General features: G+C 45.4%; 1 protein-coding gene across 1 annotated transcript; it reads right to left on the bottom strand.

The window, feature by feature from the left end:
* Positions 1 to 12,516: 12,516 nt before the first annotated feature.
* Positions 12,517 to 64,132, bottom strand: acsf3 (acyl-CoA synthetase family member 3). Its single transcript, XM_072280050.1, has 9 exons — positions 62,799 to 64,132; positions 58,090 to 58,245; positions 46,347 to 46,510; positions 42,120 to 42,265; positions 34,869 to 34,981; positions 31,501 to 31,627; positions 19,410 to 19,544; positions 16,077 to 16,188; positions 12,517 to 15,261 (listed from the first exon to the last, which is right to left on the bottom strand). The coding sequence occupies exons 1-9, from the start codon at positions 63,516 to 63,518 to the stop codon at positions 15,132 to 15,134; spliced, it is 1,803 nt and encodes a 600-aa protein (XP_072136151.1). The 5' UTR covers positions 63,519 to 64,132; the 3' UTR covers positions 12,517 to 15,131.
* Between the last annotated feature and the right edge of the window lie 7,032 nt (positions 64,133 to 71,164).

The following is a 71,164-nucleotide window of genomic DNA, read 5'->3' as shown; positions in this document are numbered from 1 at the left end:
ATATGATAACCTTTCATTCCTGGAATCATCCTTGTGAACCTTCTCCAATGCCAGAACATCTTTTCTTTGATGAGGAGTCCAAAACGGTTCACAATACTCAAGGTGAGGCCTCACCAGTGTCTTATAAAGCCTCAGCATCACATCCCTGCTCTTACATTCTATACCTCTTAAACTGAATGCTAACATTGCATTTGCCTTCTTCACCACCGACTCAACTTGCAAGTTAACCTTTAGAGTGTTCTGCATCAGGACTGCCAATGTACAACACCTTGATGAGTTCCCTAATGAGTCCTTCTCTTTCCAAAAATCCTATTCCTCAGAATTCTCTCCAGCAGCTTTCCCACCTTTGATATTAGGTCTCTAGATGTTGGGTGGCATTCTGACTTTCATGTAGGTATATTGCCTACAAAAAGTATTCCCCCTGAGAAAGTTTTCATTTCTTATCTATATACTACTTAAACTCTCATGCTCTGTTTGTGACCTCCAATTAGCGTAAACGGTGCATTACAGCGGCACTTTTTTCCGGCTAAATCGAATTAAAATGCGCTAACTTACAGAATGCAGGCAAGGTTCAGGGTTATATATTCATATAAATTTGCTCATTCACCAAAAATCAACAGACTGGCTTTCACCCGAGACCCGATTGGCCATCACGGAAATCGGGACGCGACAGCCCGACACATGCGCACGGCCAGCCTGAGCAGCGACACCTACAGGAGCAAAAGAGCAAGGGGTCACATTCTGCTGATCACCATCAGCATGTGCAGGATTGGGACAGATCTAACTGCCACCCATCAATAACAGATAATTAAATCTTATTGTAATGACGTACTTCGAGACATCCATAAAACCCTTTGCTGCAGTCAAAGGACAGTGGTGACTATATCACGTCCATTTAGGGGAGCACCAACCACATCATCAAGAATAATCAGCATCCTTTGGCGTTAGTGCTTCGGATCTTCTATCCAGCATTAGGGTAAAGAAAATGGTCAGCCTAATTATGCCACGTGGAAAGGGAAGGGGGACATTATGGTCAAGAGATAACGCCAAACGTCGTCAGGAAGCAGCAAGGACAGGGAGAGAACAAGAATCAGATGAGGCCAAGGCTGCACGACTCCAGGATCAAAGAGTCAGGACAAAAAAAGATGAGAGAAGAAGAGACAGAGGAGGAGAGGCATGCACGTCTCCAGGGTCAGAGACAAACAACAAACAGCAGAAGAGATGAAGAGTTGGGGGATGAAAGAGCTGCACGTCTCCAGAATGACAACGAGAGGCACAAGGGTGGCAGAGCAACACTCACAACACGCTGGAGGAACTCAGGTCAGGCAGCATCCATGGAAATGATCAGTTTCCGGCCAGAACCCTTCGTCAGGACTGTAGAGGGAAGGGCAGGGGCCCTATAAAGGAGGTGGGGGGAGGGTGGGAAAGAGAAGGCTGGTAGGTTCCAGGTGAAAAACCAGTAAGAGGAAAGATAAAGGGGTGGGGGAGGGGAGGCAGGGAGGAGACAGGCAGGAAAGGTGAAGAAGGAATAGGGGAAAGCACAATGGGTAGTAGAAAGAGGCAGAATAATGAGGGAGGTGACAGGCAGCTGGGGGAGGGGGCAGAGTGAAACAGGGATGGAGGAAGGGAGGGGGAGGGAATTTCTAGAAGTTGGAGAATTCAACGTCAATGTTCATACAAGGGGCTGGAGACTACCTAGACAGTATATGAGGTGTTGCCCTCCATCCTGAGTTTAGCCTCATCATGGCAGTAGAGGAGGCCATGTATGGACATATCTGAATGGGAGTGGGAAGCAGAGCTGAAATGGGTGGCTACTGGGAGGTCCTGTCTGTTCTGGCGGACAGAGCGGAGGTGCTCGACGAAGCGGTCCCCCAATCTGCGTTGGGTTTCACCGATGTAGAGGAGGCCGCACCGGGAGCACCGGATGCAATAGGTGACCCCAACAGACTCACAAGTGAAGTGTTGTCTCACCTGGAAGGACTGTTTGGGGCCCTGAAAGGTGGCAAGAGAGGAGGTGTAGGGACAGGTGTAGCACTTGCGCTTACAGGGATAAGTGCCAGGTGGGAGATCCGTGGTGAGGGATGTGTGGATCAGGGAGTCGCAGAGGGACCGATCCCCGTGGAAAGTGGAGAGGGGTGGAGAGGGAAGGATGTGCTTAGTGGTGGGGTCCTGTTGAAGGTGGCGGAAGTTGCGGAGGATAATGTGCTGGATCCGGAGGCTGGTGGGGTGGTAGGTGAAGACAAGGGGAACTCTGTCCCTGTTGTGGTGGCGGGAGGATGGGGTGAGGGCCGGAGTGCGGGAAATGGAGGAGCTGCGGGTGAGGGCATCATTGATGACAGCAGAAGGGAAACCACGATCCTTAAAGAAAGAGGACATTTGAGATGTCCTGGATGGCAGATAAGCCAGAAACGTTGCCATCAAAAGTGTCCTTCGTTAAACGAGGAGGAGCTATCTTTGCTTTGCTACGCGTCGTTCTTCTTTAATAAACTGAGGTTTTCTACTTCAGTTTCCAAAGCAAAGCAATACCAATAGCATTCAGGAAAATTTAATGTTCATTCTGGTCACGTCAGATTGCACTACCCTTCTGTCAAAGGGTGCCCTCGTTGTTTTACAACATTGAATCACAGTGGATTTAATTTGGCTCTTTTCACACTGATCAACAGGAAAAGACACTTTTGTGTCAAAGTGAAAACAGATCTCGACAAAGTGATCTAAATTCACTACAAATATAAAACACAAAATAATTGATTGCACAAGTATTCACCCCCCCCCCCTTTAATATGCCACACCAAATCATCAGTGAAGTCACATAAATGGAGATCTGTTTTTGGAGACCTGTGTGCAGTCAAGGTGTTTCAATTGATTGTAGAAAAATTCACCTGTATCTAAAAGGTCGAACTGCTGGTGAGTCAGTATCCTGGCCAAAATCCTGCTAGCATTCTGGCGGCCCAATAGGCAGCAAGAGCAGGTCTGCTGAACAGTTTCCACCAGAAATGTCAACTGTACTTTCTCCAGAGATGCTGCTTGGCCTGCTGAGTTCCTCCAGCACTTTTTGTGTGTCCCTTGGAGTACAGTTAAGTCAATCATCAAGAAATGGAAAGAATACCGCACAGCTGTAAATCTGCCTAGATCAGGTCATCCTCAGAAACTGAATGCCCGTGCAAGAAGTATTGTCAACAGTTTTGGACCCCATATCAGAAAAGGATGTGTTGTCATTGGAGAGAGTCCAGAGGAGGTTCACGAGGATGATTCCAGCAAAGTCAAAGGTCTTAAGTTGGATGTCACCCAGTCCAGATAGACTACATCCTGGAGTCCTGAGAGAGGTTGCTGAAGAGATAGTAGATGCATTGGTCATAATCTTCAAGAATCAATTCATTCTGGCATGGTCCTGGAGGACTGGAAGATTGCAAATGTCACTTTACTCTTTAAGAAGATAGGAAGGCAAAAGGAAGGAAATTATAGGCCAGTTAGCCTGGCCTCAGTGGTTGGGAAAGTGTTGGAGTCAATTATTTAGGATGACGTTTCAGGGTACTTGGAGACTAATGACAAGATAAGTCAAAGTCAGCATAATTTCTGTAAAGGAAAACTTCCCTGATAAAATCAGAGTTCTTTGAGTAACAAGCAAGGTGGATAAAGGAGAGGCAGTGGATGTCATTTACTTGGATTTTCAGAAGGCATTTGATAAGGTGCCACACATGAGCCTGCAAAACAAATAAAATCCTATGGCATTACAGGAAAGATACTGGCATGGATAGAGGAATGGCTGACCAGCAGGAGGCAGCAAGTGGGAATAAAGGGAGCCTTTTCTGGTTGGTTGCTGGTGACTACTTATGTTCCTCAGGGGTCAATATTGGGACCGCTACTTTTACATTGTCTGTCAATGATTTAGATAGTGGAACTGATGGCTTTGTGACAAAGTTTGCAGATGATATGAAGATAGGTGGAGGGGTAGATACTGCTGAGGAAGCAATGTGATTGCAGCAGGACTCAGACAAGTTGAAAGAATGGGCAAAAAGTGGCAGCTGGAACACAGTGTTGGGAAATGTATTACAATGCATTTTGGTGAAAGGAACAAAAGTGCAGACTATTATCTAAACGGGAAGAGGGTTCAAGCATCAGGGGTGCAGAGGGACTCCCAGCAGATTAATTTACAGGTTGAGTCTGTGATAAAGAAGGTAAATGCAAGCTTGGCATTTATTTCAACGGGAATAGAATATTGAAGCAAGGAGATAATGCTGAGCCTTTATAAGACAGTAGCCAGGCCGCACTTGGTACACTGTCAACAGTTTTGGGCCCCGTATCTCAGAAAGGATGTGTTGTCATTGGAGGGAGTCCCAAGGAGGTTCATAAGGATGATTCCAGGAGTGAAAGGGTTAACATACGAGGAGCATTTGGCAGCTTTGGGCCTGTACTCACTGGAATGTAGAAGAATGAGGTGGGATCTCATTGAAACCTACTGAATGTTGAAAGGCCTAGATAGGGTGGATGTGGATAAGATGATTCCTATGGTGGGGGTATCCAGAACTAGAGGGGGAGACCTTTTATAATGGAGATAAAAAAGGATTTTTTTTAGCCAGAGTGTAGTGAATCTGTGGAATGCTCTGCCACATACCGAGGGGTGGCCAAGTCCATGGGTATATTTAAGGTGGAAGTTTGATTGTTTCCTGATAGGTCGGGGCATCAAAGTATATAATGAGAAGGCAGGTGTATGGGGTTGACTGGAATCCGGGATCAGCCATGCAGACTCGATGGGCTGAATGGCCTAATTCTGCTCCTTAGCACTTATGGTCTTCTGAAGGGGCTAACATATGAGAAGCGTTTGGCAGTTTTGGGCCTGTACTCACTGGAATTTAGAAGAATGTGGGGGATCTCATTGAAACCTAGCAAATGTTGAAAGGACTAGATAGGGTGGATGCAGAGACGATGCTTCCTTTGGGGGTATCCAGATCTAGAGGGCACAGCCTGAAAGTTGAAGTGCGACTTTTTAGAATGTAACAGAGAGTAGTTTAACTGTGGAATGCTCTGCCACAGACTGTCATGGAGACCAAGTCCATGGCTATATTTAAAACAGAAGTTGATCGTTTCCTGATTGGTCAAGGGATCAAAGGATATGACGAGAAGGCAGGTGTACGAGGTTGAGTGGGATCCGGGATCAGCTATGATGGAATGGTGGAGCAGATTCGATGGGCTGAATGGCTTAATTCTGCTGAAACGGGAGAGACTGTGCATACAACTGCTTCGCCAGTCGCGGCTTTATTGGAGAGTGGCAAAGAGAAAGCCACTATTGAAAAAAACACATGAAATCTCGGCTAGAGTTTGCCAGAAGGCATGTGGGAGACTCTGAAGTCAGCTGGAAGGTTTTTGGTCTGTTGAAACCAAAACTGAACTTTTTGGCCATCAGACTGAACGTTATGTTTGGCATAAGCCAAGCACTGCACATCAAAAACACACCATCCCTACCATGAAGCATGGTGTGGCTGCATCATGCTGTGGGGATGCTTCACTGCAGCAGACCCCGGAAGGCTTGTGAAGGTAGAGGGTAAAATGAATGGTGCAAAATACAGGGAAATCCTGGAGGAAAATGCAATCTGCAAGAGAATTGTGATTTGAGAGATTTGTTTTCCAGCAAGACAATGACCCCAAGCATAAAGCCAGAGCTACACAGGAATGGCTTAAAAGCAAAGTTAATGTCCTGTAATGGCCAAGTCAGAGTCCAGACCTCAATCCAACTGAGAATTTGTGGCTGGACTTGAAAAAGGCTGATCCTCATGCAATCTGATAGAGCTTGAGCAGTTTTGTAAAGAAGAATGGGGGAAAATTGCAGTGTCCAGATGCACAAAGCTGATAGAGACCTATCCACAGAGACTCAAGGCTGTAATTGCTGCCAAAGGTGCATCTACTAAATACTGACATGAAGGGGGTGAATATTTATACAATGAATTATGTTGTGTTATATGTTTGTAATTAATTTATGTCATTTTGTAGAGATCTCTTTTCACTTTGACACGAAAGAGTATTTTTCTTTTGAGCAGTGTCAAAAAAAGCCAAATTAAATCCACCGTGATTCAATGTTGTAAAACAGTAAAACATGAAGATTTTCAAGGGGGTGAATACTTTTAATCGCACTGTATAAATTTGTGAACATATAACAGAGGTAACTTTCTGTGGGAAGCCAAAGTTGAGGCTGGTGTTGCACAGAGTCTCCCAAGTGATGTTATCGAAGAATTGATGGAGTCACACAGCATGCAGACAGGCCCCTCATGCTGACCAAGATGCCCCCTCCAAGTTAGACCCATCAATCTAGAACAGGCCCTTCCAGCCCAATGAGCCCACACTGCCCAGATACACCCATGTGACCAATTAACCTGTAGGTCTTTGGACCGTGGGAGGAGACAGTAGTTGGGGGAAACCCATGCGGTCACGGAGAGAATGTACTAACTCCCTACAGACAGCAGAATTGAAGTGAACCCAGGTCTCTGGCCTTTGTAATAACATCACAGTAAGCGCTGCACTACCATGCCGCCCACTCTAGTGTGCATTCATCCTATCTGGGCCCCTTATGCTTCCATACAGCATAAGATCAAAGGAGCAGAATTAGGCCATTCAGCCCATCGAGTCTCCTCCATCATTCAGTCATGGCTGATTTATTATCCCTCTCAACCCCATTCTCCTGTCTTCTCCCCATAACCTGTGACACCCCGTCTAATCAAGACCGATCTGCCTCCGCTATCAACCTGCAAGTTAACCTTTCAGGAAACCTGCACAGGAGCTTCTGACAGGATCTGGTGGAGGGAAGGATTTCCCAGCCTATCACCAGTCAGTGTTAGTTACACTCTTCAACTTCTATCCCACTACAGTGCAGCAAAAGTAGTGGGTGAGGACCCTTCCTTCCTCCTAGCTCTGTCCTGTCAGGCTGGACTGCTTGTACGTGGCCCATTAGCTCCTGTACCTGGAGATGCCATAAATGCGGCGATCCACAGGACAGGGCTGGACACCTCTGACTGTGGTAACTACAGAGGGGTCTCCTCACTATTTGTTCTCACTGCAATCCCTCCCACTAGCCCAAGAGCATCCCTCAAATTGCAGTGTGGGTTCCATCTGCCTGGAGTTACAGTGGATGTGCACTTCACCACATAGCCAGAGCGACAAGCAGGGAGTTACAGCAGACTTTGTGGGTGCTCACCATCCACCTCACTGAAGTGTGCACATGAATGGCAAATGGAGGTTAATTCAAGTAAGCATGAGGTGTTGGAATTTGGAAAGTCAAACCCAGGCAGGACTTTCACAGCGAATAATGGGGCCCTGGGGAATGTTGGAGAACGCAGGTACCTTGGAGTACAAATGTATCGTTCCCTGAAAGTGGTGTCACAGATAGTAAGGTGGTAAGGATGGCTTTTGGCACAATGGTTTTCAATTGCTTAGGGCAATGACTATGGAAGTTGGGAGTCATGCTGTGATCCTACAGACACTGTGGAGGCTGCACTTGGAGTATTGTTTTCAGTTTCGGTCACCCTGCTGAAGGAAATATGTTACACAACTGGAAAGAATGCATTAAAGATTTACAAGGATGTCACCAAGACATGAAAGACTTCATTCCTCATTGTGTAGGAGACTGAGAGGGGATCTTCCAGAGACGTTTTCTCAGATATATAAAAAGAGGGGCGAGAGTGGGTATCAGACCGCTGGAAAATGACCTGGAGAAGTACTTATGGAGGACAAAGAACAGGCGGATAAACTTAGTAAGTATTTTGCATTAGTCTTCACTGTGGAAGACACTGGCAGAATGCCAGAAATGCGAGTGTGTCAGGGGTCAGAAATGAGTGTAGCTGCTATTACTAAGGAAAAGATGCTTGGGAAGATTAAAGGTCTGAAGGTGGATAAGTCACCTGGACCAGATGGACTACACCCTAGGGTTCTGAAAGAAGAGGCTGAAGAGACTGTGGAGGCATTAGTAATGATCTTTCAAGAATCACTAGATTCTGAAATAGTTCCAGAGGATTGGAAAAGTGCAAATTGAGTCGGTGGTGAGGAAGACAAATGCAAAGTTAGCCTTCATTTCGAGAGGACTGGAGTCTCAAAGCACTGATGTAACGCTAAGACTTTATAAGGCATTGGTCAGATTGCATGAAGTATTGTGAGCAGCTTTGGGCCCTTTATCTAAGAAAAGATGTGCTGGAATTGGAGAGGATCCAGAGGAGGTTCACCATAATGATCTCAGGAATGAAAGGGTTTGATGATTCTGGTCCTGTACTTGCTGGACTTTAGAAGAATGGATGGAGATCGAATTGAAACCTATCAAATATTGAAAAGCCTAGAGAGAGTGGATATGGAGAGAATATTTCCTTTAGTGGAGGAGTCTTGGACCAGAGGGCACAGCCTCAGAATAGAGGTATGTCCATTTAGAACACAGAAGAGGGGGAACTTCTTTAGCCAGAGGGTGGTAAATCTGTTGCCACAGATGGCTATGGAGGACAAGTCGTTGAATGTATTTAAGGTGGAGGTCCATAGGTTGTGGATTAGTAAGGGTGCCAAAGATTACAGGAGGAAGGCAGGAGAATGGGGTTGACGGGGAAAATACACGCAGTACTGGAGTAGAACCCAGTATGGTCTTCTGCTGTTGTCTTGTCTTGTCCATACTGCACCAACCACCGCCGCTGGGCTATAAATGTGCAGGAGCAATGTGTGGTTAAGTGCCTTGCTCAAGGACACAACATGCTGCCTCAGCTGAGGCTCGAACTCGCGACCTTCGGATCACTAGTCCAACACCTTAACCACTTGGCCACGTGCCAACACACTTCGAGGTTTGACCTTCTGTGCATTCAGAGATGCTCTTCTGCACACCACTGTAGTAATGTGTAGTTACCTGAGTTACTGTCGCCTTCCTTTCAGCTGAAGCAGTCTGGTCATCCTCCTAAACATGGTGTTTTTGCCCACAGAATTGTATATTTTTAGTTTTACGCACCATTTTCTGTAAACCCTAGACCTTGTGTGTGAAAATCCAAGCAGATCAGCAGTTTCTGAGATACTCAAACCACCTCATCTGGCTCCAACAATCAGTCACTTAAATCACATTTCTTCCCCAATCCGATATTTGGTCTAAACAACAAGTGAACCTGTTAACCACGTCAGCATGTATTTGTGTGCTGAGTTGCTGCCATCTGATTGGCTGATTACATATTTGCATTAATGAGCAGGTAGACCTTACAAAGTGGCCACTAATTGTAAATCAGCCACGACAGAATGGTAGAGCAGACTTGACGCACCAAACGGTCGAATTCTACTCCTATGTCTTATGGTCTAAAGACTCTCAAGGAGCACGACACCATCCAGGAGAAAGGAGTGCCCTCAATCACCCCTCTGAACTCTCCCTGCCTCCATCATAACGTGCTCAGTGGGTTTGTACAGATGGTTTCAGGGAAAGTGCAGGTGAGGTAGGAGTCAACTGAAAGATCAGGTGAGGTAGGAGTCAACTGAAAGATCAAGGACAGGGATGAGGGGGAGTTAGAGATCAGAGACAGGAGCTGGTGATCAGATACCAGATGAGAACACACCACAGTGGAATGCCAGCAGTCGCTGTTGTGACGAGAATACACATAGATTAAGATGTTAGCTGGCCTGTGCTGGCACCAGTGGGATCAGCAGTTGGTCTGCCACCTGTCTTCAGGAGAAAGAGAGATAAGGAAAACAATGGAGCAGCATTTGGAGGTGTTAATGAAGGGACGGGAGAGTTTAATGGAAGGAGAGCTGTTAAGATCGGCTCCCCCTTTGAACCCTGAACTGTTTGAAGTGATGGACAGGCGATACCCCAGCAGGGGGATAAAAAGGGACAGGTTCGCTAAGGCAAGACACACGACACCACGAGGTAATGAGACCCTGGAAGCGGTGCGCCTCCCATAAGTCAGTGGGAGTTTTGGAAGGCTGGTCGCGGGACCAAGCCATAGACGCACAGGGTGGAAAGGCACGATCAGCGGGAACCTATTGTGTGTCCACCTTTGCCTGGTTGCCAGATTCACCGCAGAGAAACAATTGTATCTGGAAACTGAGGGGTCACGGTCGGTGACCTCAGAAGACATCACAAAGGGCTCGCCCGAAAGCTGACTATGAAGAATATCGAAGGTCTGTGTGGAAACTGTTTGAATATTCATTCGTTTTGCTCTCTCTCTCTCCTTCCCCCACACTGTCCATCTCCCACGGCAGTGATTACTGCGAACTGAACTGAACTCTGCGTCACTTTGAAACTGGTCATTTACCCCTAGACGACGATAGAGCTTGATTGATCCTGTTATCCTAATTCTGTGTACATGTGTGTTTATCATTGCTGAACTATTGCATTTATTATCCTTTTGATTAGAGTACTGTGTTGCTTGTTTCTTTAATAAAACTTTCTTAGTTCCAGTAATCCAGACTCCAACTGAGTGATCCATTTCTGCTGGTTTGGCAACCCAGTTACGGGGTACATAACATAAGTGGGGTTCTCATCCGTGATTTTGAACGCTAAATTTGGGACGGAGTAAATTAATTGGGCTAAAATTCCCGAAAGAAAGAAAAGACAAACAGCAGAAATGGAGGCTGAGGAATTTGTAAAAGCGCCGACCTTGGAGGCATTAGAGGATGCCAGGAAAGCGGAATTGGTAGCTGTGGCCAAACGGTTGAATCTTGCTAAGGGGAAGTCGACAATGTGGAGAGAGGAGATACACAGAGCTATCGTAGAGCACTATGTATCTAAAGGTGTGTTTCCCCAAGGGGAGCTGGAGGTGGTGCTTATTGAAAAACCTGCTGGAGACGTGGTACAGGTGCAGCTTGAAAAACTGAGACTCGAGCACGAGTTCCGGGTACGGCAGTTGGAGCGAGAAGAGAAAGAGAGGGACAGACAGTTGGAGAGAGAAGAGAAAGAGAGGCAATGGGAGCGAGAAGAGAGAGAGAGGCAGAGGGAAAGGGAATTTGAGCTGGAGAAGTTAAAGATAAGGGCAGAGCAGGGGCCTGTGCCGAACCAAGGTGGAGGGTTCCGGGCGACCCAGGAGGTTAGGCTGGTTCCCCCATTTGACGATACCGACGTGGATCGGTTTTCTCCATTTCGAAAAAGTTGCTACCAGTCAGGACTGGCCGAGGGGTAAGTGGGCTGTTTTGCTTCAGAGTGTACTGAAAGGGAAAGCCCAACAAGCTTACTCAGCTTTGTCCGCGGAAGATGCCCAGAGGTATGAAGTGGTGAAAGAGGCCATCCTCAGGATTTATGAGTTGGTCCCGGAGGCATACCGGCAGAGGTTCCGGAATGCGAGGAAGCAGTGGGACCGCACGTATTTAGAGTTTGCCCGTGAGATGCAGACATATTGTGAGCGTTGGTGCGCCTCGAAGGGGGTAGATGGGGATTATGACAGACTGCTACAGCTGATCCTGATTGAGCAGTTTAAAGGTTGTGTCCCTGAGGGTATGAGACCCTACCTCGATGAGAAAGAGGCAGCCACGTTAGCCGCAACTGCTAAGTTAGCGGATGAGTATGTGTTGACGCATAAAATGAAGTTTGCCCCAAGTAAAGGCTACCAGAAGGGTAGTCAGGCCGGCAGGGAGAGTCCGCCAGAAAAGTCAGAAAGTAAGCCGGGGACTAGTGAGAAGGATAAGGTAGACCGGGAGCAGTCTGGTAGGAAGTCTCCTGGGGTCGTCTGTTATAATTATGGGAAAGTCGGACACTTTGTGTCCAGGTGCTTTGCCCCAAAAAAGGAGATGGGAAAAGGAAAAACGGCGATTTTGACTGGCTGTATCGAGCTGGTAAACGAACCGCTAGGAGAGGACAGGTCTGCCAAAGTTCAGGAAGGGCGTGAGAGGTTTATCTCGGCCGGATTGGTGTCAGTGAAGGAGGGGTTAAAACCAGTTCCAGTGCAGATCTGGAGAGATACAGGAGCATGTCAGTCATTGATATTGAAGAGTGTATTAGAGTTTAGCTCAGAGACCCAGACTGGGGAGGTCAAGGTCAAAGGTATTGGGGAAGGGACAGAGGCAGTCCCTTTGCACCAGATACACTTACAAAGCAACCTGGTCTCTGGACTAGTCACGATCGGGGTGAGGCCCGAATTACTGATGAAAGGCGTGGAAGTCTTGCTCGGTAATGACCTCGCTGGGGGAATCGTGTTCCCAGCAGTGAGATTGACAGGTCAGCCTGCCAGCATTGAGGCCCCGCCCACGGACTCACAGGTTCATCACGGGACTGCGGAAGTAAATTTAGCTGAGACGTTTCTGCCAGCCTTGTACGAGAAGGGGGTAGAAAATGAAAGGAAGGAGTGTAGTGAAACAAGAGGTAGTGAGGGAGCTGAGACAGACTTAGCATTAGCCAGGAAAGAATTTGTGCAGGTGCAGGAGCGAGACGAGGGGCTGATGGTTTTGGTGGAGGCAGCTCTCTCTGACGCAGAATTAACAAGGGAACCAGTAGGCTACTGTGTGGAGGAGGAAGTACTAAGGAAGAAAGGGAGACCAAATACCGTACCCACAGATGAGGAATGGGGAGTGGTGCAAAAGAGTCATGGGGATGAGATTTTTAACCTGGCCCACAAGGTACCCCCCGGTGGACATTTTGCGGTGCTGGAGGAAACAGTTGGTGGAATCATGAAAGAGGTTTACCGGCTGCCCAGGAGGAAGGATGTTATTGATCATGGCAGACGCGAACTGAGACGGTCACAGGCTTTTGATATGCTAACAAACCTAGTCGGTGTTAGCGCAGAAATCAATGAAGCTAGGGTCCTCCTGATAAGAGAAAAAAACCATTTTGAAAAGATGAGTATGGTACCGACCAGATGGGAGAAGGCTGTTTTGGCCAGCTCTGCTGATAAGGTCTCTCCCTTAATCCCCGAACAAAGCGACTCTTTAGGAGAAGTAATTAAATGACTCGCACACGTGTGTTTGATTGTCCCGAGGCGATGCAAAGAACTGGGACCCTGGGTGGTGTTTGTTACGCTAGGCCAGCCTAGCGAGCAGCACCCCTATAGAATGAGTAATTCAGTGAAGAAAGGGCTTACGAACACAGAGATGTGTATTGGCGATGTAATACGGCTGTCTGAAGCCAGCTTAATAGTGAACCTTGAAAAAAATGAGTTCGGCCACACGAAGGTCATTTATCTGGGAATTGTGGTGACACAGGGGCAGCTGGCAGCGATGCAAGCTAAAGTGCGGGCTATCCCTGACATCCCAACCCCGACACACAAGAGGGCCCTCAGAAGGCTCTTGGAGATGGTGGGGTACTGTAGGAAGTTTTGCAATAACTCTGCGGTTACTACCCCTCCCCCTCCTACTAAGCCCTTGCGAGAGAAAACTAAGTCGGAATGGGACGACTCTTGTTATTGTGGTCCAGGACAAAACCCAATGAGAGGTTACATTGATCGCAATTCATCAGTGTTTTTGGCCACTATGAAGTTTGCTAAGATGGAGCCTGGTCTAAGGGATTATTAATAACACATATAAAAGGAACAGAAAATGTGATGGCTGACTGTCTGTCAGGTGTTGACAACTTCAAATTCACTGTATTAGCCAAATAGCTGATAAAGATGTGTATTTGTGTGTATCAAATAATGTATTCATGTTTGTAATTTTTACCCCGGTAAAAACCCTTAAAGGTGGGAGGTGTGACAAGAATACACATAGATTAAGATGTTAGCTGTCCTGTGCTGGCACCAGTGGGATCAGCAGTTGGTCTGCCACCTGTCTTCAGGAGAAAGAGAGATAAGGAAAACAATGGAGCAGCATTTGGAGATGTTAATGAAGGGACGGGAGAGTTTAACGGAAGGAGAGCTGTCAAGATCGGCTCCCCCTTTGAACCCTGAACTGTTTGAAGTGATGGACAGGCGATACCCCAGCAGGGGGATAAAAAGGGACAGGTTCGCTAAGGCAAGACACACACGACACCATGAGGTAACGAGACCCTGGAAGTGGTGCGCTTCCCATAAGTCGGTGGGAAGTTTTGGAAGGCTGGTCGCGGGACCAAGCCATAGACGCACAGGGTGGAAAGGCACGATCAGCGGGAACCTGGTGTGTGTCCGCCCTTGCCTGGGTGCCAGGTTCACCGCAGAGAAACGATCGTATCTGGAAACGGAGGGGTCACGGTCGGTGACCTCAGAAGACATCACAAAGAGCTCGCCCGAAAGCTGACTGCGAAGAATATCGAAGGTCTGTGTGGAAGCCAAACGAATATTCATTCGTTTTGCTCTCTCTCTCTCCTTCCCCCACACTGTCCATCTCCCACGGCAGTGATTACTGCGAACTGAACTGAATTCAATTGAACTGAACTTTGCGTCACTTTGAAGCTGGTCATTTACCCCTAGACGACGATAGAGCTTGATTGATCTTGTTATCCTAATTCTGTGTACATGTGTGTTTATCATTGCTGAACTATTGCATTTATTATCCTTTTGATTAGAGTACTGTGTTGCTTGTTTCTTTAATAAAACTTTCTTAGTTCTAGTAATCCAGACTCCAACTGAGTGATCCATTTCTGCTGGTTTGGCAACCCAGTTACGGGGTACGTAACACTGTGTATGGACATGGCCTGGTAAACGCTGCGGATGAACAAGACCCGTGGTCAATGACTGAGGTTAGTGGGCCCCATGGACCAGGACTGGTGGTGCCCCTGATGCCTGACCGGCGGGTCACTGAACCATGGTGGCAGGTGCATTGGGTTTGACGAACACAGACACAATGGGCCAAATGATCTCCTTCTCTGTTGTAAACTCTCTGTGGTTCCGTGACTAAAAAGCAACAGAGGGAGTGTGGTTGGGAAAATAACGGTGAGAGATCACAGTGGGCAACTGAAATTTCGGACACCTCCTTTACCGACAAATGCCTCATCCCCATCCTTGGAAAGTAATCAGCCCTGGGACATGGAGTCCAATGCCACTCCCTGCGCCACAGAGTAGCTAACACTACCTCCTATAGCACACACTGTGGACGCAGGCACACACAGGCAGAGAAGGGCAGATGCGGGTTGACACAGGTGGACAGAATCAGACGTGGATGCACACACACGGTAAGGTACAGGCAGTCCGATCACTTGTCCACGCCCAGGAAATAACCTTGAGCCCTGAGACAGGTCAGTTCAGCGCTGGCCACACGCTGTGGGACAGGAGAGGGGGTCCATGTTGTGTCAGGTGATGCTAGTGACGCCCAGCTGGGGGGAAGAACTGCGTCAGCAGCTCCCTCTTGTTCACTTTGCCCATGTGGTTACGAGGAATCTGCTCCACCAGGATCAGCTCCGAAGGAATGCTGTACGAGGCCATGTGCTCCCTGCAACAACACAACAGTCAGCAGCCAGGCCCAACCCCACACCACACCACAGAGACCAACACCAGAGCTACACTGAATCCTGTGTAACACCAACCCCGCGTAAAACCAGTTCATCACTCACCAACCCGAATCCACGTAACACCGACCCTGAGGAACACAGACTCATCACGACGCCATCGTGATCCTATGCTACACTAACCCGGTGCAACACCGACCCCGAGTAAAACCGACCCCGTGTAACACCAAGCCCCTGTCACACCAACCCCCGTTCAACACCGACCATGTGTAACACCAACCCTGAGGAACACCAATCCAGTGTAACAGTAACCTTGAGTAACACCAACCCCGTGCAACACAGGCTCATTACGACATCATCCTGCTCCTGTGTAACACTAACCCCGTGTAACGCCGACCCCTGTAACACAGGTTCATTACGACACCATCTTGGTCCTGTGTAAAACTAACCCCGTGTAACACAGGCTCATTATGACACCATCCTAGTCCTGTGTAACACTAACCCCGTGTAACACTGACCCCATATAACACAGGCTCATCACGACACCATCCTGGTCCAGTGTAACACTAACCCCGAGTAACACAAGCCCATCATGACATGAGCTCTCCATACAATATGTCCAAACACTGCTCAGGCAATAGTCCACAGCCGACAGCCCCACCCACACATCCCCCCACCCCCTCCCACACATATTCCGGTCACTGGGGAAATTGTCCATCATGGACAGCGGCCTGGTGTCCACTGGAAGCCCACCCCCAGTCATCAGAGAACCCCGTAACCCCTGTCCTTTTGACCTTACCGGGCCCATTCTCGCAACTCCTTCAGGGAGAGGACACAACCCTGGTGTAGCTGGACAACAGACACCACCTTCTGCCCCCATGTCAGGTCTGAGGCACCAATGACTGCCACATCTGAAAGGGAGAACAGTGGAAGTGAGCTTCTCTTTACAGTGGCATCACTCCTGTCTGAGCAGAGAATGAAACCACACAGGAACAAGCCTTTGGCCTATCCTGTCCATGCCAGCCATTCGGATCTACCAGCAGCACTGCGATTACAGCCCCAGAGCTCAGCTACGTTCAAAAGGTTAAGGCAAGTATTCAGCTGCATAAAAAGGTGTACGTTACTGAAAGACCGGTCAGCATTCTAAGGAGGATCTTAGCGATTCCTGCAACGGTGAGGTTAGGTGTCAGGGCTTGGATTCACTCTAGTGCAGGGGTTCCCAACATGGGGCCCACAGACACCTTGCTGAATGGTATTGGTTGCCGGGAACCACTGCTCATTCCACATTTGGCTTGTACGTATGGTTAGGATTTTGGGGCTTTTAATGTGCAGAGCAGGTTGGCATGAAGTAGATGGGCCACAGGAGCTGCTGCTGTGCTCGGTCAGTATGATGGAATCCTCTGCACCGGGAATATAGCTCTCCCTACCCCTTCCATCCATGTACTGAACAAAACTTCTAAATATTGAAATCAAACTGGCTTCCACCGCTTCCGCTGGCAGCTCGTTCCACAATTTCATCACCCTCTGAGTGAAGGAATTTCCCCTCATTTTCCCCTTAAACAGTTCACTTTTCACCCTTAACCCATGACCTCTAGTTGTAGTCTCACCCAACCTCAGTGGAAAAAGTCTGCTAGCATTTAGCCTGTCTATACCCCTCATCATCTTGTATACCTCTAACACACCTCTCCTCATTTTCCCACGCTCCAGGGAATAAAGTCCGAACCTAGTCAAACTTTCCCCATAACTCAGGTCCTCTAGTCGCAGACACATCCTTGCGGGCGCCATGGCAACGTAGCGGTTAGCGCAACGCTATTACAGCTCGGGGCATCAGAGTTTGGAGTTCAATCCCAGTGTCCTTCCCGTACAACATGTCGATTTCCTCCGGGTGTTCTGGTTTCCTCCTACAGTCCAAAGATGTACCTGATAGGATAACTGGTCATTGCAAATTGTTCCGTGATTAGGGTTAAATTGGGGTTGTTGGGGGTTGCTAGGATGCGTGGCTCAAAGGGCCAGGAGAATCTATTCCAAAAATTTCTCTGCATCTTTTCAATCTTAATGTTAACTCTCTGATGGTAGGTGATCGGAACTGCAGACAATACTCCAACTTCAGTTTTACCAACATCTTACACAACTTCAACAACACATCCCATCTCCTGCGCTCAATACTTCGATGTGCCAAAAGCGCTCTTCACAACTCTATCTACCTGTAACACTACTTTCAATGCATTATGGACCTGTATTCCCAGATCCCACTGTTCCACTGCACTCCTCACTGCCCTATCATTCACTGTGTAAGACATTTAGTACGTCAAATATGATGGCAAAATATAGTATTAATGGTAAGACTCTTGGCAGTGTGGAGGATCAGAGGGATCTTGGGGTCCGAGTCCATAGGACACTCAAAGCTGCTGCACAGGTTGACTGTGGTTAAGAAGGCGTACGGAGTTTAAGAGCCGAGAGGTAATGTTGCAGCTATATAGGACCCTGGTCAGGCCCCACTTGGAGTACTGTGCTCAGTTCTGGTCGCCTCACTGCAGGAAGGATGTGGAAACCATGGAAAGGGTGCAGAGGAGATTTACAAGCATGTTGCCTGGATTGGGGAGCATGCCTTATGAGCATGCCTTATGAGCATAGGTTGAGTAAACAGAGGATGAGAGGTGACCTGATAGAGGTGTACAAGATAATGAGAGGCATTGATTATGTGGATAGTCAGAGGCTTTTTCCCAAGGCTGAAATGGCTGCCACAAGAGGGCAAAGGTTTAAGGTGCTTGGCAGTAGGTACAGAGGCGACGTCAGAGGTAAGTTTTTTTATGCAGAGTGGTGAGTGTGTGGAATGGGCTGCCGGCGACGTTGGTGGAGGCGGGTACGATAGGGTCTTTTAAGAGAGTCCTGACTAGGTACATGGAGCTTAGAAAAATAGAGGGCTCTGGGTAACCCTAGTAATTTCTAAGGTAAGTACATGTTCGGTACAGCATTGAGGGCCGAAGGTTTTTCTGTGTTTCTACCCTGGTTGGTCCGACCAAAGAGCACTTGGCTGCATCAAATTCTATCTGCCATTTTTCAGTCATTTTTTCCAGCTAGTCCACAGATCCCACTGCAAGCCATGAGAGCCTTCTTCACTGTCCACCACAGCCCCAGTCTCTGTCACCAGAATTAGAATTATCACCGGCACATGACGTGAAATTTGTTAACTTAGCAGTAGCAGTTCAATGCAATACATAATATAGAAGAGAAAAAAATACATAGAATTAAAAAAAAATAAACAAGTAAATCAGTTACATATATTGAACAGATTTTTTAAAAATGCAAAAACAGAAATATCGTATATTTAAAAAAAAGTGAGATCGTGTGCAAAGATTCAATATCCATTTATGAATCGGATGGCAGAGGGGAAGAAGCTGTCCCTGAATCGCTGAGTGTGTGCCTTCAGGCTTCTATACCTCCTACCTGATGGTAACAGTGAGAAAAGGGCATGCCCTGGGTGCTGGACATCCTTAATAGTGGACACTGCCTCTCTGAGATTCTGCTCATGGAAGATGTCCTGGGTACTTTATCGGCTAGTACCCAAGATGGAGCTGATGAGATTTACAACCTTCTGCAGCTTCTTTCAGTCCTGTGTAGTAATCCCCTCCATACCAGACAGTGATTCAGCCTGTCAGAATGCTCTCCACAGTACATCTGTAGAGGTTTTTGAGTGTATCAAAAATTTGTTGATTGAATGGTGGAAGGAGTGTGTGGCGTCTTTCCCATCAGGATGCCCAGCACCTGGCCTCGTGAACTAATTTATTATTGTCACATGAACCAGGTAGCGTGAAAAGCCGTCCAATCAGACAATGGCACATTCATATCAAATAAAAGAGAAAGTACAGTGCAGGTCGTCAACGAGGTAGATTGTGATGTGAACAGTCCATCTCATTGTACTAGAGGGCTATTTAATTGTGACGGCAATACCATCAGTAGGAGTTGAGGACCACTCTTGTTCAAGATGCTAACTGTTAGCTTTTCAGTTTAAGGCTAGTAGTTAGCTTTTAGGATTAGGACTTGTGATTATTATTATTCAGGGTTGTTTTAGGGAATAAATTAATGAAAGTTTCTCTTATTCACAACCAGTAAGGTTTAAGTTTGTTCCAACCTGCAATATGGGGATGGCCCAGGAGGTGGCGCTCAACGTCCAGTGCACTGATCTTGTATCCTCCACTCTTTATGATGTCCACTGAGGTTCGACCCAGAACCCAGTAAACACCATCTCTGTAACACACAGTGTCCCCTGCACAAAACAAACACAAACAGGTCATGACAAATCTCCAAAAATCAGAGCCGCCCTTAATGTCACAGGTTGGGGAAAAGAATGAATTCAGCAGCCCAGGCTGCCTGTGGAACACTGAACCTTTGATCAGTCCCTCAGAGACAGCCAGAGGGAGGCTGACTCATACTGTCCACTGAAACAGATGTCAGCAGAGAGCAGCTACAGGCACACAAATGATATTTCCCCAGGCACAGCTGGCTGCTAGCTTTTAACACACTCTGGGTGTGTTATTGTAAATGAACCCTGTTCAGCTGCAGACAAGTCTGAGTTATAACATCACAAACAAATACGGAAGAGAGTAAGAAAGTGACCTGGACCCGATCAGCAATATCTGAGCTGCTGTTAATTCCATGGGAGCTCAGTGATCCCATGTGCACCACATTGCTCGAGGTTATTACAGCAACTTGTTGAACAATCACAGGGACAAAACACATTGAGACAAATAAGAGTGAATACATTGTGAGGGGATCCAGGAGTACCCGTATTAACTGCTTGGAGAGAGACATTTATCATTGATGGTTTGTTTGGAAAGGAGAGAGAGACAGAGTTATTTACCACCGATACATTGCTTTTGAAAAGGGAGAGAGAGAGAGAGACAAAGATCAACGGTTGGACTGTCATTTTAAGGCATTGGAAGTAACTTTGGATTTTTACGGAGTTTGGAGTTGGAGACAGCACCGAGCAGCTTGAAAGTTGCTATGGTGACCGACAGCAGGTTGTTGATGTTACTTTCAAGGACTTGTTGCCTGCTTGTGTACTCCTTTACAGACAAAGGAGGGAGGGACTCTTTGAGTGACAGGTGATGCTCAGCCTGGTGAAATCAATGGGAGGTCAGATGATACAGACCTCCGACACATGATCTGGACACTGAATGAGCACTGTTGTGCCCACAGAGAAAGTGGGTTTTTGGAGGATTGATCAGGCGGATCGATCCAAATTGGAATTCCACCGTTGAAGAAGGGGTTGACTGGTGGGGAGTTGTCTATGTGTCCACCCTCGCCGGGGTGATAGCTCCACCACAGGAAAATCGGTCCCCCTGGTTAAAGTCACAGTCGGGGACTTGTAAAGGATTTCGGAGGACGACGAGAAGATTGACAGCATCAGCTCACCTGAAGACTCAAATCTCTCTCTCTTTCTCTCTCTCTCCCCATCACTACTCAACTAAATACCACGAACTGAACTGAACTGAACTTTACTCAACATCGTAAGACTGTATCTTTTTACTCCTAAAGAAGCCTGGTTTCATACATATATATATATTCCACACTCCCTTTTATATATAGTCGTTGCTAACCTGTGTGATTTATTTACTTTGATATTACTGTATTGCATAGTTACTAATAAATATTAGTTTATAGCAATACGAGACTCCAAAGTGGTTCCTATTTCTGCTGGTTCTTTATCCCCGTCACGGGGTACATGACAACATCCCCAAGGCCTGACAACGTGCTCCCTCCGACCCTGTGGGGAATAAATCCCCAGGGCCTGATGTTATCCCAGTTTTTAAGAAAGGAGGGAGAGAAAAAACAGGCAATTATAGACCAGTTAGTCTGACATCAGTGGTGGGAAAGATGCTGGAGTCAATTATAAAAGATGAAATAGTGGTATATTTGGATAGCAGTAGCAGGATAGGTCCGAGTCAGTGGAATTTTTTGAGGATGTAACTGTGAAAATGGATATGGGAAAGCCAGTGGATGTAGTGTACCTGGACTTTCAGAAAGCCTTTGATAAGGTCCCACATAGGAGGTTAGTGTGCAAAATTAGAGCAAATGGTATTGGGGTAGGGTACTAACCTGGATAGAAAATTGGTTGGCAGACGGGAAACAAAGAGTAGGGATTAATGGGTCCTTTTCAGAATGGCAGGCAGTGACTATTGGGGTACCGCAAGGCTCGGTGCTGGGACCGCAGCTATTTACAGTATACATTAATGATTTAGATGAAGCTAGGGCTTTACTCTTTGGAGAGGAGGATGATGAGAGGAGACATGATAGAGGTGTACAAGATATTAAGAGGAATAGATAAAGTGGATAGCCAGTGCCTCTTCCCCAGGGCACCACTGCTCAATACAAGAGGACATGGCTTTAAGGTAAGGGGTGGGAAGTACAAGGGGGATATTAGAGGAAGGTTTTTTACTCAGAGAGTGGTTGGTGCGTGGAATGCACTGCCTGAGTCAGTGGTGGAGGCAGATACACTAGTGAAGTTTAAGAGACTACTAGACAGGTATATGGAGGAATTTAAGGTGGGGGCTTATATGGGAGGCAGGGTTTGAGGGTCGGCACAACATTGTGGGCCAAAGGGCCTGTACTGTGCTGTACTATTCTATGTTCTATGAAGGGATTAAAAGTAACATTAGCCAATTTGCAGATGACACAAAGCTGAGTGGCAGTGTGAAGTGTGAGGAGGATGTTATGAGAATGCAGGGTGACTTGGACAGGTTGGGTGAGTGGACAGATGCATGGCAAATGCAGTTTAATGTGGATAAATGTGAGGTTATCCACTTTGGTGGCAAGAACAGGAAGGCAGATTACTATCTGAATGGTGTCAAGTTAGGAAAAGGGGAAGTACAATGAGATCTAGGTGTTCTTGTTCATCAGTCACTGAAAGTAGGCATGCAGGTACAGCAGGCAGTGAAGAAAGCTAATGGCATGTTGGCCTTCATAGCAAGGGGAGTTGAGTATAGGAGCAAAGAAGTCCTTCTGCAGTTGTACAGGGCCTGGTGAGACAGGCCTCCCAACAGTAACTGGGATGTGGACCACAGATTACAACAGGAAATAGAAAAGGCGTGTCAAAAGGGCAGTGTTATGATAGTCATGAGTGATATTAACATGCACGTCCATTGGGAAAATCAGGTTGGTAATCCATCTCAAGAGAGTGAGTTTGTTGAATGCCTGCGAGATGGCTTTTTAGAGCATTGAGCCTGCTTAGGGATCAGCTGTACTGGATTGGGTCTTATGTAACGAACCAAAGACGATTATGGAGCTAAAGGAAGAAGACCCCTTAGGAGCTGATGATCACAATATGACTGAGTTAACGAAATTTGATGGGCGAAAGTAAAGTCTGACTTAGCAGTATTTCAGTGGAGTAAAGGAAATCACAGCGGTATGAGAGAGGAGTTGGCCAAAGTAAATTGGAAGGAGATGCTGGCAGGGATGACAGCAAAGCAGCAATGGCGTGAGTTTCTGGGCAAAATGAGAAAGGTGCAGGACAGATGTATTCCAAAAACAAAGAGATACTAAATGGTAAAAAAGGACAACTGTGGTTGGCAAGGGAAGTCAAAGCCAATGTGAAAACAAAAGAGAGGCTGATCATCCAACTCAGAATCCTGTACCTACCTTCTCTCCATACCCCCTGATCCCTTTAGCCACAAGGGCCAAATCTAACTCCCTCTTTAATATAGCCAATGAACTGGCCTCAACTGTTTCCTGTGGCAGAGAATTCCACAGATTCACCACTCCTCGTGTGAAGAAGTTTTTCCTAATCTCGGTCCTAAAAGGCTTCCCCTTTATCCTCAAACTGTGACCCCTCGTTCTGGACTTCCCCAACATCAGGAACAATCTTCCTGCATCTAGCCTGTCTAATCCCTTTAGAATTTTATACGTTTCAATGAGATCCCCCCTCAATCTTCTAAATTCCAGTGAGTATAAGCCTAGTCGATCCAGTCTTTCTTCACATGAAAGTCCTGCCATCCCAGGAATCAATCAATCTGGTGAACCTTCTTTGTATTCCTTCTATGGCAAGAATGTCTTTCCTCAGATTAGGGGACCAAAACGGCACACAATACTCCAGGTGTGGTCTCACCAAGGCCTTGTACAACTGCAGTAGTACCTCCTTGCTCCTGTACTCGAATCCTCTTGCTATGAATGCCAGCACACCATTCGCCTTTTTCACCGCCTGCTGTACCTGCATGCCCACTTTCAATGACTGGTGTACAAAGACACCCAGGTCTCATTGCACCTCCCCTTTTCTTAATCGGTCACCATTCAGATAATAATCTGTTTTCCTGTTCTTGCCACCAAAGTGGATAACCTCACATTTATCCGCATTAAATTGCATCTGCCATGAATTTGCCCACTCACCTAACCTATTCAAGTCACCCTGCATCCTCTTAGCATCCTCCTCACAGCTAACACTGCCGCCCAGCTTCCTGTCATCCGCAAGCTTGGAGATGCTGCATTTAATTCTGTCGTCTAAGTCATTAATATACTATCCTTAATTTCCCTTGTCAGCCACGGGTGCACTACCTTCCCTGGTTTATTCTTTTGCCAAACTGGGATGAACCATTGTTGTAGTTCATCCATGCGATCTTTAAATGCTTGCCATTGCATATCCACTGTCAACCCTTTAAGTGTCATTTGCCAGTCTATCTTAGCTAATTCACGTCTCATACCTTCAAAGTTACCCTTCTTTAAGTTCAGAACCTTTGTTTCTGAATTAACTATGTTACTCTCCAGCTTAATGAAGAATTCCACCATATTATGGTCACCCTTACCCAAGGGGCCTCGCACAACAAGATTGCTAACTAACCCTTCCTCATTGCTCAATACCCAGTCTAGAATAGCCTGCTCTCTAGTTGGTTCCTCGACACGTTGGTTCAAAAAACCATCCCGCATACATTCCAAGAAATCCTCTTCCTCAGCACCCTTACCAATTTGGTTCACCCAATCTATATGTAGATTGAAGTCACCCATTATAACTGCTGTTTCTTTATTGCACACATTTCTAATTTCCTGTTTAATGCCATCCACAACCTCACTACTATTGTTAGGTGGCCTGTACACAACTCCCACCAGTGTTTTCTGCCCCTTAGTGTTATGCAGCTCTACCCATATCAATTCCACATCCTCTCAGCTAATGTCCATCCTTTCTATTGTGTTAATCTCCTCTCTAACCAGCAATGCTACCCCACCTCCTTTTCTTTCATGTCTATCCCTCCTGAATATTGAATATCCCTGAATGTTGAGCTCCCATCCTTGGTCACCCTGGAGCCATGTCTCTGTGATCCCAACTATATCATATTCATTAATAACTATCTACACATTCAATTCATCCACCTTGTTACGAATGCTCCTTGCATGGACACACAAAGCCTTCAGGCTTGCTTTTACAACACTCTTAGCCTTTATACAATTATGTTGAAAAGTGGCCCTTTTTGATTTTTGCCCTGGATTTGCCTGCCTGCCACTTTTACTTTTCACCTTACTACTTTTTGCTTCTATCCTCATTTTACACCCCTCTGTCTCTCTGCACTTGTTCCCATCCCCCTGCCACATTAGTTTAAATCCTCCTGAACAACAGTCGCAAATGCTCCCCCAGGGACATTGGTTCCAGTCCAGCCCAGGTTGGACTGTGTGATTTGGATTGATCGTGTGGATAGTCAGAGGCTTTTTCCCAGGGTTGGAATGACTAGCACAAGAGGGCACAGTTTTAAGGTGCTTGGTAGTAGGTACAGAGGAGATGTCAGCGGTAAGAGACTCCTGGACAGGTACATGGAGCTCAGAAAAATAGAGGGCTATGGGTAAGCTTAGGTAATTTCTAAGGTAAGAACCTGTTCGACACAGCTTTGTGAGCCGAAGGGCCTGTACTGTGTTGTAGGTTTTCTGTGTTTCTAAATTGCACAAGGAGGTATAGAGGCCAAGTCTTGAACCTTATTGATTAGTTTTGAGGGGATGATGGTATTGAATGGCGAGCTGTGGTGGATAAAGAGCATCCTGATGTATGCATCTTTGCTATCCACGTGTTCCATAGTTGAGTGAAGAGGCAATGAAATGGCATCTGTTGTGAGCCTGTTGCTCTGGTGGGAAAATTTGATGTGGATCCAAGTTACCTCTCAGGCAGGAGTTGATATATTTCATCACCAACCTCTCAAAACACTTCATTACTATCAATGCATTGTAGAGAGAGACTTAGGAGTCCTTGTGCAAGACTCCCAGAAGGCTTATTTACAGCTTGAATCTGTGGTAAAGAAGGCAAATTCAATGTTGGTATTTATTTCAAGGGGAATGGAATATAAAAACAAGGAGATAAAGCTGAGGCTTTATAAGACACTAATCAGGCCACACTTGGAGTATTGTCAGCAGTTTTGGACTCCATATCTCAGAAAGGATGTGTTGGCATTGGAGAGAGTCCAGAGGAGGTTCACAAGGATGACTCTGAAAATGAAGGGGTGTCTGGCAGCTTTGGAGCTGAATTCACTGGAATTTAGAAGAATGTGGGGGGATCTCATTGAAACCTACTGAATGGTGAAAGAATGTGATGCTCTCACAGGGTGGATGTGGAGAGGATGTTTCCTATGGTGAGGGTATCCAGAACTAGAGGGCACCGCCTCAGGATTGAGGGGCGACCCTTTAGAACAGAAGCTGCAGTGGTGGCCAAGTCCGTGGGTATACTTAAGGTGGAGGTTGATAGTTCCTTATCGATCAGGGCATCAAAGGATATGGGGAGAAGGCAGGTGTATGAGGTTGAATGGGATCCAGGATTAACCATGATGGAATGGCGGACCAGACTCAATAGGCTGAATAGCCTAATTCTGCTCCTATGATTTATGGTCTTACGCAGGCATCGGCTGCCTGCCTATTTTTATCACTGTTGAGATCACGCTGCTGCCGGAAGGGGAAAAGGCTGCCGCTGTGTCCGGAGAACATCACCCAGGTTTTCTGTATTTTGGATATGAACCTGGACTAAAGCCTTCAGCTCAGTCTTATATTTTTTATATTCCTTTGTTTTTGCCCCATCTTTCTTGTGTTTTTGTGTATGGGAGAGGGGGTTTTGTGCCTGTTCAGTTTTCATGTGGGGAGGAAGGATTTGTGGGTTGGTGACCATGCTGCCGTTCTTTTCTTTCTTGGTTTCATGACTAACTGGAGAAGGATAATTTTAGAGTTGTATACTTTGATAATAAATGAACCTTTGATTCTAAGTGCTATTGAACAATAGTCACTGAGGCAGGTTACCATATTCTTAGGCACCACAATAATTGAAGCCTGCTTGAAACAGGTGGGACCTCAGACTGATGAAGCAAGAGGTTCAAGATCTTACTGAACACTGCAACCAGGTGATCAGCACGGGTCCTTAGTTCTTGGCCAGCTACCCTGTCTGTGCCTGATGCTTTCTGTGGGTTCACCCTCCCGAAGGATGCTCTCATGTTGGCCTCAGGGACTGAAATTACAGCATCAGCAGTGGCTGTGGGAGTTTGTGATGGTTCCTCCATGTTTTGATGGACAAAGTTAGCATAGAAGACATTGAGCTCATCAGGAAGCAAAGCCCTGTTGTCACGTATATCACTTAATTTCACTATACAAGAAGTGATAGCATTCAACTCCTGCCACAGGCGTACCCTTCATTGATTCAAGTTTAGTCCGGAATTGCCACTTTGCCTGTGTAATGGCTTTCCGGAGATCGTGCCTGGACCTCTTGTAGCTTTCTTGGTCACCAGACTTGAATGCCTCTGATCTGGCTCTCAGCATGTTGCAGATCTCATGGTTCATCCAGGGATTCTGGCTGGGGAATACTTCTGAATGATTTAGTGAGGGCACATGTGTCTACAACTTTTTACAAAGTCTGTGACAACTGTGGTATATTCATTCAAATCTACAGACGGCTCTGTCTACCAACTTGAAGCCATCCTGTAGCCACTCCTCTGCCTTCTGCAACCACCTCTTTGTTGTCCTAATCTCTGGAGCTTTGCTTTTTGCTTGTCTGCAGGTAGAAGAAGGACAGCCAAAGTGCTGTCTGGGCCTGGAACAGTCAGCATTCCTCATCTTGGAATAGCTGTGGTCTAGTATGTGGGGACATCTGATGCTACAGGTTATATGTTGATGGTAATTGAGCAGGGATTTCTTCAGATAAGCCTGGATTGAAGTCCCTAACTATGATTTGAAATGCTTTGTGATGTACTGTTTCTTCTTTGGAGACAGCGTCATGCAGAACCACAAACGCCTGATTACAGTCGCCCAATGGTGAAAAGTAAACTGCGGTCAAGATCACGTTGGCGAACCCTCTTGGTAAATAGAATAGATGACATTTGATCGATTGTTGTTGAAAGTTGGGGAAACACAAGTATGACAAAACAGCCACAAGACCATAAGACTATAGGAGCAGAACTAGGCCATTCTGCCGGTCGAAGGTGCTCTGCCATTCTGTCATGACTGATCCCAGATCCCACTCGATTACCAAACACCTGCCTTCTCACCATACCCTTTAATGCCCTAACCAATCAGGAAATGATCAACTTCCACTTTGAATATACCAATGGACCTGGCCTCCATCACAGTCTGTGGCAGAACATTCCACAGGTTCACTATTCTCTGGCTAAAAAAAATTCCTCTTTACCTCTGTTCTAAAAGGTTGTCCCTCAATCTTGAGTCTGTGCCCTCTAGTTCTGGGCACCCCCACCATAGGAAACATCCTCTCCACATCCACCCTATCTAAATCTGTCAACATTCGGTAGGTTTCAATGAGATCCCCCTGCATTTTTTCTAAATTCCAGTGAGTACAGGCCCAAGGCTGCCAAACGGTTCTCATATATTAACCCCTTCATTCCTGGAATCATCCTCGTGAGCATCTTCTGGACTCTCCAATGACAACACATCCTTTCTGAGATATAGGGACCTAAACTGATGACAATGATCAAAGTGCAGCCCGGCTTGTGTCTTAGAAAAGCTCCTCATGTCTTTGCTTACAAACATCCACAAACTTTGCCACAAAGCCATCAATTCCATTATCTAAATTATTAACAAACATGTGAAAAGTAGCAGTCCCAATACTGACTCATGAGGACCATTAGTCACTGGCAGCAAACCAGAAGAAGTCCCCTTTATTCCTACTCACTGCCTCCTGCCTGTCAGCCATTCCGCTATCCATGCCAGTATCCTTCTTGTAACGCCATAGGATTTTACCTTGTTAAGCAGCCTCATGCGTGGCACCTTATCAAATGCCTTTTGAAAATCCAAGTAAATTACATACATTGCCTCCCCTTTGTCCATCCTGCTTATTACTTCCTCAAAGAACTCTAACAGTTTTGTCAGGTGCGATTTCCCTTCATAGAAGCCATGCTGACTTTGACTTATTTTATCATTAGTCTCCAGGTACCCTGAAACCTCACTGTTAATAATAATCGACTCCAACACTTCCTCAACCACTGAGGTTAGGCTAACTGGCCTATAATTTTCTCTCTTATGCCTTCTTACCTTCTTAAAGAGTGGAGTAACTTTTCCAGTCCTCTGGGACCATGCCAGAGTCAAGGGATTCTTGAAGACCATAACCAATTCATCCATTATCTCTTCAGCAACCTCTCTCAGGACTCTGGGATGTAGTCCATCTGGTCCAGGTGACATCCACCTTTCAGTTTGCCTGGCACTTTATCCTTTGTAATAGCAATGGTACTCTGTCCTACTCCATGACATTCACTGACCTTTGGCACACTGCTAGTGTTTTCCACAGTGAAGATTGATGCCAAGTACTCATTAAATTCATCCACCATTCCTTTGTCCCCCATTACTACCTCACCAGCATCATTTTCCAGTGGTCCAATCTCAACTCTTATTTCACTTTTACTCTTTATATATCTGAAAAACTTTTGGTATTCTGCTTTATATTATTGGCTAGTTTGCCCACATATCTCATCTTTTCCCTTCTTACAGCTTTTCTAGTTGCCTTTTGTTGAATTTTAAAAGCTTCCCAATCATCCAACTTTCCACTCACTTTTGCTACCTTTTATGCAGTCCTTAACTTCCCTTGTCAGTCACAGTTGCCTACCCTTGCCATTTGAGAACAACTTCTCCTGTGGGGCATATCTATCCTGAGCCTTGTAAACTGTTCCCAGAAACTTCAGCCACCTCTGCTCTGCTGTCATCCCTGCCAATATCCTCCTCCAATCCACCTGGACAGCTTCTCTCTCATGTCTCTGTAATTCTCTTTATTCCATTGTGATACTGTTACAAGTGACTTATGCTTCTCCCTCTCAAATTGCAATACAAATTCAATCATATTATGATCACTGCCTCCTCAGGGTTCTTTTATGTTAAGCTCCCTAATAAGATCTGTGTTATTACGCAACACCCAATCTAAGATAGGGTCTCAGCCCAAAACGCAAACAGTACTCTTTTCCATAGATGCTGCTCGGCCTGCTGAGTTCCTCCAGAATTGTGTGCGTTGCTAGCCTTTCCCCTCATAGGCTCAAGCACAATCTGCTCTAAAAAGCCATCTCGTAGATATTCACCAAATTCCCTCTATTGCAATTTTACATTGGAGCACCAGAAAGACTTTATCATGAAACACACATTTCCACCTTTTGCCTTTTCTGAATCAGCAGTTCTATCCACCCTGTGTATCGAGAAGCCTTCAGGTCTGATTGCCGGATCTGGCATACTCTAAGTAAACCACGTCTCAGTAAAACTCAGAACATCACAATTTCTCATTTCCCTTCGATATAGCAATCTTGCCATGACTGCACATTTTTTCTCCAGTGACTGCACATTTGCTAATTAGATGCTGGGTAGAGGGGATCTCATCCATCCGCATTTCAGCCTGGCTTGGAGCCCCCACCTTTTCAGAATCAGAATCAGATTTAATATCACCTGCATACATCTTGAAATTTGTTAACTTAGCAGCAGCAGTACAATGTAATACATGATAAATATAGAAAAAATGAATTACAGTAAGTATATATGATTATTAAATAGTTAAATTAAAAATAATACCGCAAAAGCAGAAATAATAATAAAAAAGTGATATGGTGTTCATGAGTTCAATGCCCATTTAGAAATTGAATGACAGAGGGGAGGAAGCTGTTTCTGAATCGCTGAGTGTGCATCTTAAGGCTTCTGTATTTCCTTCCTGACGGTAACAATAAGAGGGCATGTCCTGGGTGATGGGGCTCCTTAATAATGGATGGTGCCTTTCTGAGGCACCACTTCTTGAAGATGTCTTGGATACTTATGGAGGCTAGCACCATGACTAATTTTACAACTTTCTGAATCTTCTTTCGATCCTGCCTCACTTTGGCCACAGTAATGAACCTTTGCCCGCTTAAAGGTGCCGTACCTGCCTGGTTGAGAGTTAAGTCGGACAAGTTCTTAAGACGATCGTGAAATCTGTAGATCATTAAGTTGATATAAAAGTATGGGAAATTACATGTAGTGAGAGTAATTGCAGTGTATTGCAGTGAGAGTAATTCAAAAGAGGTACAGCATATTTAAAAGCACTGCATGTATTCCACAGAAGGTTGCCATGGTTCACTGGCGTCGTCTTGGTGGTGGTTGTTTTTCTGTGCTAACTCCTGTAAGTGTCTGCAAGTATCTGTTTCCACAGAACTGGAATCTAAATTTGAGGCTTTAGACAGACACATAAGTATGAAGAGAATGGGGGATACAGGTGATACACAGGAGGACATTTAGTTTAAATTGGCATCGAGACTGGCACAACATCATGAGCCAAATAGCCTGTTCAACGCTGTACTGCTCTATGGTCCACGTTCTGATTTAGGGAGCAGGTACAGGAGCCTGAAGACACACACTGAGTGGTTCAGCAACAGCAACTTCCCCTCCACCATCAGATTTCTGAATGGACAATGAACCCATGAGCACTACCTCACTGTTCGTTTCGCTCGCTTCTTACACTACATATTTAATTTATTCTTTACATACATATTGCATGTAAAAGAATGTACTCCTGCTGCAAAACAACATTCATGGCACAATGCAGTGATATTAAACCTGATTCTGATTCAAATTCCTCCAACCCAGTAATGTTGTGATGAGCCTGCTCAGCATTCTCGACAGCACAACCACATCCTTCCTGGCGACCAGAACTACACACATACTCTGAGTGCAAACTATCCAGTGTTCTGTTAGTTACACGTTCTGAATCCTCAGGGGATTATTCAATGGAAGGACTGAGTTGTAAAGATAAGTCTCTACAAAACCTGTCTTGAACCAGCCGTCTGATGTAAATGATTCTGCGGTTTCTTTTGTCTTGTTCCAATATTCTCGGAATAGTGATGTTCCTTTAACCAGCAGCTCTCCATCCCCACCTTCAAATCCAGGTTCCACCTGTGAAAACAAAACTGTGTCAACTCAAAACTGCCAGAGTTGAATGCTGAGTTTGGAAGTGCAAGAAGGTGAAGGTATACAGTTCAATCAATCTTGTCTACACCACGTGACTTAAACCCACTCCACAACAGAATCCCAGACTGTGCGAGAGAGGTCCTTGATCACCAGGGTGATGGACTGATTCCCAGGATGATGGTTTTATCATATGGCAAGAGATTAAACAGACTAGGTCTGTACTATCTGTGGTTAAACAGAATGAGAGATGATCACACTGAAAGGCACAAAATTCCCAACAGAATGAGACATGATCACATTGAAATGCACAAAATTCCCAATAAAATGAGACATGAACACATTGAAATAAGACCATAAGATAGAGGAGCAGAAGTAGGCCATTTGGCCCATCAAGTCTGCTCCACCATTCAAACATGGGCTGATCCAATTCTTCCAGTCATCCCACTCCTCTGTCTTCTCCCCATAGCCTTTGATATCCTGGCTAATCAAGAACCTATCTATCTCTGCCTTAAATACACCCAAAAACTTGGCCTCCACAGCCGCTCGTGGTAACAAATTCTACAGATTTATCACCCTCTGACTAAAGTAATTTCCCTGCATCTCTGTTACATGCTTGAGCATGTAGATATTAAGAAAGAGGATGTGCTGGAGATTTTGGAAAGCATCAAGTTGGTTAAGTCGCTGGGACCAGATGAGATGTACCTCAGGCTACTGTGGGAGGCGAGGGAGGAGATTGCTGAGCCTCTGGCGATGATCGTTGCATCATCAATGTGGACGGGAGAGGTTCCGGAGTATTGGAGGGTTGCGGATGTTGTTCCTTTATTCAAGAAAGGGAGTAGAGAGAGCCCAGGAAATTAAAGACCAGTGAGTCTTACCTCAGTGACTGGTAATTTGATGGAGAAGATCCTCAGAGGCAGGATTTATGAACATTTGGAGAGGTATTGTATGATTCGGAATAGTCAGCATGGCTTTGTCAAGGGCAGGTCGTGCCTTACGAGCCTGATTGAACTTTCTGTGGATGTGACCAAACACGTTGATGAAGGAAGAGCAGTAGATGTAGTGTAGACAACAGGAATTCCGCAGATGCTGGAAATTCAAGCAACACACATCAAAGTTGCTGGTGAACGCAGCAGGCCAGGCAGCATCTCTAGGAAGAGGTACAGTCGACGTTTCAGGCCGAGACCCTTCGTCAGGACTAATTGAAAGAAGAGCTAGTAAGAGATTTGAAAGGGAGAGGGGGAGATCCGAAATGATCGGAAATCCATGCTGGCATTTTGGATTTCCCCCTCTCCCTCCCACTTTCAAATCTCTTACTAGCTCTTCTTTCAGTTAGTCCTGACGAAGGGTCTCGGCCCGAAATGTCGACTGTACCTCTTCCTAGAGATGCTGCCTGGCCTGCTGTGTCCACCAGCAACTTTGATGTGTGTAGATGTAGTGTATATGGATTTCAGCAAGGCATTTGAAAAGGTACCCCATGCAAGGCTTATTGAGGAGTAAGGAGGCATGGGATCCAAGGGAACATTGCTCTGTGGATCCAGAACTGGCTTGCCCACAGAAGGCAAAGAGTGGTTGTAGACAGGTCATATTCTGCATAGAGGTCAGTGACCAGTGGAGTGCCTCAGGGATCTGTTCTGGGACCCCTACTCTTTCTGATTTTTATAAATGACCTGGATGAGGGATGGGTTAGTAAATTTGCTGATGACACAAAGGTTGGAGGTGTTGTGTATAGTGTGGAGGGCTGTCAGGGGTTACAGCGAGACATCGATAGGATGCAAAACTGGGCTGAGAAGTGGCAGATGGAGTTCAACCCAGATAAGTGTGAAGTGGTTCATTTTGGTAGGTCAAATATGATGACAGAATATAGTATTAATGGTAAGACTCTTGGCAGTGTGGAGGATCAGAGGGATCTATGGGTCTGAGTCCATAGGACACTCAAAGCTGCTACGCAGGTTGACTCTGTGGTTAAGAAGGCATACGATGCATTAGCCTTCATCAATCGTGGGATTGAGTTTAAGAGCCGAGAGGTAATATTGCATCTATATAGGACCCTGGTCAGACCCCACTTGGAGCACTGTGCTCAATTCTGGTCGCCTCACTATAGGAAAGACGTGGAATAGAAAAGGTGTGGAGGTGATTCACAAGGATGTTGCCTGGATTGGGGAGCATGCCTTATGAGCATAGGTTGAATGAACTTGGCCTTTTCTCCTTGGAGTGATGGACATTGAGAGGTGAGCTGATAGAGGTGTACAAGATAATGAGAGGCATTGATTGTGTGGATAGTCAGAGACTTTTCCCCAGGGCTGAAATGGCTAGATCGAGAGGGCATAGTTTTAAGGTGCTTGGCAGTAGGTACAGAGTAGATGTCAGGGGTAAGTTTTTTACACAGAGAGTGGTGAGTGTGTGGAATGGGCTGCCAGCGGCGGTGGAAACAATAGGATCTTTTAAGAGTCTCCTGGATAGGTACATGGAGCTTAGAAAGATAGAGGGCTATGGGTAAGCCTAGGGAGTTCTAAGGTAAGGACATGTTTGGCACAGCTTTGTGTGCTGAAGGGCCTGTATTGTGCTGTAGATTTTCTATGTTTCTGATCCTGTACAATAACTTGCCTCTTCTTACAAACTCAAAACCTGAAGATACACCAGTATAGTACAGGCCCTTCGGCCCACGATGTTGTGTTGCTCTTTTAACCTACTCCTAGATCAATCTAACCCTCCCCTCATACATAGACGTGCATTGTTTTATCATCCATGTGAAATATCTAAAAGTCTCTGAAATGGCCCAAATGTATTTGCCTCTACCACCACCCCCCGCTAGTATATTCCACGCACCCACCACTCTGTGTGTAAAACCACCTCTCTCTGACAACCCCCCACCCCCAATCACCTTAAAATTATGCCCCCTTGTATTGGCCATTTTTGTCCTGAGGAGAAGTCTCTTCCTGTCCACTCAATCCATGCCTCTTATTATCTTGTACACCTCTATCAACTCACCTCTTATCCTCCTTAACCTCCAAAGAGAAAATCCCTAGCTCACTCAACCTATCCTTTGGGAGCAGACTTCTCTGCAGAACACACACCCTGTACACTGTCCCTTCATGCAGACGACTCCTTATAAACCATGCACACTGGCTCTTTACCTAACAGTGCCCTTTTCTGCAGTGCCGGTACGCAGCCCCATTATTCACATACCTGTTCTCTCTCCATACGACCATACCGTTACCTTCCTTACCTTAGTGCCTGTATTGTCACCCTCAGCAATGACAGTGTAAGAAGAGTGGTTCCTTGTGGCGTTTTCTATTGCAATTCGCACCTCCACTCCTGGCAGTGGGTTCCCAACAGCCCCTGGGTAAAATTAAACAAACATTCTGTGATACAGAGAGCCCTGCCTTGAGATGAGATAAGTTACAATCATCATCAAACAGCCCTCTGGAGATATGGTCAACAGAAAGCTCCCTGTGCACGTTTTGTTCACGGGCAAGGTAACGGTTGTCCAGTGGCTCACCTGGACACCAGACATCTGAACCACCGATCAAAAGAGACGCAAACTCAAACCTTTCCTCCAAAACTGCCAGCCAGAGAATTTACATTAAACTAGAAAGTCTGCCAAAGCCAGTTATAATAAAACTAATCATCAGACTACTGTGTTGTAAAGAATCTTCTGATGTCTTTCTGGGAAGGAAATATGCTGTCCTCACGTGGTCCATTGTGCGTGTGACCAAACCCACCTATATGGGTGACTCACGCTGACCTCTCCAGTTTAAGTGCACTTTCCCTCCTCGCCCCAATCTCCTGCCTTCTCATATCCCTTCATGCCCTGACCAATCAAGGATCTAACAACCTCTACCTTAAATATGAGGAGATTACAAGCAGGATAGATAAGGGGGATGCAGTGGATGCTGTATATTCGGATTTTCAGAAGGCCTTTGACAAAGTGCCACACATGAGGCTGCTTACCAAGTTAAGAACTCATGGTATTACAGGAAAGTTACTAGTCTGATTAGAGCATTGGCTGATTTGTAGGAGGCAGCGAGTGGGAATAAAAGGATCCTTTTCTGGTTGGCTGCCAGTGACTAGTGGTGTTCCACAGGAGTCAGTGTTGGGACCGCTTTTTTTCCATATCTAACAAAAGATGTGCTGGCATTGGAGAGGCTTCAGAGGAGGTTTATAAGGATGATTGCAGGGATGAAAGGGTTATCATATGAGGAATGTTTGATAGCTCTGGGCCTGTACTCTCTGGAATTTAGAAGGATGGGGGGGGGGGGAAATCTCATTGAAATATTTTGAATGTTTAAAGGCCTACACAGAATAGATGTGGAAAGGATGTTTCCCATGGTGAGGGAGTCTAAAACAAAAAGGCACAGCCTCAGGATAGGCTCTGTCCATTTAAGACAGAGATGCAGAGAAATTTCTTTAGCCAGAGGGTAGTGAATTTGTGGAATTTGTTGCCACAGGCAGCTGTGGTGGTCAGGTCGTTGGGTGTACTTAAGGCAGAGCTTGATAGGTTCTTCATTGGCCTAGCCACAAAAGTTATGAAAAGAAGGCTGAGGAGGGGAAAAAAGGATCAGCCATAATTGAAGGGCACAGCATACTCATTGACTTGGCCTCCACAGCTGCCTTGGCAATGAATTCCACAGAGTCACTTACCTCCAGCTAAAGAAATTACTCCTCATCTCTGCTTTAAAAGGACACCCTTCCATTCTGAAGCTGTATCCTCCAGTCCTTTACTCTCCCAAGACAGGAAACATCCACTCCACATCTACTCCATCAGGGTGTTTCAATATTCGATAGGTTTCAGTGAGGTCACACCTCATTCTTCTGAATTCCAGTGAATACAGGCCCAGAGACATCAAACGCCATTCATATGACAAGCCATTCTATCCTGCATTCATTTTCGTCAACCTCCTTTGAACCCGTCACCAGTGTCAGCATATCTTTCTAAGGTAAGGGGCCCAAAGCTGCTCACAACACTCCAAGTGAGGCCTCACCAGTACCTTATAAAGCTTCAACATTACATCCTTGCTTTTATATTCTAGTTCTCTCTAAATGAATCACATTTGCCTTCCTCACCACTGACTCAACCTGCAGAATAACAGGTTAGGAAATCCTGCACAAGGACTCTCAAGTCCCTTTGCGCCTCAGTTTTTGTATTTTCTCTCCATTTAGAAGACAGTCAATCCTTTCATTTCTTCTACGAAAGTGCATGGCCATACACTTCCTGACACTGTATTTCATCTACGACTTCTTCGCCCATTCTCTTTAACTGTCTAAGGCCTTTTGTAGCTTCTCGATTTCCTCAAAACTACCTGGCCCTCTACCTATCCATGTATTGTCCACAAACTTTGCAACAAAGCCATCAACTCTGTCATCCAAGTCATTGACATTTGACATAAAAAAGAAGTGGTCCCAACACAGACTCCTATGGAACACTAGTCACCCGAAGCCAACCAGAAAAGACTCCCTTCACTAATTCTCCTTCGCTATTTGTCAGGCACAGTTTTCCCTTGAGGAAACCAAGCTGACTACGGTCTACTTTATCATGTGCCTCCAAGTACCCTGAGACCTCATCACTAATAATCGACTCCAACATCTTTCCAACCACTGAGGTCAGACTAATGGTCTATAGTTTCCTTTCTTCTGCCACTCTCCCTTTTTGAAGAGTAGAGTGACATTTTCCAGTTTCCCCGAACCATTCCAGAATCTAGTGATGGTTGAAAGATCATTACTAGTGCCTCAACAAAGTCTTCAGCTACTTCTTTTAGAACCTTGGGGTGTACCCCATCTGCTCCAGGCGACTTATCTACCCTCAGACCTTTAAGGTTCCCAAGACCCTTCTCTTTAGTAATGATAATTTCACACACATCATGACCCGAGTCCTGGAATTTCCACCATACTCCTAGTGTCTTCCACAGTGAAGGCTGACACAAACTACTTATTCAGTTCATCTGCCATTTCCTTGCCCCTCCATTACTACCTCTCAGCATAATTTTCCAGTAGTCCAAAATACACTCTTGCCTTTCTTTTACACTTTACATATTGAAGAGATTTTTGGTATCGTCTTTATATTATTGGCTAGCTTACTTTTGTATTCCATCTTTTCCATCTTAATGACTTTTTTGTTCTCTTCTGTTAGTTCTTAAAAGTTTCCCAATCCTCTAACTTCCCAGTAATTTTTGCTTTATTATAGGCCCTCACTTTGGCCTTTGTGTGGGCTTTGACTTCTCTTGTTAGGCACGGTTGTATCATTTTGCCTTTAGAATACTTCTTCCTCTTTGGGATGTATATATCCTGTGCCTTACAAAGTGCTTCCAGAAATTCCAGCCGTTGAAGCTTTGACTTCCTCCCTGCCAGTGTTCTTTTCCAATCAATTCTGGCCAGCTCCTTTCTCAAGCCTCTGGAATTCCCTTTACACCTCTGTAATACTGATACATCTGACTTTAGCTTATCGTTCTCAATTTTCAGGGTGAATTCGATCATATTGTGATCCCTTGCCCCTCAGGGTTCTTTTACCTTCAGCTCTCGAATCAATTCTGGTTCATTGCACAACACCCAATCCAGAATAGCTGATCCCCCAGGAGGCTCAATCACGAGCTACTCTAAAAAGCCATCTCTTAGGCATTCTAGAAATTCCCCCTTTTGGAATCCAGCACCAACCTGATTTTCCCAATCTACCTGCATATTGAAAAGCCCCATAACTATTGTAACACTTCCCTTTTGGTATGCATTTTCTACATACTTATTACTGTTTGGGGTCAGTATACAACTCGCATCAGGGTCTTTTAACGCTCTCAGTTCCCTAGCTCTACGCACAACGATCCAACACCTTCCAACTGTAAGTCAGTTCTGTGCATCTGGTGCAGATGTGTTTATCCAGGAGACCAGAGGTCTCCCAGACTTCCCACAGCCCACACAAAGTACAAACTCTGCTGCTGGAGCCATCCTCACTACACTACTACGCCCCAACAGATGAGGAATGAACAAATAGGAACAAAATGATGAACCAGTTAGGAACTACAAAGACTGTAAGCAATTAACCTGTCATTTCTTCTTCAGGAGAGGAACTCTTCCATTAAGGGAAGCCAGCTACTGAAGCAAGCAGCGCGCCTTTGGCTAGTTTTGAAGCCAAACTCCACCTCTGGAAGGGAAATTACCAGGAAACAGCGAATCAGAAACACAAGAGGTTCTGCAGATGCTGGAAACCTGGAGCAACACACAGAAAATGCTGCAGGAGCTCAGCAGGCCAGGCAGCATGTACAGAAATGAATATAGTCGACATTTCAGTCAAGCCCCTTCATAAGGACTGAAACGTAAGGGGGAAGAAACCAAAATAAGAAGATGGAGGGAGAGGAAGGAGGATAATTTGGCAGGTGAAGATAAGGAGAGGGTGGTGAAGTGAGAAGCTGGGTGGTGATAGATGAGACATTAGATATAAATAAGAAATTAAGGGCTGGTGAAGAAGGAATGTTATAGGAGAGGAGAGCAGACTATAGGAGAAAGGGAAAGAGCAGGGGGCATCTAGGGGGAGGTGATAGGTGGGTGAGAAGGGGTAAGAGGGAAGCCACTTTGGGGAATGGTAAACGAAGGGGGAGGGCCCCAACAGACTTGCACATGAAGTGTCACCTCAGCTGAATGATTGTTTGGGCCCATGAATAGTGGTGAGGGACAAGGTGAAAGAGCAAGCGTAGCACTCGTCTTTCATGCAGGGAAAAGTGCCAGGATCACTGGGCAGGGACAAGTGACAAGGGCGTCACATAGAGAGTAAACCCTGCAGAATGTGGAGAGTGGGGCGAAGGAAAGATGTGCTTAGTGGCAAGATCCCGTTGTGCATGGCAGAAGTTATGGAGAATGATGTGCTAAATACAGAGATGTTAGGGTTGTTGAATTAGCCAATAGGATTTGTCTTGTTAACATTTTTTCAAGAGAGCACAAGAAAAGGACAGAGTAGCCATGTTTCTCGAGTGAGCCGGATGGAAGGAGAAGAAAGAAGGAAAATGGAAATGGAGAACAAACATAGCAGAAGAACATGGTGACACACTCACAAAACCCACTTGGAAGGACAGATACTGATGTCAGGAAATCCTCATGCAGACTCTGGTCTCACGGAGAATGTGCAGATAACTTTTAGTCAGCTAGCACATGACATTGGAGAAAGTTTGACGCCTTTTTTAGTTGGACGTTGTGTGGATATTTATTTACGAATCGCTTGGACTGGTTTTTCAGCGCAGAACTGTTTCGGTACCATGAGTAAATAAAGTGAAGCAAAGTGGATTGATTATGCAAAAATGAGCTCCAATGTTTATGTGCACGATTTAGACTGACTGACCTTTTCTCTATGTTGTTTGTTATTTGAAATATTTTGCCGGTACAATTTTAATCTGTTTATACTGATTTGAGCTAAATAATTTTTTTCTGGCAAATGGTAAATTTGCATGGGTTGGTCAGTTTTTATACAAGCCATAGTCTTATTTTCCCTTAAAGGAACATTCAAACCTTTATGTTTTTGTGTTTACCCAAATTATATCCACCCTAGACCTGTCTATTTATTGGAAATGGTCTTTTCATCATTATTCCCATGTATTGTAGAGTTATGTTGCTGTTAGTTTCTATCACAGTAATAGTTAACTCATTTTCAGCCTACCGTTAGAGGGTTACAATTAATCAATCAATATATTTACAATATTACTGAGATATTAAATACACAACAGTAGACGCCATTGCTTGGCCCACTTTCCCAGTTCATCTGGACCCCATTTCAAAGATTTTCTCTTTCAAGCGACAAGGATGAGAGACAACTTCACAGAGATGTATAAGACAATGAGAAGCATAGAAAGAGTGGACAGCCAGTCTGTTTTTCCACCAGCCAGTACTAGAGGACACAAGTTTAAGATGCGTGGAAGTTTAGGGGAGATGTCAGAGGTAGTTCAGAGAGAGTGTGGTAGATGCCTGGAACATGCTGGGGGCGGGGGGAGAGGGGTAGACAATAGGGATGTTTATGAGACTCTTACATAGACACATGGATAGAAGAAAAATGGAACGTTAAGAGCTGTGTGGAAAACCATGAGATGTAGGAGCAGAATTAGGCCATTTCACCAATTGAGTCTGCTCTGCCATTTCATCATAGCCAATCCAATTTTCCTCTCAGCCCCAGTCTCCAACCTTATCCCCATATCCCTTCATGTCCTAACCAATCAAGAATCTATCAACCTCTGCCATAAATATACATAAAGACTTGGCTTCTGCAGTTGCCTGTGGCAACAAATTCCACAGATTCACCACTCTCTGGATAAAGAAATTCACCTCATCTCTGTTTTAAAAGGATGCCCCTCTATTCCAAGGCTGTGTCCTCTTGTTCCAGACTCTCCCACCACAAGAAACATTCTGTCCACATCCACTCTATCAAGGCCTTTCTCCATTCAATAGGTTTCAATGAGGTCACCCTCATTCTTCTGAATTCTAGTGAATACAGGCCAGAGGAAGGAAGGGAAGGGTTAGTTTGATCATGGAGTAGGTTTATATAGGTCAGTATAACATCACAGACCAAAGGTTCCATACTGTGCTATATTATCTATGTCTGTAACCTTTTTCACTGTCTTCTCTGCCAACAACCTTGGCGTCATCTACAAACTTATCACCATGTTCGCTATATTCTCATGCAAATCGGTGACAAACAAAAGTGGACCCAGCACCGATCCCTGTGGTACACCACTCCAATCTGAATCCCCAATCCAACCTTCCACTATCATCCTAAATCTCCTTCCACCAAGCCTTGAATTGGCCAGCTCAACCTAGATCCTCTATCATGTAACCTTGTAGACTAGCCTACCACATGAGGCCTTGCTGGTCCATGCAGATAACATTGATTATCTGGTCATCAATAACCTTCTTCAATAACTCTTCACAAAATTCAGACAAATTTATGAGACACGATTTCCCACACACAAAGCCATGCTGACTGTCTCTAATCAGTCCTTACTTTTCTGAGGAATGGCACAGAATCAAGAGATGTCCATTTAGGACAAAGTTGAGGAGGAATTTCTTTAGCCAGAGGGTGGTGAATCTGTGGAATTCATTGCCACAGATGGCTGTGAAGGCCAAGCCATTTGATATATTTAAACTGGAGGTTAACAGGTTCTTGATTAATAAGGGTGTTAAAGGTCACTGGGAGAAGGCTGAAAAATGGGGTTGAGAGGGATAATAAATCAGCCATGATGGAATGGTGGCCTAATTTTGCTCATATGTCTGATAGTCTTATTGGTTAGATACTGATAGGTTGTGTCCCTCAGAATCCCCTCTAGTGAATTGTTATTAGGCTCATTGTAATGCGAGTCCTTCCCACAATGTACTGACTAGTCTGTCTTTTCCCATTAGCTGGCATGATCCTGGGTCGGATTCTAGTGAGGACAATCACTGGGAAACGCTCTCAGAACTCTCACAGCACAGGCTTCCAGGAACTCCAGATTTTTAATAAATCATCAGAGCTTACCTGGCACACGGGCCCCATGCAAAGGGTTTGACAGAGCCATTCCTATCTCTGTCATCCCATAGCGCTCCAGCAACGTGTGGCCAGTGATTTCTTTCCACTTCTCCAAGATTGGCTGCGGAAGAGCAGCAGATCCTGACACCATTAACCTAAAAAAAATAAAATCACAGTTAACAATGAGTACACAGCATAACTCAGTGAGTCAATGTGGCTAGACAGCTAGAAGTATGGATAAGAAATTGCTTTTCACACCAGAATGTGAGGTACAATGGTTAGCCAAAAGCTTCACTGTTAGATTTTACAGATAGGACTTCATCTTCTGACCCATTGCCTCTGAAATATTCTCCTTCTTCCTGAGATGTGTCTTCCTGTCTGCCATGGTGGATGGAGATCTCAGCCACATCTCCCTTATTTCCTGCAGATCTGCTCTCACCCCTCCCTGGACAATACAAAGATAGAACTCCCCCAGCATTTGTATATCTGCTCTCACCCCTCCCCAGAGAGTACAAAGATAGAACTCCCCCACCTTCAGAATCAGAATCCTTTATTATCGCCAAGTATGTGGACACATACAGGAAATTTGATGCCAGTTTCCCTGAGCTCTCGCTGTACAGATTCTGATTCTGATTCTGAAGATAGAACTCCCCCAGCATTTGTATATCTGTTCTTACCCCTCCCCTGGACAATACAAGATAGAACTCCCCCTGCATTTGTATATCTGTTCTCACCTCCCTCGGACAGTACAGAGATAGAACTCCCCCAGCATTTGTATATCTGCTCTCACCCCTCCCCTGGACAATACAAAGATAGAATTCCCCCAGCATTCACATATCTGTTCTCACCCCTCCCCAGACAGTACAAAGATAGAATTCTCCCAGCACTTGTACATCTGTTCTCACCCCTCCCCAGACAGTACAAAGATAGAATTCTCCCAGCACTTGTATATCTGTTCTCACCCCTCCCCAGACAGTACAAAGATAGAACTCCCCCATCGCTCACATATTATCTGCTCTCTCACCTCCCCTGACAAAACAAAGATAGAATTTCCCTGGTACTCACATATATCAAGATGTCGCTGGTGAATAACGGTGAAATTCTGTGGGTTACATTCAATACTTCTAAATATACTTCTTTTGAATTACTGTCACTGCAACCTGTAGCATGCAATTTCCCTTTAAGCAGTGAACTTTTGAACTGACTTAATGAACTACAGATTTCATAATCTTCTAAAGGACTAGGCGGACTGAACTCTCAAGCAAACGGGTATGGCACCTCTCAGCAGACAAAGATTCGTCACCATGGATGGAAGTGAGGAAGGAGGGGGAGCTCCAAGCTGGGCTGAAACAGAGGAATAAGACCCCTCCACCCAGCCTCTTGAGAGCAGAAGTGCCAAGTAGATGATCCAGCTCAGCCTCCTCCAGAAGTCTCCAGCATCCCCTATGCAGCCAATCCCATTCACTCCACGTGATATCAAGAAACGGCTGAAAGCACTGGATACTGCGAAGGTGATGGGCCCAGACAAAATCCCGGCAATAGTCCTGAAGACTTGTGCCCTAGAACTTGCCATGCCACTAGCCAAGCTATAACACCAGCATCTACCCAGCAATGTAGGAAATTGCCCAGGTATGTGCTTTACACAAGAAACAGGACAAGTCCAACCCAGCCAATTACTGCCCTATCAGCCAACTCTCAATCATCAGCAAAGTAATGGAGGGGTCATCAACAGTGCTATCATGCAGCACCTACTCGGCAATAACCTACTTATGGATGCCCAGTTTGGGTTCCATCAACGCCACTCAGCTCCCAACCTCATCACCTCCTTGGTCCAAACATGGACCAAAGAACTAAATACCAGAGCTGAGGTGAGAGTGAGAGCCCTCAACATCAAGGCAGCATTTGACTGAGTATGGCATAAAAGTTCTTCAGCTAAAATGGAATCAATGGGAATTCGGGGGAAAACCCTCTGCTGGTTGGAATCATACCTGACACAAAGCAGGATGGTTGTGGTGGTTAGAGGCCAGTGCTGTGGTGGCCAGTGCCATCGTGTTTGCTGTTGTGTGCTGGGGCAGCAGGCTGAGGGTAGCAGACACCAACAGAATCAACAATCTCATTCTTAAGGCCAGTGATGTTGTGGGGATGGAACTGGACTCTCTGACGGTGGTGTCTGAAAAGAGGATGCTGTCCAAGTTGCATGCCATCTTGGACAATGTCTCCCATCCACTGCATAATGTACTGGTTGGGCACAGGAGTACATTCAGCCAGAGACTCATTCCACCGAGATGCAGCACAGAGCGTCATAGGAAGTCATTCCTGCCGGTGGCCATCAAACTTTATAACTCCTCCCTTGGAGGGTCAGACACACTGAGCCAATAGGCTGGTCCTGGACTTATTTCCTGGCATAACTTACATATTACTATTTAACTATTTATGGTTTTATTACTATTTATTATTTATGGTGCAACTGTAATGAAAACCAATTTCCCCCGGGATCAATAAAGTATGACTATGACTACTCCTGCACCTATTATCTATTGTCTATTGTCTACATTAATAATGACCTCTTAAGAATCACTAGATTCTGGAATTGTTTGGGAAGACTGAAAAATTGTAAATGTCACTTCACTCTTCAAGAAGAGATAGAGGCAGGAGAAAGGCCAGTTAATCTGACCTCAGTTGAGGTCAGATAATCTGACCTCGGTTGTTGAGGAGGTGCGGGAGTCAATTACTAAAGATGAGGTCTCAGGGCACTTGGAGGCACATGATAAAATAGGCCACACTCAGCATAGTTTTCTCAATGGAAAATCTTGTCTGACAAATGTCTTGGAATTCTTTGAAGAAAAACACAAACAGGACAGACAGGAGAATCGGTTGATGAACTAAACTTGGATTTTAGAAAGATTCTAGCATGGATAAAACAGTGGCTGATTGGTAGGAGGCAAAGTATAAGAACAAAGGGAGCCTTTTCTAGTTGGCTACCAGTGACTAGTGGTGTTCCATAGGCGTCTGTGTAGGAACTGCTTCTTTTTACATTATATATCAATGATTTGGATGAAGGAATTGATGGCTTTGTTGCAAAGTTTGCAGATGACATGAAAATAGATAGATGGGCAGGTAGTTTTGAGGAAGTAGAGAGGCTGCAGAAGGACTTAGAGAGATTAGGAGAATGGGCAAAGAAGTGGCAGATGGAATACAGTGTTCAGAAGTGTCTGGTCATGCACTTTGGTAGAAGAAATGAAAGGATTGACTATTTTCTAAATGGAGAGAAAATACAAAAAAGTGAGGTCAAAGGGACTTGGGAGTCCTTATGCAGGATTCCCTAAAGGATAATTTGCAGGTTGAGTCTGTGGTGAGGAAGGCAAATACAATGTTAGCATTCATTCCAACAGGATTAGAATATAAAAGCAAGGATGTAATGCTGAGGCTTTATAAAACACTTGTGAGACCTCACTTGAAGTATTCTGAGCAGTTTTGGACCCACTTTCTTCGAAGTGATGTACCGAAACTGGAGAGGGTTCAAAGGAGACTCACGAAAATGATTCCAGGATTGAATATATTATTTCTTAATGCATGCATTACTAAATGACAGTAAAAGAGGACTACGTGTCTTCATAATCTAAACATGGCTTATCACATAAAGAGCATTTGATAGCTCTATGCCTGTATTCACTAAAATTCAGAAGAATAAGGGTGACCTAATTAAAACTTGTCGAGCAGTGAAAAGCCCTGATAGAGTGGATGTTGAGAGGATTTTTCCTATGGTGGAAGAATCTAATACCAGAGAACACAGCCTTGGCATAGAGGGGCGTCCTTTTCGAACGGAGATGAAGAGTTATTTCTTTGGTCAGTGAGTTGTGAATCTGTGGACTTCATTGCCACAGGCAGCCATGGAGGTGAAATATTTAAGGTAGAGATTGATAGATTCTCGATGGTCAGGGCATGAAGGGATATGGGAAAGAGGCAAGAGGCAGAACTCTCCAAGTACTCACATATCTGCTCGCACCCTCCAACTGGGTAAAGAATGATAGAAGTTCCCTGGCATTCACGTATCTTCTCTCACCTCTCCCCTGTACAGAACAAACATAGAGCTCCTCTGGCAGTCATGTCAACCCCACCAGCCTTCATGCTCACACTGTAGGGAACTCCCTCCATTCCTACCGTAGGGAGACCCCTCTGCTCACACCGTACGGAAATCCTTCAGCTGTTACTTGGTTTATTGGATTATTTTCTCACCTAATGTTGCTCTGGCATATGCTGCGAATGAAATCCCTCACATGGCACTGAGTGAAATTCTTGGTGTGGTACTCAATGAGTTTGGCATAGATGGTGGGTACTGCCATAAACACGTTGATGCGTGGAGCTCCTGTACCACTGGTTTTCAGCAGGTACTCCCAAACCTGAAGAACAAGATTAGAAATATAATTTGTGACCAGCACTTCTGCCATTTCCATTTATCTGAGGATTGAGAGCCATAGAATCTTACAGCACAGACACAGATCCTTCGGCCCATCTAGTCCATGCCAACCCATTAACCTGCCTAGTGCCATCAAATTGCACCTCGACCGTTGCCTTCCATACGCCAACCATACATGTACCTACTGAAATGTTTCTTTAATGTTGTAATCGAGCTTGCATGCACCACTTGTGCTGACAGCTCATGCCACATTCTCATGACCCTCATACTTGGAAGAAGTTTTTCCTCATGTTCTCCTTAAATATTTCACCTTTGATCCTTAACCCATGACCTCTAGTTCTAGTCTCACCCAACCTCAGTGGAGACAGCCTGCTTGCATTTACCCTATGTATACCCCTAATAATTTTTTATACTATCAAATCTCCCCTCAATCTTCTATGTTCCAAGGAATAAAGCCTTTCTCCTGGTTACAACAGGATCCTTTCCAGTTCACTTATCACAAATCGATCCACTGATGATATGATAGCCTCTGCCCTCCACTCCGTCCTGTCCGACCTAGAAAATGGGGTCTCCTGTATCAGACTGCTGTTTGTAGAGTTCAGTTTTGCGCTCAACATAGTCATACTCTGAAAACTGGTAGAAAAACTGTCCTCACTCGATCTCAACACCTCCCTCCGCCATTGGATACTGGACTTCTTAACAGCAAGGCCACAGTCAGTCCATGAGATCCTCGCCCTCTCCCCCTCCTCTCAACTTGTCTTGTAATAAAGTCCTAACCTATCAACTTTTCTATATAACTCAGATTCTCCAGACCCAGCAAAATCTTTGTAAATTTTCTCTGCACTCTTTCAACCATTAACATATTTCTGGTAGGTAGGTAGGTAGGTGATGAAAACTGGACCCAAGCTCCAAATTAGGCCTCATCAACTGGAGCGCACAGAGGAAAGCCATGTAGTCACAGGAAGAACTTTGCGGTCACTTTGAACTTTGAAAAGAGTGACAGGTACAGTCGATTTATTCCCCACTGCTGTGACCCTACCGCTCCTGAATGCCAAGATACTTGGAATATAGCCTCTGGCATGCTTTTTTCATAATTGCATCGGTATGTTTGGCCCAGGATAGATCTTTTGAGATGTTGACACCCAGGAATTTGAAACTGATCATGTTTTCCACTTCTCATTTCTTTGCAAATGAAGACCTATTCTTGGGAACTTCTCTCTCGAACTCATGACTTACCAGAGATGGACAATATGTTTTCCTTGAGTATTATTTATGTTGCACTCTTTTCTGTTCCTTATTAGAAATATTTGAGGATTGTGCTGCTTTACTTTTCACGTGCCCTTGTGAAGCACCTTGAACCCATAAACACAAATGCATTATTTTGCTATCTGTTTATTTATTATATATTTCATTGTAATTTATCAACATTTTTATGTATTGCACTGTTGTGCTGCCACAAAACAATAACTTTCATGATTATAAACCTGATTCTTAACACCTTGACTACCCTTCACCCATTTTCCTGATGGCCAGTGACAGGACGTCAGGATCACGGCAACCAGTACAGCAGGTAGAAAGCACAAATTCACTGCAGGAGAATGACAGGCTCTCTCTCACCACACAGCCTGATTCTGCAGGTGAATACCGGTCTCTCCTTCACCACACAACCTGATTCTGCAGGTGAATACCCGTCTCTCCTTCACCACACAGCCTGATTCTGCAGGTGAATACCCGTCTCTCCTTCACCACACAGCCTGATTCTGCAGGTGGATAATGGTCTCTCCTTCACCACACAGCCTGATTCTGCAGGAGAATGACAGGCTCTCCTTCACCACACAGCCTGATTCTGCAGGTGAATACCCGTCTCTCCTTCACCACACAGCCTGATTCTGCAGGAGAATGACAGGCTCCCCTCACCACACAGCCTGATTCTGCAGGAGAATGACAGGCTCCCCTCACCACACAGCCTGATTCTGCAGGTGGATAATGGTCTCCTCTCCACCACACAGCCTGATTCTGCAGGTGAATAATGGTCTCTCCTTCACCACACAGCCTGATTCTGCAGGAGAATGACAGGCTCTCCTTCACCACACAGCCTGATTCTGCAGGTGAATACCTGTCTCTCCTTCACCATACAGCCTGATTCTGCAGGTGAATACCTGTCTCTCCTTCACCACACAGCCTGATTCTGCAGGAGAATGACAGGCTCTCCTTCACCACACAGCCTGATTCTGCAGGTGAATAATGGTCTCCTCTCCACCACACAGCCTGATTCTGCAGGTGAATAATGGTCTCCTCTCCACCACACAGCCTGATTCTGCAGGTGAATAATGGTCTCTCCTTCACCACACAGCCTGATTCTGCAGGAGAATGACAGGCTCTCCTTCACCACACAGCCTGATTCTGCAGGTGAATACCTGTCTCTCCTTCACCACACAGCCTGATTCTGCAGGAGAATGACAGGCTCTCTTTCACCACACAGCCTGATTCTGCAGGAGAATAATGGTCTCCTCTCCACCACACAGCCTGATTCTGCAGGTGAATAATGGTCTCTCCTTCACCACACAGCCTGATTCTGCAGGTGAATACCCGTCTCCCCTTTATTTCTTCCCACCTCACTCAGGATCACAAGACAAGTTCGATATGGGCTCGATATGGTGCACCCATATTGGCAGCAAGACACAACTAAAGCCCACTGCTGTGTTTTCCTCAGCAGCATTGTGATCCAACCTGCTGGGCCTCAACCACACCCCCCACCCCCCCAAACCCAACAATGAATGCAATTTATAATTACAGGGTCTCGCAGCATAGCAAAACATAGTTACCATGCTTGCTCATTTCAAGAACCTTCCATCTGCTGCCACTCCCCCGCCTTTTCGCAGTTGCAAAGCAGCAAACTCACCCAGCTCCATCATGGGCTCTAGCCTCCCCAGCTGAGGATATTTTCAAAAGAAGATGCCTCAAAACGGTGGCGTCCATCATTAAGGACCCTCATCACCCAGGACACATCCTCCTTTCATTGCTACCGTCAAGGAAGTAACACAGGAGCCTGAATAGACAATGAACCCATAAGACATAGGAGCAGAATTAGACTATTCAGCCCATCGAGTCTGCTCTACCGTTTCATCATGGGTGATCCCGAATCCCATTCAACCCCATATACCTGTCCTCTCACCATATTCCTTGATGCCCTGACCAATCAGGAATCTATCAACTTCTGCTTTGAATATACCCACCGACTTGGCCTCCACCACAGTCTATGGCAAAGCATTCCACAGATTCACTACTCTCTGGCTAAAAAAATCCTCCTTACCTCTGTTCTAAAAGATCATCCCTCCATTTTGAGACTGTGCCTTCTAGTTCTGGAATTCCCCACCAGAGGAAACATCCTCTCCTCATCCACCTTACCTAGTCCTTACAAATTCAATAGGTTTCAATGACATCCCCCACACATTCTTCTAAATTCCAGTGAGTACGGGCCCAAAGCTGCTAAACACTCCTCATATGTCAAGAGAAGATGGCGGCGCGACGCAGCGCGCAGCGGCCACTCCAGAATGAGTATCTGTTATGTATTAGCTAGGATGCCCTGCACAATCCTGATTTGATGGAGACGGATGTGAGAAGCATGGAGGAACATCTGGTGAAACTTCTGAAAGGTAAGGAGTAATTTTTTTTTAGTGATAAAGTAGTGAATCTGTGGAGTGCTCTGCCACAGACTGCGATGGAGGCCAAGTCCAGGGGTAAACTTAGGGTGGAAGTTGATCATTTCCTGATCAGTCAGGGTATCAAAGGATATGACGAAAAGGCAGGAGTAAGGGGTTGCATGGTATCCAGGTCAGCCATGATGGAATCGGGAGAAGACTCGATAAGATGAATGGCCTAATTCTGCTCCTATGTGAAACCAGAGAAAATCTGCAGATGCTGGAAATCCAAGCAGCACACAACAAATGCTGGAGGAATTCAGCAGGCCAGGTAGCATCTTCGGAAAAGAGTACAGTGTGGTCTGCTCCTATGTCTTGTGGTCTTATGGGGCCTCTGACCGGGTATACTGTGGGGGGGGGCTATGGCTGGGTAAAACCGGGGGATAAACAGAACAGGGTGGGGCAGCTCTGACTGGGTAAAACCATGGATAAACTGGGGGGGGGGGGGGGTGTCAGCCTCTGACCTGGTAAAACTGGGGATAAATGAGGGGGGTCAGCCTCTGACTGGGCAAAACTGGGGATAAATGAGGGGGGCAACTTTTGACTGAGTGAAACAGGTACATCACTTTGGATAACCTAACGCAGGAAAGTCACAATGGTCGGATCTCTGGCACTGAATCTGCCTTTGTGACTCAGGCCAGAAGGGTGGAGAAGAGGCACAGAATGGTGACAGGGGATTCATTAGTTTGGGGAATGAACAGGAGGTTCTCTGGGCGAGAATGAGATTCCCGGATGGTATGTTGCCTTTTGCGTGCCAGGATTTCTCGGATTGAGTCCTCACCATTCTATAGAGGGAGGGTGAACAGCCAGAAGATGTGATCCATGTAGGTACCAATGACATGGGTCAGATGAGGAATAAGGTTCTGCACAGGGAGCTCAGGGAGTTAGGTGCTAGGTTAAAGGGCAGGACCTCCAGGGTTGTGATCTCAGGTTTGCTATCCATATCACATGTTAGGGAGGCCAGAACGAGGCAGGTTATAGTTTAATACATGGATAAGGAGTTGGTGTAGGAGGAAGGGTATAACATTTTTGGATCATTGGGCTCTCTTCTAGGAAAGGAGAAACCTGTACAGAAGGGACGGTTTGCACCTGGTAGGGAGACTAATATCCAAGTGGGAAGGTTTGTTAACGCTGCAGAGTGCGGTTTAAACTGGAGTTGCAGGGGAATGGGAACCAGAGTGCCAGAACAGTTAGTGGAGAGGTTGTAGAGGCAGATATTGGTAAGGACTCAGAAAAAGTTAGGAATCAAAAGGTTGAGCATGGTGCAACAAAATCAAAAAGGGTGAATACAGGTCTGAAGGTGTTGTACCTGAACGCACACTGTATACGGTATAATGTAGATGAACTTGCCGCACGCTTGCCGATTGGCGTGTGTGATGTCGTTGGCATCACAGAAACATGACTGAAAGATTATAGCTATGAGCTTAATTGTATCGAAAGTATAGGCTGGAAGGCAAAGGGGCAGCATTGCTCTGTTGGTAAAAGGTGAAATGAAATCATTAGAATGAGGTGCCATAGGATTGTAAAGTGTTGAATCATTGTGGATCGAGCCAATGAACTGCAAGGGTAAACAGACCCTGATTGGAGCTGTATACAGACTCCCAATCAGTAGTAAGGATGTGGCCTACAAAGTACAACTGGAGATAGAAAATGCATACCATAAGGGCAGTGTTACAATAGTCATGGGGATCTTCAATATGCAGGTAGATTGGGAAAATTAGGTTGGAGCTGGATTACTGGAAGGTGGATTTCTAGATGGTTTTTTACAGCAGCCTGCGGCCGAGCCCACTGCAGGATCAGCTGTTCAGGACTCGGTGTTGGGCAATGAACCAGAATTGATTAGAGAGCTTAAGCTAAAAGAACCCTTAGGGGCAAGTGATCATTATGTGATCGAATTCACCCTGAAATTTGAGAAGAAGTTAAAGTCAGATGTATCAGCTTTACAGTGGAGTAAAGGGAATTACAGAGGCATGAGAGAGGAGTTGGCCAGAGTTGATTGGAAAAGAACACTGGCAGGGATCATGGCAGAGCAGCAATGGCTGGACTATCTGGAAGCAATTCAAAAGGCACAAGATATATATATATATATATCCCAAAGAGGAAGGAGTATTCTAAAGGAAAGGTAACATGACCATGGCTAACAAGAGAAGCCAAACCCAACATAAAAACCAAAAGAGAGGACATATAATAGAGCAAAAATTAGTGGGAAGTTAGAGGATTGGGAAGCTTTTAAAAACCAACAGAAGGCAACTAAAAAAGACAATAAGAATTTAAGGATGGAATACAAAAGTAAGGATGGAATAATATTAAAGAGGATGCTACAAGTTTCTTCAGATACATGAAGTGTAAAAGAGAGGTGAGAGAAGATATCAGACCTCTGGAAAACAGTGCTGGAGAGGTAGAAGTGGGGGACAACGAAATAGCAAATGAACTGAATAAGTTTTTTTGCATCAGTATTGAAAACACTAGCAATATTGTGGAAGCTCCAGGTGTCAGGGGGCATGAAGGGTGTGAAGTTACCATAACTAGAGAGAAGATACTTGGGAGACTGAAAGGTCTGAAGACATCTGGACCAGATAGTATACACCCTGGAGTTCCAAAAGAGGTGGCTGAAGAGATTGTGGAAGCATTAGTAATGATTTTTCAAGAATCAGTAGATTCTGGAATGGTTCCGGAAGGCTAGAAAATTGCAAGTGTCACTCCACTCTTCAAGGTCTCAAGGTACTTGGAGACACATGATAAAATAAGCTGTAGTCAGCATGGTTTTCTCAATGGAAAATCTTGCCTGACAACTGTGTTGGAATTCTTTGAAGAAGTAACAAACAGGATAGACAACGGGGAATCAGTTGATGTTGCATACTTGGATTTTCAGAAGGCCTTTGAGAAGTGCCACACACGAGACTGCTTAACAAGCTTCGAGCCCATGGTACTACAGAAAAGATTCTAGCATGGATAAAGAAGTGGCTGATTGGCAAGAGTCAGAGTGGGAATAAAGGGAACCTTTTCTGACTGGCTGCTGGTGTTTAGTGGTGTTTAACAGGGATCTGTGTTTGGACCAATTCTTTTTACTTTATATATAGTCAATGATTTGGATGATGGAATTGATAGCTTTGTTACAAAGTCTGCAGATGAAGATATATGAAGGGGCAGGTAGTTTTGAGGAAGTAGAGAGGCTACAGAAGGACTGAGGCAGATGGAATACAGTGTCGGGAAGTGTATGGTCATGCACTTTGTGAGAAGAAATAAAAGTGTTGACTATTTTCTAAATGGAGAGAAATTACAAAAAATGGACTCGGGAGTCTTTGTGCAGGATTTCCTAAAGGTTAATTTGTAGGTTGAGTCTATGTTGAGGAAGGCAAAAGCAATGTTGGTACTCATTTCAAGAGGACTAGAATATAAAAGCAAGGATTTAATGTTGAAGCTTTATAAAGCACTAGTGAGACTTCACTTGGAGCATTGTGAGCAGGTTTGGTTGCCTTATCTTAGAAAGGATGTGCTGAAACTGAAGAAGGTTCAAAGGAGGTTCATGAAAATGATTCTTAGATTGAATGGCTTGTCACATGAAGAGCGTCTGATGGCTATGGGCCTGTATTCACTGGAATTCAGAAGAATGAGGGGTGAACTCATTGAAACCCATCGAATGATGAAAGGTTTTGATAGCATGGATGTGAAGAGGATATTTCCAGTCTCTGTCTCTATCTATTCTGGACACTCAGAATAGATGGGTGTTCTTTTAGAACAGAGATGAGGAAGAAATTCTTTAGCCAGACCGTGGTAAATCTGTGGAATTCTTTGCCACAGGCAGCTGTGGAGGCCAAGCCTTTATGTACATTTAAGGCAGAGGTTGTTAGATTCCTGATTGGTCAGGGCATGAAGGGATACAGGAAAAAAGCAGGAGATTGCGGCTTAAGGGAAAACATGATGAAATGGCAGAACAGACTCGATTGGCCAAATGTCCTCATTCTGCTCTTTTATTTTATGGTCTAAAATCAGGGATAAACCGGGGGGGGGGGGGGAATGGGACAGCTTCTGACTGGGTAAAATCGGGGATATGGGATATGGGGAGGGTAGCCTCTGACAGGGTAAAAACTGGAATAATAAACATAGGGGTGCAGCGTTTGACACAGTACAACCGGGGATAAACTGGGGGGTGGGGGAGGGGGGAAGGCACTGACTTTGTAGAAAACCTTCCCTGGGACAGATGGAAGAGAGAACACACCACATTTACCACAGTCACATTTACCTGGTTCCCTTAACAGACTGATCAGAAACCAGGGGCTTAGATGTCTCGATTTCAGTTCAAGGATTGCGGAAGAGAAGAAGGGAAATATTTTCAGCCAGGGAGGTTAGAGGTTTGGAAATGATTGCAGAGTGTCAAATTAAACAGTACCTTGAGGGCGACAGTTCAAGGGAAGGTGGGGCTAGAACCTTTATCACCACACACTCAGCGATTCAGGAACAGCTTCTTCCCCCCTGCTATCCGATTCCTAAATGGACATTGAACCCGTGAACACTACCTCACTTATTTAATATATACTATTTCATTTTTTGCACAATTTTTAATCTATTCAATATATGTATACTGTATTTGATTTATTTACTTATTATTATTATTTTATTTTTGTCTTCTTCTTCTATATTATGTATTGCTTTGAAGTGCAGCTGCTAAGTTACCAAGTTTCATGACACATGCCAGTGATAATAAACCTGATTCAGATACTGAGACACACGTATGCTCTCTTTCCAAATTGTTCCAGTCTGGGATCCAGATCATGTGGATTTAACACAATCACACACAGGCAATTCATCAGGTTAACAGTGCTTATTCATGCAGAGTTACAGAAGTGTTGAAATCCCCCTCATAAACAGCTAGCTTAACCAATACTATTAAACCTGAATCCTTCTAAATCTGATTTTTGCTGGTCAAGAAAGTCGATGGTTATGTAACCAAAGCAAGTGAGCTGATGTAAGTAAATTCCCAGATTCACAGAGTTCTGCAGAATTGAAACAGGCTCTTTGACCCAACTCATCTACATCGACCAAGCTGTCTGCTTACGTTAGTCCTATTTATATGTACCTGTCCTATATTTTCAAACTGTGTACCTGTCAACGCCTTTTAAATGTTGTAACTATACACACCTTTACTACTCCCTCTGGCAACAACACATTGCATATATCTACTACCCTCTGTGTGAAAAAGTTGCCTCTCAGATTCCCCGTAAATGTTTCCCCTCTCACCTTAAACCCACGCCCTCGAGTTTTAAACTCCCTTCCCCTTAATAAAAGCTGTGAAGCTATGCCCCTCACCATGTTTTCAACCTCAATAAGGTCATTTCTCAGCATCTTTTGTTCCAGGTAGTCTCCGCCTAACTAGTCTCAAAGTTCAAAGTCAAGGTCACGCGTACACTACGAGTCTACACACGTGCAACGAAAAGCTTGCAGCAGCATCACAGGCACATAGCTTCATATTATCAGCATTCACAAAAAAACCCAGAAATTATATATCATTTTTAAAAAAGAGAACGCAATTAGAACACAAGACAAAATCTATTTTAGTGCAATGTGGTGCAAATGATGTTGCTCAACTGTAGTGATTAGAGTTCTGCTGGTTGATTCTCCTTATAATTCAAGCCCTACAGTGCTGTCAACATTCTTTTGAATCTTTCCAGCAGCATTACTTCTTTCCTGTGAAGTGGCAACCAGAAAGCACACAATGCGGGCTCATCACCTGTAGAGTGGTGACAAGAACTGTGCACAATGCTCCAAATGCATCCTCTCCAAAGATTTGTACAACTGCTACATGCTGCCCACCTCTTTACTCAATGACACGACTGATGAAGGTGTACACCATCTTCAACACCCTGTGTACTTGAGCTGCCGCTTTCAGGGAGCTACATGTACCCTTGTATTCCTCAGGATCTCTGTCTTGTGATGCTCCCCAGAGTCCTGACGTCCACTGTGCATGTCCTGCCCTGTCTTAACTTCCCAAAATCCAGCACTTTGCACTTGTGTGTTCAATTCCATCTGCCACTCTTTAGCCACTTTGCCATTTGATTAGTATCCTTTTGTAACTTTAGACAACCTCTTTCGGTCCACTTCACCATCAGCTTTGGTGTCTTCTGCAAATGTACTCATTGTGCTATGTACATTTTTATCCCAATCATTAATATACAGCACCGTGCAAACGTCTTCGGCACACATGTATAGCTAGGGTGCCTAATACCTTTGCACAGTACTGTATTTGTCAACACGGAGTGGAAAGTGAGTTTGCAAATCTGGCGGGAGCAAAGGATGTTGGGAATGGTGAGGGTGGAGGGCCGTAGGAGGGGTGTGGAATACGTGAGACAAGGAGTGCCAGGGGTAGGGCTGGGGGTGGCACGGGTGGAGACACCAGGCAAGGTCATTTGATCCCAAACAATTGGTTTATTAATCATTACAGAATGTCTTTGGTGCTTCCCGCTCTTTCTCCTTTCCTCAATCACGATTCACCTTCATATTCTCAGTCCACAATAGAGACCCGTATCGGAATCAGATCTATCATCACTCACATATGTCATGACTTTTATTTTGCTGTAGTAGCGTGCAATACATAAAATTACCACAGTACTGAGCAAAAGTCTTAGGCACCCTAGCTATATATCCATGTGCCTAAGACCTTTGCACAGTACTGTAAATTCACATTCAAGTTTAATTGGCCGGGCAGCATTTCTAAGAAGAGGTACAGTCGACGTTTCGGGCTGAGACCCTCCTTCAGGACTAACTGAAGGAAGAGCTAGTAAGAGATTTGAAAGTGGGAGGGGGAGATCTGAAATGATAGGAGAAGACAGGAGGGGGAGGGATGGGACATCCCCTTTCCCCCTTTTCTTTCTCCCTGGGCCTCCTGTCCCATGATCCTTTCATATCCCCTTTGCCAATCACCTGTCCAGCTCTTGGCTCCATCCCTCCTCCTCCTGTCTTCTCCTATCATTTTGGATCTCCCCCTCTCCCTCTCACTTTCAAATCCCTTACTCACTCTTCCTTCAGTTAGTTCTGACGAAGGGTCTCGGCCCGAAACGTCGACTGCACCTCTTCCTACAGTTGCTGCCTGGCCTGCTGCGTTCACCAGCAACTTTGATGTGTGTTGTTTGAAATTCCTACATGGCTACGGTGTAAAATGAATCCAGGACCATACCACCTGTGGTATCTCTCCTGGGTGGCTCCAACAGAGACCCAATGCACATTACCACTGAGGTCACGCAGCTCCCCTGCCATCGGTCTCAGCAACGAGCAAGGGAAGCAGGATCGCGGTATTCTACATTACCAATGTCCAACAGCGCCTTGCCATCACAAGGAGAACGTCCAAGACATTCACTCACTATTAGACTGCACATAGTCTTCGCGCACTGACTTCAGGCAGCAACACAGTCCACACCAAGTCCAGCTCTTCCGCTAACGAGCAACTCACTGAAGTGGTAAACCTGCAGTACTTGAAATTCCTAATGTCCAGCAGTGTCTTGTGATCATAAAAAAGACAATAACATCTTTGGATGGACCTGGAGAAGCTGCTGCGTCCAAGCACACTGCCATCTTACCAGAAGAATGACAAACAATATGATCAGCTATCACCAGGAATGCAAGGCTGTGTGGTCCTGCTGTTTCCAAATTCCGCTATCTGACAGACACAGTCACACAAACCCTCTGAACAAGTACAGTGCCATGTCCCTCCTCTGATACTTAATCAAATTTCTTGCATTTGACACGCTGCTTGGAAGTGGACTGCAGAATCAAACCAATCCTTTCTCAGTTATTAATGAATTCTGCAACATACTTCTTCCACAACTCCCTGTATCCTTCTACACTTCGAGGAGTGCTCCCTGCTTACCTGCTGAGCATTGAATTCTGGCAGCATCACACAGGCAGCACCGACCCAGAGTGGACACAGTAGCTTATTGAGGATTCCATGCAGATGGTGTAGAGGTAATACATGCAGGATAACATCGTCTTTGCTCCATTCCCACTGCTTCACCAGCGAGGTTATCTGCAGAATGGCAAATGTTATCGGTTACCAATATCACACCTCGTAGCATTAACACGCAAACTAAACGACTTTAATGCTAACACGCACACAGTGACTTTAATAAGATTAAAAGACATAGAAGCAGAATTATGCCAATCAGCCCAAGTCTGCACTACCATTCCATTATGTCTGATTTATTATCCCTCTCAACCGCATCGCCTGACTTCTCCTGTAACCTTTGACACCCTGACTAAGCAAGAACCTCCTCTTTAAATATACCCAATAATTTGCCCTGCACAGCCATCTGCAGCAATGAATTCAACAGATTCACCACCCTCTGCCTTAAGAAATTCCTCATCTCTTTTCTAAATGGATGTCCTTCTATTCTGAGTCTGTGTTCTAGACTCACCCACTATTGGTAACATCCTCTCTACATCGTTTCAACACTCAATAGGTTTCAATGAGATCCCCTGTGCCTATACTTTGGCACTGATTCGCTGGGTTTGGTCTGAGCTGTGTTGCTCTATGACTCTAATACCTACTATAATTAACATACCAGCGGTAGACGAGATTTCAATTGTAACATTTAAGGGATGTTTGCAGAGGGTTATGGATGAGAGGGATATGGCGGACGATGGACCAGATGCAGGTGGATGTAGCAGGACAGAAGACCAGACTGGATGGGTCAAAGTACTTCATGACTCTATATTAATCCTTCCAAAATATTAATACACTAATATCCAACATACTCCTGTACGGAATGTATGCCAGCGTACCAAATACACAAGCTCAGCTCAGCTCACCCACCCAATATCTGAAGGATCATCTTGAGCATTCAGTGCCTGTTTCACTAGATCTTGTCTGCAGCTGCAGTATTGTCTGAAATATCGGCTTGCACTGACAATTTGGATTGCGAGACCACTCTGATTTGGGCTTTATCATAGCCTCGGTTCAAACGTGGACAAAGCGCTGAATTCGAAAGGCAAGAGTTCCTTTTTGTGATTAAAGTCAGCATCAAACACAGCACAGCACAGGAACAGGCCCTTCGCCCACCATGTTGTACCGAACCAACTAAATTAGTAATCAAATGCCCAACTAATCTAATCCCCTCTGCCTACACAATGTCCACATCCTTCCATTTTCCTCACATTCATGTGTCATCTAAATGTCTCTTCAAAGTCTCTCATGTTTCTGCCTCCACCACCACCGCAGGCAGCACATTCCAGGCACCCTCCATGCTCCGTGCACAAAAAAATTGTCCCTCACATCTGCTTTCGCCTTAAATGTATGCCCTCGGGTATTAGACAGACACTTCAACCCTCGGAAAAGCAGTCTGTCTGTTCTATCTGTGCCTCTCATAATCTTATCGATCTCTATCAGATCTCCCCTCAGCCTCCACCCCTCCAGAGGAAACCTCCAGGAAAGTGTCCAAAGGTCCTGGGACAATGAAAGCCAGTGGATGTTAAAATCTCTTCCATGGTTGGAGGCACACACTGCTCAGAGGGAAATGGACCACTCCAGTGGTTATAGACTCATAGTCATAGGAAAGTACAGCACAGAAACAGGCGCTTCGGACCACCGCCAATTGAAAGTGGCGACTCCCATCAACCTGTACTAGGACCACAGCCCTCCGTACCCCTCCCATCCTTGTCCAAACTTCTCTCAATCTTTGAAATCGAGCTCGCGTGCACCTCTTGTGCTAGCAGCTCATTCCATACTCTCACAACCTCTGAGTGAAGAAGTTATCCCTCATGTCCCTCTTAAAAGTTTCACCTTTCACTCTTAACCCATGACCCCTAGTTGTAGTCCCACTTAACCTCAGTGGAAAAAGCCTGCTTGCATTTACCCTATCAATACCCCTCACAATTCTGTACACCTCTGTCAAATCTCCCCTCAATCTTCTATGTTCTAAGGCAGGGGTCCCCAACCTTTTTTGCACCGCAGACCGGTTTAATATTGACAATATTCGTGCGGACTGGCCGACCAGCCGGGGGGAGGGGTGGTGTTCAAGTAGGGTTAAACTCACCTCAACATGTCTTTTACAGTTAGGGTTGCCAACTTCCTCACTCCCAAATAAGGGACAAAAGTAGCAGTCAAATCCTGGGACACTTTACCCCAGGAAAGACTACCATGACCATGAAGCCTTGTGCGGGCACCTGTGTGCGCATGCGCGTACGTGCTGATTTTTTCCCCCACAAATCGGTTTTGCCTTCATCTTCCCAACTATACTGTGCATACATTATTTCTACTTTATACAGGCTGTGTATTTATCGTATCATTCCTGCTTTTACTATACGTTAGTGTTATTTATTTTCGGTTTTACGTGTTACTTGTTATGATTTGTTAGGTTATTTTTTGGGTCTGGGAACGCTCAAAAATTTTTCCCATATAAATTAATGGTAATTGCTTCTTCACTTTACGCCACTTCAGCATGAAAGATTTCATAGGAACGCTCTACCTTAGCAGGGGAAATACGGGACAAGGGCAATCCCATATGTGACAAACCATTTTAGCCCGATATACGGGATGTCCCGGCAAATATGGGACAGTTGGCAACCCTATGTTCAAGTTCAACAGTGTGTGACAGGGAATGAGGAAAGGTGCAGCTGAATCATATCGTTTCCTTGCAGCCCTATAGCGCATGATTTGCAGCCCGGTGGTTGGGGACCGCTGTTCTAGGGAATAAAGTCCTAACCTATTCAATCATTGATGACGGCAGAAGGGAAACCACGATCCCTAAAGAAAGAGGACATTTGAGATGTCCTGGAATGGAAAGCCTCATCCTGGGAGCAGATGCGGCAGAGAGGGAGGAACTGGGAATAGGGAATAGCATTTTCTTTAGGGATCATGGTTTCCTTTTTGCCGTCATCAATGATGCCCTCACCCGCATCTCCTCCATTTCCCACACTCCAGCCCTCACCCCATCCTCCTGTCACCACATCAGGGACAGAGTTCCCCTTGTCCTCATCTACCACCCCACAGCTTCCGGATCCAGCACATTATCCTCTGCAATTTCTGCCACCTTCAACAGGACCCCACCACTAAGCACATCTTCCCCTTTCCGCTTTCCGCAGGGATTGTTCCCTCCACGACTCCCTGGTCCACACGTCCCTCCCCATGGATCTCCCACCTGGCACTTATCCCTGCAAGCGTAAGTGCTACACCTGCCCCTACACCTCCTCTCTTGCCACCATTCAGGGCCCCAAACAGTCCTTCCAGGTGAGGCAACACTTCACTTGTGAGTCTGTTGGGGTCATCTATTGGCCTCCTCTACATCGGTGAAACCCAACGCAGATTGGGGGACCGCTTCGTCGAGCACCTCCACTCCGTCTGCCACAACAGGCAGGATCTCCTGGTTGCCACCCAGTTCAACTCTGCTTCACATTCCCATTTGGATATGTCCATACATGGCCTCCTCTACTGCCAGGATGAGGCCAAGCTCAGGTTGGAGGAGCAACACCTCATATACCGTCTAGGTAGTCTCCAGCCCCTTGGTATGAACATAGAATTCTCCAACTTCCAGTAATTCCCTCCCCCTCCCTTCCCCTATCCCTATTTCACTGTGCCCCCTCCCCCAGCTGCCTATCACCTCCCTCATGGTTCCCCCTCCTTCTACTACCCATAACATACCCTACTCCTTCTTCATCTTTCCTGCCTATTTCCTCCCTGCCTCCCTTCCCTCAGCCCTTTATCTTCCCCCTTACTGGTTTTTCACCTGGAACCTACCAGCCTTCTCCTTCCCACTCTCCCCCCACCTTCTTTATAGGGCCCCTGCCCCTTCCTCCTACAGTCCTGACGAAGGGTTCCGGCCCGAAATGTTGACTGTTCATTTCCACGGATGCTGCCTGACCTGCTGAGTTCCTCCAGCGTGTTGTGAGTGTTGCTTTGAACCCAGCATCTGCAGAGTATTTTGTGTTTACGATTCATCTCTCCATATTAGTTGCTTCAACTCCCTCGGACTGTTGGGTGGTCTGCAATATAGCCCCATTAACATGGTCATATCTTTCTTATTGCTCAGCTGCACCCATAACGCCTCACTAGATGAGTTCCCCAGTCTGTCATCTACAAATTTGCTGATCCAGTTAACCACATTATCAACCAAATTACCTTTTGACTTGTTGAGTTTACTTATTTACTTACTTCCCATTACACCACTGGCACTTAGGGCAGCAATGAAGATCTTCCATCCCCATCCCTGTTTTGCTAGGTATTAAATGCGAGGATCTCGCTAATGATGACACAATCTGGATCATTACTGATTCTTCACAGCTCCCCAGCAAACAAAGGTGTCTGCATGCAATGAAAGGTTGACAATGCAGGCATGGACTAACAAGGGATGTAAAATTCATGCCAAGGCAGTGCCAGGCATGACCATCTCTAATGAGAGATAGTATAAACATTCATTGGGGTATCCACTAGACTGATGTCTATGAGTCTGGGCCAGGGACTGGAGGCTGCATGCTCACACTCTCCACCCTCTTTTGAGTTGTACATTTGAATATCGCTTATAATGACATGCTGAAAGGCAGCAGCAAGCTTAGTACATGGATTAAGGAAAAAAAGTGTTAAATCACCTGACTCTTCAAGATGCCATGTGTGGTGAGGACGCCTTTGGGCTGTCCTGTTGTTCCACTGGTGTACAAGATCATGGCTCCTCTGGCTCTCCAGTCCGTCACAATGTAGGGAGCATCTGCCACTCGAGTGCCAGCACATTGGTCTGGTTGCATGGTGTCAAGGGCCAATCGGTGGGACTTGTACAATGGAAGGCATTTCACCTGCAGTTTGTGAGCAACTGGTGTAACCGATTTGACATAATCCTCCTCCACAATGATTAAAGTGCTTTGAGAGTCATGAACAACATACTCCAGCTGAGAAGCTGGGTGCTTATGGCTGAGTGGCACTGCAACACCACCAGCCATCCAGGAAGCCCACTGCGCAATCACAAAAGATGCATCGTTTGGACACAGGATTGAAATTCTCTGCTCCCTAATATCACCATCAGAACAATTCAAGGCACTCTGAATCTTCCTTGAAAGGGCCTGACTGCATCTATATAGATCCCTGTATGTATAACGTCCATGATCATCCACAATAGCTAGTCTGTCTGCAAAGTCAGCAGCCCTGGTGAAGACCTGTTCTGTCCTTGCGAACGAGGATGCTGCTGAACCCAAATTCCTCTGCAGACATTTATGGATCTTTACACTCCTCACAATGGCTGATGTACATCGGCCCCAACACCGGACATAGTAATAAGACACCAATTCAGGTGTGATATTTAATAAACTGGAAAGCATGGTACAACCCACAGCTTTATCGCCGTCCTTGCAGATTTAGATAAACGATATCCTTAGAATACTAGTGGTTGAGGAGTTATATCTGTCTGTCCACTCTGCCCCTCAGCGGCGAGAGAGCTGGAAGCCGATAGAATACTGTACTTCCTAAACTGGCTGTGTCTGTGAACGAAGCGTCTCACGCAGGTCCGACATGAAACACTATGAACAAACGTAAAACAAGCTGGGGAGGCAATCAGAGCTGTCGAGACGGGAAGAGCAGAGGGGTTTGAATTTGTCCACCAGCCGGGCTTCAATCTTCACCCAACTTGCCCTCAGCTCCGCTAGACAGGAAGTGAGCCGTCACAGAGAGTCCGGGTGCTGCAGGAGCGGAACAGCAGTCCGAGCCCGAGGGGTCCGGGGGAGGCGGATTGCCTCGGACCATTCGTCGCTTGGGTGGCGGGTGGACGGGCGGACGGGCGGACGGACGGTCGAGCGGGGCGGGTAATATGAGTCTTCGCATCCCACAAGTTGGTCGGTACCGTTACTAAGGGCTTATCCTCTCAGATGTCGGTTAAGGAGGTTTGCACTGGCCTGTTGCATGTTAATGCGTCAGGAACCGGGCTTCAGAGAACCTGGCCCCACACCAGAGGCCAGCGCAGAAAAACAGTTATTGGCCGATGTTGCTGATGACAGATGGTAGCCCCCCCCCCATCTCCGACGTCCCCCGAACCCTCCCCCCACCCTGCGGTCCCCCGCCTTGGGGGAGGGTGCATTCAATTCTGACAGCTCCATTCTCGGAACGGTGTGGGGCCTTTCAAGGTGCAGAATAGATTCACCGGGATGCTGCCTGGGTCAGAGGGTACAGGGGACGCTTATCAGAATGCTACCTGGATTAGAGGGCATGTGGTATAAGAACTGGTTGCTTTCTCTGGGTTAGTGGAAGCATAGGGGAGATCTGATAGATTATAAAAGGCATAGATAGAGTGGACCGCCCATCCCTTTATCTCAGGTTCAAAACATCTAATACAGTACTAGAGACCACGTATTTAAGATGAGAGGGAGAATGTTCAGAAGGAAACGTTTGGGGGGGGGGGGAGAGATTTTTCACACAGTGGTTGGTGTCTAGAATGGGTTGCCAGATGTGGTGGTGAGGGCATTTAAGAGGCTTTTAGACAAGCATATGACTATTGGAGTCAGGTCACTCGTCTGAGTGCTACTGGTGCCATGTAACTGTCACATGGTCAGGTGGTCGGTGACTAAACTGGCTCCCCCACCTGGTGAGGAGGGTGGCTAGATACCCTGCAGGATGAAAAACAAGACCTGTCGAAGGGCAGATGAACCCTCTCGTAGGGTCAACGGCCATCTAGCAAACACGTGCCATGAAGCGCGTGCATTGAAGCTTGGTCTGTCCATTCACTGCAACAGAACTTCCCCCAAACGTCTTGGACCCCACCATGCCACTGAATCCGGGAGGGGATGTCGAGAGGGTGGGTCTGGAGCTGTGTAACCCCCTACTCGCCTAAAATCCACTCACGCACACGCTGTTCCTTTCTGAGGAGTGGAGTACCACCCCACTAACTGACTGAAAGGAACCATCATCATCCTATGGGATGGATAGCCAGAGAGAGAGAGAGGAGAGAAATTGACCACATACAGGCAGTAGAGACGTGATAACATTAGTTTAGTTAGTTCAGCGTGACATAGTGCATCAAAGGGGCAGTTCTTCTGTTTTCCATGTTCTATGTTTAAGGGATGACTTGCTTGCATTTTATTTGTAGAGCACTTTTCAAACAAATGATGTCAGGCAAACAGAAAAATAAAATATAAAATTATGTTAATTAAAAGCAAGGTTAAATAAATAGGTTTTGAGCTGGCATTTAAAAGTGTCAACTGAGTCTGCATCCTGTGTAGTTTTAGGTATTGAGCTCTAGCCTCTGTAGTTTAGGACCATACTTAAAAATGCTGATCTATCAATTTTCTTCTGAGGGTAGTTGTTTAAATTCAAATTTAAGAGACTGATGGAAGAAGATCTGAGAACTTGAGCTGGATTGTAAAATGATTCTGTGATGTACTCCAGTTGTGGACCTTTGGAGGCAGTGCATAAGAAATTTATGGGAATCGAGGTTGATGTATGAAGAGAGATTGAGTAGGTTGGATCCGCACTCACTAGAGGTTCTGAATGGCATAAATGGATAGGGCACTGAGAAGATGTTTACTCCAAATGAGATCACCTGGAACAGGGCAAAGGGACATCAATTCCAGATGGATCTGAGAAAGAGCTTCCTCTCTCAAAGGGTCATGAAGCTTGGTGGAGCAGGACTGAGGCTGACTGTCTGGTCTTCATATTCACACGTTGAGTCCATCTCAACACTCCAGACTCAAGAAATGATAGATATTGTTGCAAGACTGACACTGAAGCCGAAATTCAGGAATTTGCTGAAGAGATGCAGGCCACAGTGGACCACGGTACAGGACCTCCCAGCTTAGGATAGGGTTCTGTTCCCAAGAACAGTTCATAATTTGAACAGTTTGCAAGTTGGAATTCTGGCCACAAATTAAGTTTCTCCACAGCAGAAGATGCCTAGAGGCCTGCAAGAGGTAGCATAACCTTACCGTTGGTTTCCCAAATGCTTGCTTGTTTATAACAGCAGTACATAACATTTATTATCAAAGTAGGTATCCTGTATACAACCTTGAGATCCGTCTCCTTACAGGCAGCCACAAAACAAATCCAATATAACCCATTAAAGATGAAGACCATCAAAGACCCGATGTTCAAAAACAAAAAGAACAAATTGTGCAAACAATAAAAAGTAAGCAAATAACATTCAAAATGAAAAGTTCAAAATAAATTTATTATAAAGTACATATTTGTTACCATATACAACCATGAGATTCATTTTCTTGCAGGCCTACTCAATAAATCTATAGAATAATAACCATAAAAGGATCAATGAAAGACCGCACAACTTGGGCATTCAACCAAAATGAAGAAGACAACAAACTGTAAATACAAAAAGAAATAATAATAATAAATACATAAGCAATACGTATTGAGGACATGAGGTAAAGAGTACTTGAAAGTGAGTCCATTGGTTGTGGGAACCTTTCAATGATGGGGCAAGTGAAGTTATCCCCTTGCTTCAAGAGCCTTATGGTTGAGGGATTGTAACTGTTGCTGAACCTGGTGGACTGAGTTCTGAGGCTCCTGTACCTTCTTCCTAATGGCAGCAGTGAGAAGAGAGCATGTCCTGGGTGGTGGGGATCCCTGATGATGGATGCTGAATGAGTTCACAGCTGATCCAAGAGCCCCTTTGGTTGCAAGCCACAACCTCAGTTCAGTGCAGAGATGAGCAAGCTGAACACAGGCCTATGCTGTGCCTCTGGCCCTGACACCCTGACCTTTTCAGCCTGGGCCCTGCTGCTTCGATATGCTCTCAGCCACGCCACCTCTATTCGGCCTGTACAAGACCTTTCCAATCTGCCCTGGCACTTCATAAATCAGGCATTCATAAGCTGGGGAGGACCTGTTCATAGTTGCAGGCTGTGACTGACAGGAAAGAGTCCAACTGTAAACTACCCCTTCCCCGGGAACATTCTCCATAGCTCTGGGAAGGTTTTATGCCGTATCTTTGGGAGAACACTCCAGGGCCTCATTCTGCACCCCTAATTAGGAACCATGGCAACAAATTGGATGTGTTCCTGTGAGCTTGATGTGAAGATCCCATTGGGAATGGACATCAAGGGCCTAACGAAATGGTGGGTGATGGTGGAATCCACACTTCCAGTAACGTACGCAGGCTACTGCTCTGATGAAATACAGAGGTGCTAGAAAGTGTGTGAACCCTGTAGAATTTTCTCTATTTCTGCATTAATATGACCTAAAATGTGATCAGATCTTCACTTGTGTCCTAAAACTAGATAAAGAGAACACATAATTAAATAAATAACACAGAAAAACATTATTGTTCATTTATTTATTGAGAAAAAATATCCAGTATTGCATGTATTTGTTGGAAAATGTATGTGAACCTCTGGGGTAATGCCTTCTACAAAAGCTATTCAGAATCAGATCTTCCAATCAATGAGATGAGATTGGAAGTGTGGGTTGTAGAGGTCCCCTGCCCTATATGAAAAAAGACACACAAAGTCAGGTTACTGACAGAGCCTGCTCTTCTCAAGAAAGATCTGTTTATGTGCACCATGCCTTGAACAAAACCTTAGACTTGGAGTATTGTGTTCAGTTCTGGTCACCTCATTACAGGAAGGATGTAGATGCTATAGAGAGAATGCAGAGGAGATTTACAAGGATGATGCCTGGATTAGAGAGCGTGACATGAGAATAGGTTGAGTGAACTTAACCTTTTCTCCTTGCAGTGACAGAGGATGAGAGGTGACCTGATAGAGGTGTACAAGATGATGATAGGCATTGATCAGGTGGATAGTCAGAGGCTTTTTCCCAGGTCCGAAATGGCTAACACGAGCGGGGATAGTTTTAAGGTGCTTAGAAGTAGGTACAAGGGGGATATCGGGTAAGTTTTCACACAGAGAGTGGTGGGTGCGTGGAATCCACTGCCAGTGAAAGTGGTAGAGGTGGATACGATAGGGTCTTTTAAGAGACTCTTAGATAGGTACATTTAGCTTAGTAAAATAGAGGGCTATGTGGTAGGGAAATTCTAGGCAGCTTCCAGAGCAGGTTACATGGTCAGCACAGCATTGTGGTCCGAAGGGTCTGTAATGTGCTGTAGATTTTCCATGCTCTATGTTCAAGACAACTTTCAGAAGACCTTAGAAGAAGAATTGTAGAAATGCATGAAGCTGGAAAAAGCTACAAAGGCGTTTCTAAAGACCTATGTGTTCATCGGTCCACAGTAAGAGAAATTGTCTTCAAATGGAGAAAGCTCAGTACTGTTGCTACTCTCCCTAGGAGCGGGTAGCCTGCAAAGATCACAAGTGCAATGCAGTGGGAGGTCAAAAAGAAACCAAAGGTAACAACAAAAGACCTGCAGAAACCTCTAGAACTTGCTAAAGTCTCTGTTCATGTGTCCAGCATAAGAAAAGCACTGAACAAGAATGGTGTTCATGGAAAGAAACCACTGCTCTCCAAAAAAAAACATTGCTGCACATCTCAAGTTTGCAAAAGACCACCTGGATGTTCTACAACACAATGTTATGTGGACAGATGAGACAAAAATTTAACTTTTCGGCAGAAGTGCACATTGCTATGTTTGGAGGGAAAAGGGCACTGCACACCAACACCAAAAGCTCATCTCATGAAGCATGGTGGAAGGATTTTACTCAGAGAGTGGTTGGTGCGTGGAATGCACTGCCTGAGTCAGTGGTGGAGGCAGATACACTAGTGAAGTTTAAGAGACTACTAGACAGGTATATGGAGGAATCTAAGGTGGGGGCTTATATGGGAGGCAGGGTTTGAGGGTCAGCACAACATTGTGGGCTGAAGGGCCTGTACTGTGCTGTACTATTCTATGTTCTATCATGGTTTGGGGCTGCTTTGCTGCCTCAGGGCCTGGACAGCTTGCAATTATTGAGGGACAATGAATTTAAAATTGTATCAAGACATTTTACAGGAGAAATTCAGGGTAGCAGTCCCTCACCTGAAGCTTAATGGAAGTTGGCTAATGCAACAAGACAATGATCTGAAAGACAAGGGGAAATCAACAACAGAATAAAATGAAGAAAATTTGTGTTTTGGAATGACCGAGTCAAAGTCCTGACCTTGATCCTATAGAAATATTGTGGAAGGACCTGAAGCAAGCTGCTCACGCAAGGAAGGCCCCCAACACCCCAGAATTGAAGCAGTTTTGTAGGAGGAATGGCCTAAAATTCCTCCAAGCCCATGTGCAGGACTGATCAACAGTTATTAGAAACATTTGGTTGAAGTTATTGCTGTGCAAGGTGGTACACCAGTTACTGAAAGCAAAGGTTCACATACTTCTCCCAACAAATATATTTAATATTGGATCATTTTTCTCAATAGATAACTGAATAAGTATAATGTTTTGTGTTAATTATTTGATTGGGTTCTGTTTATCTAATTTTAGGACTTGGGTGAAGATCTGATCACATTTTGGGTCGTACTTAGGCGGAAATAGAGTAAATTCTACAGGGTTCACAAACTTTCTAACACCACTGTACACTATCCCAGGGTACTCGAGAGGTCAATGCCAAACAAACTTTCACAAGGAAACCGATTTTTAGAGCACTTAACTAGAAGGTGGTGGGGGAGTGAGACTTACAACTGGAATTGCAATTCCCTCTATGTTACTGTCCGATCAGAGCAGCTACATTATGAGCTAGTTTGGTACCATTGAGTTTAGGGGGAGACAGTAATGTCTGATACTGATTACAGAGCATTATGAAAGACTCTGCATATTTAAATCACATCCTCTAACATTATTTGAAACAGTGATAAATCTGCTGGAAGACAGAATATGAGTTTAATATTTAATGTAAGATAAGAAGAAGTAATTGCAACTTGTCATGGTTGCTTGTGTTTATCAGCTACAAGGGGCAATTACAAAGATATTAGCATATATGAATATGCTTTCACAGTGAGACTGTCAGATCAATCTGATCTCATTCATTCAGAGGTAGTCGAAAGGATCTTTCTCAGATCCCTCGAGAATCTACTCTTGACCACTTTTATCTCCCAGCCATATACAGTCCCTCAGCAACATTGGTTCACAGATGTGCACTGATGTGGCCATTTCCACTGCAGCATAATCCTCTTTTCTCTCTGATTTATCACATAGATTACCCAACAACTAGCCTCAATGTTTGGTATGCTTGCCTTCCTGTGTACAGGAGTTGGGATGTTGTGTTGCAGCTGTACAAGATGTTTAAGTGTGTGTGTATTTCTGATTTGGAACAACAGCTTAGTCCAGTGTCCTCTGTAAGGAGTCCCTGCATCCTTTTCCTGGAATGCCTGTTTTTTTTTTCCGGGTGACCCAGTTTCCTCCCACAGTACCAAGCAGGTTAATTGGTTGTTGTAAATTGTTCGATGATTGGGACCTGTACACAGGGACAGGTTGTACCTGAACTGAAGGACTAATACCTACGAAATATTGAAAGGACTAGATGGGGTGGATGTGGAGAGGACGTTTCCTAAATTGGGGGTGTCCAGAACTAGAGGGCACAGCCTAAAAACTGAGGGGCGATTCTTTAGAATGGAGGAATTTTTTTTAGCCAGAGAGTAGTGAATCTGTGGAATGCTCTGCCACAGACTGCTGTGGAGGCCAAGCGAAAAATGATAATTTCTTGATTGGTCAGGGCATCAAAGGTTATGGTGAAAGGCAGGTGTCTGGGCTTGAATGGGGTCTGAGGTCAGCCATGATGGAATAGTGGAGCAGACTCGATGGGCTGAATGGCCTAGTTCTGCTTCTATGTCTTATTATGCTCTAATATCCGAGCAGGAAGGTTTGCTCGTGCTGCACAGGGGAAGGCTTAACTAGACTTGCAGGAGGATGGGAACAGATACAGAACAGATAGCAAAAAGGTTGTAGGGAAAGATGTTGTTAACCCTACATACAAAGTCAGGAATCAAAGGGTCAAGCATGGTGGGACTAATGTTCTGAGCTGCATATACTTCAATGCAAGGAGTATTGTAGGAAAGGTGAGTGAGCTTAGGGCACGGATGAGTGTGTGGA

The sequence above is a fragment of the Mobula birostris genome, chromosome 15, assembly GCF_030028105.1.
Source record: "Mobula birostris isolate sMobBir1 chromosome 15, sMobBir1.hap1, whole genome shotgun sequence".
In the NCBI taxonomy this organism is placed as follows: domain Eukaryota; kingdom Metazoa; phylum Chordata; class Chondrichthyes; order Myliobatiformes; family Myliobatidae; genus Mobula; species Mobula birostris.
This window is presented reverse-complemented; position numbering and strand designations above follow the sequence as displayed.

Bases quoted from the DNA above. Each gene is read 5' to 3' on its own strand.
- acsf3 (XM_072280050.1), bottom strand. From the start codon at position 63,518: ATGCTTTCCAGTTTATTAAATATCACACCTGAATTGGTGTCTTATTAC. The intron at 46,511-58,089 runs GTAAGCAGGGAG...CTTGTTCTTCAG, and splicing joins CAGAATTCAATGCTCAGCAG to GTTTGGGAGTACCTGCTGAA. The intron at 42,266-46,346 runs GTGAGAAAATAA...TATTTTTTTTAG, and splicing joins ATATGCCAGAGCAACATTAG to GTTAATGGTGTCAGGATCTG.